The 72089-nt window shown below is 44.3% G+C and overlaps 2 protein-coding genes and 1 pseudogene across 4 annotated transcripts; 1 reads left to right on the forward strand and 2 right to left on the reverse strand.

Moving 5' to 3' along the window:
- Positions 1–11510: 11510 nt before the first annotated feature.
- Positions 11511–17350, reverse strand: LOC120041200 (probable tRNA(His) guanylyltransferase). Of its 3 annotated transcripts, none has more exons than XM_038986133.1 (7): positions 17248–17350; positions 16060–16260; positions 13741–13917; positions 13102–13271; positions 12889–12977; positions 12511–12618; positions 11511–12045 (listed from the first exon to the last, which is right to left on the reverse strand). In XM_038986133.1, the coding sequence occupies exons 2-7, from the start codon at positions 16251–16253 to the stop codon at positions 11884–11886; spliced, it is 900 nt and encodes a 299-aa protein (XP_038842061.1). In that variant the 5' UTR covers positions 16254–16260; positions 17248–17350; the 3' UTR covers positions 11511–11883. The 3 variants fall into 3 exon arrangements, with proteins under 3 accessions (XP_038842061.1, XP_038842060.1, XP_038842062.1); XM_038986132.1 differs by having other exon boundaries at positions 17134–17338; XM_038986134.1 differs by lacking the exon at positions 17248–17350 and adding an exon at positions 16780–16856.
- LOC120041201 lies at positions 16252–25556 on the forward strand (annotated as a pseudogene).
- Positions 25557–26746: 1190 nt separating this feature from the next.
- On the reverse strand, positions 26747–48002 carry LOC120041198 (clathrin interactor 1-like). Its single transcript, XM_038986130.1, has 12 exons — positions 47846–48002; positions 40673–40777; positions 40393–40489; positions 39424–39532; positions 38720–38890; positions 35038–35242; positions 31932–32154; positions 31694–31787; positions 31213–31278; positions 30809–31080; positions 30122–30311; positions 26747–29267 (listed from the first exon to the last, which is right to left on the reverse strand). The coding sequence occupies exons 1-12, from the start codon at positions 47884–47886 to the stop codon at positions 28942–28944; spliced, it is 1899 nt and encodes a 632-aa protein (XP_038842058.1). The 5' UTR covers positions 47887–48002; the 3' UTR covers positions 26747–28941.
- Positions 48003–72089: the final 24087 nt, after the last annotated feature.

The following is a 72089-nucleotide window of genomic DNA, read 5'->3' on the forward strand; positions in this document are numbered from 1 at the left end:
TCTAACATTATATCTCTCTAACAATATATCTCTAGAACATGACATCTCTCGAACATTAAATCTCTCAAACATTATATCTCTCTAGCATTGTATCTGACATTATATCTCTCTAGCATTATATCTCTCTAGCATTATATCTCTCTAGCATTATATCTCTCTAACATTATATTTAATATAATATCACTCTAACTTACAAATAATGGTATATCTCTCTAACATTATATCTAAAATTATAGATCTCCAGCATTATATCTCTCTAACATTATATCTCTCTAACATTATATCTCTCTAGCATTATATCTCTCTGGCATTATATCTCTCTAACATTATATCTCTCTAACATTATATCTCTCTAGCATTATATCTCTCTAGCATTATATCTCTCCAGCATTATATCTCACCAGAATTATATTATATTATATCTCTCTAGCATTATACAGTGCATTCGGAAATAATTCAGACTTTTTCCCCCCACATTTTACGTTACAGCCTTATTCTAAAATGGATTAAATACATTCCCCCCCCTCATAAATCTACACACAATACTCCACAATGACAAAGCAAAAACAGGTTTTAACATTTTTGGCAAATGTATTAAAAATAAAAAATGGAAATATCACATTTACATAAACATTCAGACCCTTTACTCAGTACTTTGTTGAAGCACCTTTGGCAGCGATTACAGCCTCAAGTCTTCTTGGGTATGATGCTACAAGTTTGGCATAACTGTATTTGGGGAGTTTCTCCCATTCTTCTCTGCAGATCCTCGCATGCCCTGTTAGGTTAGATGGGGAGCGTCGCTGCACAGCTATTTTCAGGTCTCTCCAGACATGTTCGATCGGGTTCAAGTCCGGGCTTTGGCTGGGCCACTCAAGGACATTCAGAGACTTGTCCCTAAGCCGCTCCTGCATGGTCTTGGCTGTGCGCTTAGTGTCATTGTCCTGTTGGTAGTTAAACCTTTACCCCAGTCTGAGGTCCTGAGTGCTCTGGAGCAGGTTTTCATCAAGGATCTCTCTGTACTTTGCTCTGTTCATCTTTCTCTCAATCCTGACTAGTCTCCCAGTCCCGTCCACTGAAAAAGAACCCCCCAGCATGATGCTGCCACCACCATGCTTCACTGTAGGGATGGTGCCAGGTTTTCTCCAGATGTGACGCTTGGAATTCAGGCCAAAGAGTTCAATCTTGGTTTCATCAGAGCAGAGAATCTTGTTTCTCATGGTCTGAGAGTCCTTTTTTGGCAAACTCCAAGTGGGCTGTCATGTGCCTTTTACTGAGGAGTGGCTTCCGTCTGGCCACTCTAACATAAAGGCCTGATTGGTGGAGTGCTGCAAAGATCGTTGTCCTTTTGGAAGGTTCTCCCATCTCCACAGAGGTACTCTGGAGCTGAGTGACCATCGGCTTCTTGGTCACCTCCCTGACCAAGGCCCTTCTGCCCTGATTGCTCAGTTTGGCCGGGTAGCCAGCTCTAGGAAGAGTCTTGTTGGTTCAAAACTTCTTCCATTTAAGAATGATGGAAGCCATTGTGTTCTTGGGGACCTTCAATGTTGCAGAAATTTGTTGAAACCCTTCCCCAGATCTGTGCCTCGACACAATCCTGTCTCAGAGCTCTACAGACAATTCCTTTGAGCTCACGGTTTGGTTTTTGCTCTGACATGCACTGTCAACTGTGGGACCTTATATAGAAAGGTTGATGCCTTTCCAAATCATGTTCAATCAATTGAATTTACCACTGGTGGACTCCAATCAAGTTGAAGAAACATCTCAAGAATGACCAATGGAAACAGGATGCACCTGAGCTCAATTTCGAGTCTCGTATTAAAGGGTCTGAATACTTATGTAAATAAGGTATTTGTTCTTTTTTTTTTTATTGCAAAATTTTATAAAAAACTGTTTTGCTTTTTCATTATGGGGTATTGTGTGTAGATTAAGGAGGATTTAAAAAAATCCACTTTAGAATAAGGCTGTAACGTAACAAAATGTGGATAAAGTCAAGGGGTCTGAATACTTTTCGAATGTACTCTATATCTCTCTAGCATTACATCTAACATGATACCTCTCTAACATGTAACATGTGAAATGTGTTGTGCTATTTTAGAGGACAACCATGTCTCTCTGAGTTAGTAGGTAATGTCAGTGATAAGATAGGATCTCACCTTCTCTCCATGGACGGACCTCCTGTGTCTTGCAGGCTGCAACCAGTGTGGATAGGTAATCTCATAGCTCTCTCTGTGTTCTATTCTGTGGCTGTTCTCCCGAGGGCTCGGTCTCTGCTCCTCTAAACAAAGGATTTACAAGCATGTCAACAAAGGGGACAGTAGAAGGTAACAGTTTTTTGACAGATTCGTTGGTTGATTTATTTCTCAATTAAACCAGTGCACTTCATTTTCTTAGACAGGTTTGAATATGATGTCTCCTGATAAAATATAATAAAACAAGCTTGTGTAGGCATTGTAAAATCAACTCAAATAAATGTCTGTCACATGCTTCGTAAAACAGCAGGTATAGACTAACAGTGAAATGCTTACTTACGGGCCCTTCCCAATAATGCAGAGAGAAAGACAATAGAGAAATAATAGAAAAGTAAAACGTAAAAGTAATAACGAATACACAATGAGTAATGATAACCTGGTTATATGGGTACCAGTACCAAGTCGATGTGCAGGGGTACGAGGTAACTGAGGTAGATATGAACATATAGCTAGTTTATGTGACAAAACAAGCAATAGTATAGACAAGTGCAGATAATCATTGTACCATCTAAACCACTGTGAAATCTATTTTCAATAACCAAAAATATTGTATTTTCAGCTGTTTGAAACTAATATACAAAACCAGAAGTAAAAGACACAAAAATGAAATGGGAAGCATAGAAATAGCGCACATAGAACAGATCAACCGCTTGTTAGACTTGCTTTCAATGCAAATGACAGTTCTATAACTAACATTTCTATGTAAATTTGGTCAGGTCAGCCAAAAAGTTACATAATGCAGTTTTAATTATTTAACTAACTATTTAGCAGTCTTGTAGCTTGGGGCTAGAAGCTGTTCCGGGTCCTGTTGGTTCCAGACTTGGTGCATCGGTACCGCTTGCCGTACAGTAGCAGAGAGAACAGTCTATGACTTGGGTGGCTGGAGTCTTTGACCATTTGTAGGGCCTTCCTCTGACACCGCCTACTACAGAGGTACTGGATGGTGGGGAGCTTGGCCCCACGGATGTTCGCACTACCCTCTGTAGCTTAGTGATGAGCTTGGAGGGCACTATGGTGTTGAATGCTGAGCTGTAGTCAATAAACAGCATTCTCACATAGGTGTTCCTTTTGTCCAGGTGGGAAAGGGCAGTGTGGATTGCAATAGAGATTGTGTCATCTGTAGATCTTTTGGGGCGGTATGTGAATTGGAGTGGGTCCAGGGTGTCTGGGGTGATGGTGTTGATTTGAGCCATGAAGAAACATTCAAAGCATTTCATGTCTACAGATGTGAGTGCTAGTCATTTATACAGGTTACCTTGGCACAGGGACTATGGTGGTCTGCTTGAAAGATGTAGATATTACAGACGGGGTCAGGTAGAGGTTTAAAATGTCAGTGAACACACTTGCCAGCTGGTCAGCGCATGTGCGCATGCACTGAGAATGCATCCTGGTAATTTGTTTGAATGTTAAGACCTGTTTAAAGGTCTTACATTGGCTATGCAGAGCATGATCACACAGTCATCCAGAACAGCTAGTGTTCTCATGCAAGGTTCAGTGTTGCGTGCCTTGAAGTGAGCACAGAAGCCATTTAGCTCATTTGGTAGGCTCGCGTCACTGGACAGCTCACGGCTGGATTTCCTTTTGTAATCCATGATAATTTGCAAGCCCTGCCACATCCAACGAGCGTCAGAGCCAGTGCAGTAGGATTCTATCTTAGTCCTGTATTGGCGCTTGCCTGTTTGATGGTTTGTCCGAGGGCATAGTGGGACTTCTTATAAGCGTCCAGATTAGTGTTTCCGCTCTTTGAAAGCACCTTTAGCTCAGTACGGATGTTGCCTGTAATCCATGGCTTCTGGTTGGGAAATGTACGTACGGTCACTGTGGGGACGATGTCGTCGATTAACTTATTAATGAAGCTGGTGACTGATGCGGTAAACTCCTCAATGCCACATATTCCAGTCTGCGCTAGCGAACAGTCCTGTAGCTTATTATTTGCTTCATTAGGACCACTTCCATATTGAGTGTGTCTATGGTACATCCTGTTTGAAGTTTTGCTTGTAAGCAGAAATCAGGAGGGTAGAATTATGGTCAGATTTGCCTAATGGAGGGCGAGGGAGAACTTTGTGTTTTCTGTGTGGAGTAAAGGAGACCTAGAGTTATTTAATCTCTAGTTGCATATGTGACATGATGGTAGATTTCAGTGTTCCTGCATTAAAATCACAGGCCACTAGGTGCGCCGCCTCTGGATGAGCATTATCTTGTTTGATTATAGCCCTATAGAATACCACAGTATGAGTCATCATACCCATAAAACCTAGCGGTCAAACAAGGAAATGGTTCCAATCATTTTTCACTGTTCATTTTTAGAAACACTTAAAATAAGGGCTGTGTTTTGTGTAGGCTTACCCTGGCGTGAGGTTTTGATAACTGTGTAAATCTCTCTAGGACAAGGTGACTTTTGTCAATATATTTGCTGGTATTTACCACACAAAAATGAAACACTAATTAGCTGCTAATGTGGCTTTCACAAAGAATTACAAATACCATGATGATATGGACGAGACTGCCGAATCGAGGCAAAGGTGAACATCTCTGGATTAGCTATCTAATGTTATCTAAATTTAGTAATGAAAAAATTGACAACATTTCTTTAAATTGACAATTCTGTGAACTGCCTTGTGCAAGTTTTAAATTGACACAATACCTGTTAGCAAAGGTGTCAGCTAGAGATGACATGCAGGAGCTTGCAGGGATTTGTAGTCTTGCATGATGTCTACTTTGATGCTAATTAGCATTTTCTAATCTGAGAGTAAATAGATTTGAATATATTGATAAAAATCACCTTGTCCGAGAGAGATTTAAATGGTTGGCAAAACGTCACTCCAGGGTAAGCCTACACGAAACACAGACCTTATTTTAATGGCTTCTAAAATTCCTTATGGGAAAAATGTATGGTGGAAAAACGATTGGAACCGTTTCCCTGTTTGACTGCTAGGTTTTATGGGTATTATGACACCTCTACTGTGGGGCTCTATACAGCTGGGGTAGTCTTGGTTTGTGGTGGTAAATAGAAAGCTATGAAAAATATAGATGAAAACTTGCTTGGCACATAATATGGTCTACAGTTTATCATGAGGTAGCCAACAGGAAGTTCTTTAGATTACTGAATTTAAAACTGACTTCAGTACATTCTTTAAAAATAATTAAGGCTGCAATTTATAGAAAACTTGCTTATGTTATGAATGAATAAGAAAATTGATTATTTCAAACATTCACAATAGACTAAGAAAGACTAAATAAACCTTGAAACAGCAGTAAACACATAGTTATGGACTGAATGAACCAACATTATGCACAGTTCAAAATAAATGATCTTGAAATATTTATCAGCCATCCAGAAAATCTCCATGCATTAACTTACTGATTAGCTATTGTAATGAACGCACAGACTTACCGGCAGCATCTACGTGACCAGATACAACAGACCCAACACAGCAGATAACGACCGTCAAATACAGACACAGACTCAGAAGGGAATATGCAGAACACCTATTAAAGCGGGTTAACCGTTCTCGTGGACTCATGCTAAAATAAAGGGTTCGAATTTAAACCCTACAATGTAATCGCAAACAAAAAAAATGCATAGGCAAAGGATAAATAATAGCTGCCTGTCGACATATCCTATGAAGCGGATAAATGTGTAGGCAACAATAGCACTCTGTCGCTCTGTCTGCTTCGGATGCTTCCACAGGGGTAGAGCGCATCTTTTCTGTTTCCAGTTCTTCCTTTCATTTTCAGCCCCTCCCCTTTACCCTATAACTGGCCAATCGATTTCTGTGATTTTGAAAACGTTTGAAGGCTAGAGATTGTTTTATGAGAGCCCTAACACAATTCAAAAATTCCTACAGTATGTAATATGATAGGTGAATGTGAATTTCTGAAATACAGAATGTCTCATGGCAATAGTCTACTGTAAAACATTTCTACTAAAGATGAATTATGTTATACAGCTCAGGCTCTGTACTAAAGACACCATATTTCCTATATAGTGCACGGCAGTGTTGTGTTCGAGACCACCTAAAGCGAGACCGATTCAAGACAAAGACCGGAGGGAATCTAGTCCAAGTCAAGACCAATACCGGAGAGGGGGCGAGACCGAGTCAAGACCGAGACCGGGGTGGGGGATGAGAGGTCCGAGAACAAGTCAAGACCGAGACCAGAAAAATGCGCGTCCAATTCAAGACCAAGACTGTAATTTTGTCAAATCGTCACCATCATAAGACTTCAAAATGTCCAGTATTTCTGTGTTCATATTTCAGAACAACATATGGATTCTTTAGGCATTCAGAATGGTAAAACAAATACATGTTGAGGGCAAATAGAGCCACTCTACACATTACTACTGATCCTAACACAGTGGGGAACAACGAGGAGCTAGGAACACAAGCATTTCACTACACCCACAATAACATCTGCTAAATATGAGTATGTGACCAATACGATTTGATTGGATTTGAGAGCCTTCTACGCTTTCAGAAAAAAGGATAAGGATTTATAGCAAAATAATAATATATATTATTATTTTCAATGATGTTCTGATTTAATCTCTTCAATTTTTTGATAGAAAGGATAAGGTTAACGCTGAAGATTTTTTTTTTTTTTTTTAGATAAATCTAGCTAGCTAAATCAGCCATTGGCTAAGACATCAGAAGCTTGATAGAAGGCATCTGCCATTCAATTGTATTAGGGCAACATTTTGGAGTGATGGTGGAATCAACCAATCACATTGACTTGTAATGGCCAACAGGTCGAAGGCCAACAAGTCACTGTGCAATAGTGAGCAGTAGTTTTCCCATGGTCTAACTAGCTAACTTTTATTGTAGGCTAGGTTGCAGCTGCTGCAGCAGGTGTTATCGAAGAGGATGTTATGGCTAATTTGTTAGCTTCTCCATTTTCAAGAATAACTTTCAACGAGAAGTTAAAATAACTGATGTGTGTGAAACATTGTTGCATTTAAACTTTAGATCACCCATTACCTTGTGTGCTAAACATTAAACGTTTTTTGCAATGGGAGGTAATAGTTGTAAATTGCGATTGGAAAATGCTTAGCCTAATGATTGTGTTTTTGTATTCTTATTGATTGGGACCTACTGGCTTATTACGTCAGACTGAACGGACTGCTGTCTTTCCATCGGCCCTATGCAGTGGTGTAGTGATGCCTGGAGAAGTGGGTCCTGTTTGAAGGAAAGGCCCTGCGTGAAAAATCCTATGTTTTCATATAGATTTTCAGATTTTCCCTCTCAAAAAAATAAATAATTAAAAGACAAAAATGTGATGTTAAAAGTCCACAATAATTCTTAAACCTCATCAGGAGAAAAAAATTTAGATCTGGAAAAATATATATATTTTTGGAGGGTGTAGTTGCCCTTTAATTCAATTGAGCAAAACAAAATGCCCTCCCCATAGATACAAATCAGCATAATATCATTCTGTCAGGTAGGCTAACATTGCAGTCAACATTTAATTGGAAAGGTTTTTTGGGGAGGCCTTTAGAAATATTGATGCAAACAGCACTTGATGACTGGATTACACATCGCAAATAACCTACTAACCAAGACTAAGGACCACTGTAGAAACTATGAGAATAGTAATGTTCAGAACTTTTGTGAAACATCACAGCACAGTTGAAAAATATTTGGCAAATAGAAATCAAAACTGGATGGTCTTCAGAGATAGATGGGAGGGGTTGAGTGATGCTGAAGGATGGGACTAAAAACAAACAAAAGATAATTATTACAAAATATACTGTGTCCGTAAAATGTTTATAGTATGTGTGAAGTAGAAGCCTAAGTGTTGTTGTCCATTAGTTTAATCCAATTAGGGGAGGGGTGGTAGGGTTAGGGGTAAATCATAAACACAAATAAATATATTATCTATAGAGTATCAGTCAAAAGTTTGGACACACCTACTCATTCAAGGGTTTTTCTTTATTTTTACTATTTTCTACATTGTAGAATAATAGTGAAGATATCAAAACTATGAAATAACACATATGGAATCATGTAGTAACCAAAAAAGTGTTAAACAAATCAGATTGTATTTTATATTTGAGATTCTTCAAAGTAGCCACCCTTTGCCTTAATGACAGCTTTGCACACTCTTCACATTCTCTCAACCAGCTTCATAAGGAATGCTTTTCCAACAGTCTTTAAGGAGTTCCCACATATGCTGAGCACTTGATGGCTGCTTTTCTTTCACTCTGCAGTATAAGTCACCCCAAACCATCTCAATTGGGTTGAGGTCAGGTGATTGTGGAGGCCAGGTCATCTGATGCAACACTCCATCACTCTCCTTCTTTGTCAAATAGCCCTTACACAGTCTGAAGGTGTGTTGGGTCATTGTCCTGTTAAAAAACAAATTGTAGTCCCACTAAGCGCAAACCAGATGGGATGGCGTATCACTGCAGAATGCTGTGGTAGCCATGATGGTTAAGTGTGCCTTGAATTCTAAATAAATCACAGACAGTGTCACCAGCAAAGCACCCCTACACCATCACACCTCCTCTTCCATTCTTCACGGTGGGAACCATACATACAGAGATCATCCGTTCACCTACTCTGCGTCTCAAAAAGACATGGCGGTTGGAACCAAAAATCTCAAACTTGGACTCATCAGACCAAAGGACAGATTTCCACCAGTCTAATGTCCATTGCTCGTGTTTCTTGGCCCAAGCAAGTCTCTTCTTGTTATTGGTGTCCTTTAGTAGTGGTTTCTTTGCAGCAATTCGACCATGAAGGCCTGATTCACGCAGTCGCCTCTGAACAGTTGATGTTGACGTGTCTGTTACTTGAACTCTGTGAAGCATTTATTTGGGCTGCAATCTGAGGTGCAGTTAACTCTAATGAACTTATCCTCTGCAGCAGAGGTAACTCTGGGTCTTCCTTTCCTGTGGCGGTCCTCATGAGAGCCAGTTTCATCATAGTACTTGATGGTTTTGAAGAAACTTTTAAAGTCTTGAAGTAATGTTGGACTGTCACTTCTACATGCTTGCTGTTTGGGATTTTAGGCTGGGTTTCTGTACAGCACTTCGAGATATTAGCTGATGTACGAAGGGCTATATAAAATAAACTTGATTTGATTTCTCTTTGCTTATTTGAGCTGTTCTTGACATAATATGGACTTGGTCTTTTACCAAATAGGGCTATCTTCTGAATACCACCCTTACCTTGTCACAACACAAATTATATGCTCAAACGCATTTAGAAGGAAAGAAAGTCCACAAATGAACTTTTAACAAGGCACACCTGTTAATTGAAATGCATTCCAGGTGACTACCTCATGAAGCTGGTTGAGCGAATGCCAAGAGTGTGCAAAGCTGTCATCAAGGCAAATATACTATAAAATATATTTTGATTTGTTTAACACTTCTTTGGTTACTACATGATTCCATATGTGTTATTTCATAGCGTTGATGTCTTCACTAATATTATACAACGTACAATTTTTGACTGGTACTGTAAAAATGTACAAAATATATATATGGGGGATTTGAAATTATGTAGACAATCACATTGATGGAAGCGCCAATCTATCTGCAATTGTAAAGCTGACCCACCCCCTAAAAAAAAGACTAAACATTTTCACCACCTGGTGTGCATACCCATTGTTGCCTTAGTTAGCGTTTATTGGTAGATACACTACATGACCAAAAGTATGTGGACACCTGCTCGTTGAACATGTCTTTCCAAAATATTGGGCATTAATATGGAATTGGTCCACCCTTTGCACATGGTGGTCTTAGGCTTGTGTGCGGCTGCTTGGCCATGGAAACCATTTCCTTAAGCTCCCGACTAACAGTTATTGTGCTGACATTGCTTGCAGAGGCAGTTTGGAACTTGGTAGTGAGTGTTGCAACCGAGGACAGACGATTTATATGCGCTTCAGCACTCTGCGGTCCCGTTCGGTGAGCTTGTGTGGCTTACCTTTTTACAGCTAAGTCATTGTCGCTCCTAGAAGTTTCCACTTCACAACAACAGCACTTACAGTTGACCGGGGCAGCTCTAGCAGGGCAGAAATTTTACGAACGGACTTGTTGGAAAGGTGGCATCCTATGATGGTGCCAAGTTGAAAGTCACTGAGTTCTTCAGTAAGGCCATTCTACTGACAATATTTGTCTATGGAGATTGCATGGCTGTGTGCTCGATTTTATACACCTGTCAGGTGTGGCTGAATTAGCTGAATCCACTAATTTGAAGGGATGTCCACATACTTTTGTATATATAGTGTATCATAAGTTGAAACGTCTTTCCTACCTACCGGCTACCGATGTCAAAATGTGGGTAAAGGACGTATACCTGCATATAGCCTCCACTACACCACCGGCCCTTTCTTTTTTACAAAAAGTGCACTTTCATACATGAGTGCGCTGGTGCTATGGTTGCTGTCCTTTCAGCATCACGAGCATGAATGCCTAGGTTCAATAGGTTCGCCACTGCGCAAATGTCTATAATAGATAGAAAGACCTAGAATTTCACCCTGTCTCCCCTTTACTAATAGTGAGCCCGCAACTTTCCAACATTTTCCCTCACTCTTCCCTACCAGCGAGTCAAGGATATTCGGACAATGTTTGAGTATTTCTTTCAGTGAAAGACAGTAATGTCACGAGTAAAGTCGGAATCCCAGGTTTAAATAGGTCATAGGGTATTACTATTTAAAAAAGAAGTGTATATATTTGGCCTGGCAAAGTGCTTTTATGGCTGACTGAATGGAAGCTAATAATTATGAGTTTTTTACTCCACTGGTCTGGGGAAGAAATTACGAGTCCTCAATATCTGAGACCGAGTAAAAATGTATCTGACACGAGACATTCAATATGTGGTCTCGAGACCAAGTACTACACTGGTGCACTGCCTTTGACCAGGGCCATATGGCTGTTGGCACCCGGGGTGATAGTTATTGCCAGCACAGGTAGTTTCTGGGCAGAGCGGCAGGTAGTGTTCAGTACAGCATGCCATGACCATGCTGGGGTTGGCACCATTTCTGGGCAGGGATTGTAGTGGAGGGCAATCTGGTTTATGTAGGCCTACTGTACCAGCATTGTGTATGGTGATACCGTACCTGAGAAACTAGGTTCCATCTTGTTTTTGCTGTCCCACCAAAATCAATAACATGGTCAGCACAACTAGTATACATTTATCAGCCACTGTAAACCAGAGTGTGTAGAGAGAGAGAGACGAGAAGGGAGAGAAGAGAATCAGACAGATGCTTCTCAGTGAGACAAGCAGATCTCTATGTGATTAACTTGCACATGCCCACACGCCCAACAGTAAGCCTACTAGTTTATTATGATATAATATGCCAGCATCACCACCGGAAAAACAATCAACAGTACATATTCTCTTGGTTTAATGGTTCCAGACATAAAAAGAGCGGCCGTATTTAATCACAGTAAAATATTTGTATACAGCACATGAGCAAAGAGAATGATGGTGTGGAGTTATGAAAGACCTCTTGTTTTACTGCCACCGTTGACAGTGTGTTCCAATCAAGAGTTGGTTATTAACAGTATCTGTCCATGCAGAGTGAGAGCTCTCAACCCTCTCCATCCCACAGCAGGAGCATTTGGGAGTACGAAGAACCCCCCTAGACTCTGTCCATGTTCAACGTTATCCACAAAGGGCTGGTGTCCGTCAGCTCAGCAGTTGTCGTCTTCTAGAATGTCGGGGTGTTCCTCCCAGAACTGGTTCCCTATGACGTCACAGTGGTGGGCACTGACACGCCTCCTGGTGCGTGTCACTAGCACCTCCTCCCCCGCCTCGTTGGGGAGCGTCACGCTCTTGGTCACTGTTTCTTCCAGCTGGGACAGAGGGATGAAGGAAGGGGGTTAAGATGAAGGAAGGGGGTTAATAATTATTATGTATTATGATGGTTAACCCTATTTCACACGTAATATACAGGTGTGAATTGTATAACCCTAACCCTTCATATCCCCCAGACACCCTTGGAGTGAGCCATTACTGACGGTGACTCTGGAGCAATTAGGGTTAAGTGCCATGCTCAAGGGCACGTCGACAGATTTTCACCTAGTCATCTTGGTGATTAGAACCTCAAGATTTCAGTTACAGGCCCAACACTCTTAACCGCTAGGCTACCTAACGCCCTCACACACACAAGCCTGTATTTTTTATGAATGTATCTGAAATGGCATCCAATTGTCTATATAGTGCACTACCTCAGACAAGAGGCTCTATATAGTGCACTACCTCAGACAAGAGGCTCTATATAGGGAATAGGGTGCATTATGGACAACCTGAGTTCTCACCTTCTCCCAGATGAGGGCTGTTCCTTTCCTGTGGACCAGAGGCTCCTTGTTGTAATTGATATTAAACTCAGAAAACATGATCTCATTCTTATCTGCTGCCAACGTTCCCTGGGAGAGAGAGAGAGACATACGTCACAGAGATTTGATTATGTATCTACAGGTCTTTGTAAATGGAACGGTTAACTGTGAGGTAGTTTTCAGTGAAAGTAAACAACATGAAGTAGTCATCCATTCTAAAGCTATTATCATAATAATTATAGTTATGACTAACAAGCAGATGCCCCTTAGCAAATTACACACCTCAAAAAGAACAGATATTTGAAGACTGACACACCCCCACACCTGTAATTATGCTAATCTCACTGGAGTAACTCTCACCTTTAGTCGGTCCTCTGCCTGTGTAGTGGTGAGTCCGCCTTTCTGCACCAACGTCCAAAACACTGTGTTATACAGGTTGTTGACGTGACCTGGCGAACACACACACCATTATGAAAGAGAAGCAGAAATGTGGAAGAAAATCTACTGCATTCAAAGCATACACACACAGGATAATGTATTGGGGGATAGGAGTGTGTATGTGTGTGTATTTACAGTCAGCCTGCCTCCAGCTGAGGTAGTCCCGGAGGTTGCGGTTGCTAGGATACAGAACCACCCGCCCGTCAAACCCCGGGGGGTAAAGAAGGGGCTGGTCTCCGAAGTAGTTCCTCCAGTAGAACACATAGGAAGAGGAGAACTGGGACGCGACATGGGTCATCAGCTTACTGGAGGGGGAGGAGGAAGGAGAGTGGGAGGAGACGAGAAAAGTGTCACTCAAATGCAATAAACATTTCTTGTGTGTGTGTGTGGTTGGCTAGTGTCCGTGTGGTTGGCGAGTGTCCGTGTGGTTGGCGAGTGTCCGTGTGGTTGGCGAGTGTCCGTGTGGTTGTGGTTGGGGAGTGTCCGTGTGGTTGGGGAGTGTCCGTGTGGTTGGGGAGTGTCCGTGTGGTTGGGGAGTGTCCGTGTGGTTGGGGAGTGTCCGTGTGGTTGGGGAGTGTCCGTGTGGTTGGGGAGTGTCCGTCTGGTTGGGGAGTGTCCGTGTGGTTGGGGAGTGTCCGTGTGGTTGGGGAGTGTCCGTGTGGTTGGGGAGTGTCCGTGTGGTTGGGGAGTGTCCGTGTGGTTGGGGAGTGTCCGTGTGGTTGGGGAGTGTCTGTGTGACAGTGTGTGTGTGTCTCTGTACATGTGTGTTATTACCTGGCTCTCCTCTTGAACCAGTTGGAGGTCCTCTTGAAGACGAAGCTGAACTCGTCACTCTGTCCGTACGAGATGATGATGTCATCCAGGTCCTCCATGACAGACCTGGCGCTGCACGTCATCAGACCCAGAGCTCTGTCGTCGTTGGGCTTCAGGAAGTTGTGCTGCTCTGCAAACCTACAGCAACACAGGGTCAGTCAGTGAGTGGGTCAGTCAGTCAGTCGGTGAGTGGGTCAGTCAGTCAGTCGGTGAGTGGGTCAGTCAGTCAGTCGGTGAGTGGGTCAGTCAGTCAGTCGGTAAGTGGGTCAGTCAGTCAGTCGGTAAGTGGGTCAGTCAGTAAGTGGGTCAGTCAGTCAGTCGGTAAGTGGGTCAGTCAGTCAGTCGGTAAGTGGGTCAGACAGACAGTCGGTAAGTGGGTCAGACAGACAGTCGGTGGGTCAGACAGACAGTCGGTGGGTCAGACAGACAGTCGGTGGGTCAGACGGTCAGTGAGTGGGTCAGACGGTCAGTGAGTGGGTCAGACGGTCAGTGAGTGGGTCAGACGGTCAGTGAGTGGGTCAGACAGTCAGTGAGTGGGTCAGACAGTCAGTGAGTGGGTCAGACAGTCAGTGAGTGGGTCAGACAGTCAGTGAGTGGGTCAGACAGTCAGTGAGTGGGTCAGACAGTCAGTGAGTGGGTCAGACAGTCAGTGAGTGGGTCAGACAGTCAGTGAGTGGGTCAGACAGTCAGTGAGTGGGTCAGACAGTCAGTGAGTGGGTCAGACAGTCAGTGAGTGGGTCAGACAGTCAGTGAGTGGGTCAGACAGTCAGTGAGTGGGTCAGACAGTCAGTGAGTGGGTCAGACAGTCAGTGAGTGGGTCAGACAGTCAGTGAGTGGGTCAGACAGTCAGTGAGTGGGTCAGACAGTCAGTGAGTGGGTCAGACAGTCAGTGAGTGGGTCAGTCAGTCAGTGAGTGGGTCAGACAGTCAGTGAGTGGGTCAGTCAGTCAGTGAGTGGGTCAGTCAGTCAGTGAGTGGGTCAGTCAGTCAGTGAGTGGGTCAGTCAGTCAGTGAGTGGGTCAGTCAGTCAGTGAGTGGGTCAGTCAGTCAGTGAGTGGGTCAGTCAGTCAGTGAGTGGGTCAGTCAGTCAGTGAGTGGGTCAGTCAGTCAGTGAGTGGGTCAGTCAGTCAGTGAGTGGGTCAGTCAGTCAGTCAGTCAGTGAGTGGGTCAGTCAGTCAGTGAGTGGGTCAGTCAGTCAGTGAGTGGGTCAGTCAGTCAGTGAGTGGGTCAGTCAGTCAGTGAGTGGGTCAGTCAGTCAGTGAGTGGGTCAGTCAGTCAGTGAGTGGGTCAGTCAGTCAGTGAGTGGGTCAGTCAGTCAGTGAGTGGGTCAGTCAGTGGGTCGAGTTACAGATACTAACACACTAGTGGTAATTTGCCACCTGGCTTCTCATTCAGTTCCCCCAGTCCACTTCAAGAGTGCGTCTCAATAATAAAATAAATTGTTCCCGTCCTGCTTGGTCACTAAACAATTGACTGTGAAATGCGACAGGATGGTAACGATTTTCTCCACATATTTAATCTGCACAGATCATTCAGTGCAGAAGAGAGGAGAGGATGCCACTACAGATACACCGCCAGCTACTCTCTGGAGCTACAGATACACCCCCAGCTATTCTCTGGAGCTACAGATACACCCCCAGCTATTCTCTGGAGCTACAGATACACCCCCAGCTATTCTCTGGAGCTACAGATACACCCCCAGCTATTCTCTGGAGCTACAGATACACCCCCAGCTATTCTCTGGAGCTACAGATACACCCCCAGCTATTCTCTGGAGCTACAGATACACCCCCAGCTATTCTCTGGAGCTACAGATACACCCCCAGCTATTCTCTGGAGCTACAGATACACCCCCAGCTATTCTCTGGAGCTACAGATACACCCCCAGCTATTATGTGGAGCTACAGATACACCCCCAGCTATTATGTGGAGCTACAGATACACCCCCAGCTATTCTCTGGAGCGACAGATACACCCCCAGCTATTATGTGGAGCTACAGATACACCCCCAGCTATTCTCTGGAGCTACAGATACACCCCCAGCTATTCTCTGGAGCTACAGATACACCCCCAGCTATTATGTGGAGCTACAGATACACCCCCAGCTATTATGTGGAGCTACAGATACACCCCCAGCTATTATGTGGAGCTACAGATACACCCCCTGCTATTCGCTGGAGCTACAGATACACCCCCTGCTATTCGCTGGAGCTACAGATACACCCCCTGCTATTCGCTGGAGCTACAGATACACCCCCTGCTATTCTCTGGAGCTACTTACTTGTGGAAGTTCCTTCCATCCAACCGCACCACGATGTAACAGTTTTTCAGACAGGTGTCGTCTGTCTCGAAGTTACGGACGTACTCAAACTTGCTCTTGGCCATTCTGGAGCTGCTGGTGAAAACACTGGCTACTGGTCGAAGGATGCACGTCTTGATGCCTCCTGGTAATCTACACGGCACTGGACCAAACATGAGGGTTCTGTGAGAAAGGATAGACCAGATCAAATCAAAGTAGGTTCTGTTGGAAAAGAAGCGGCAGCACTAGGTTGGCTGTGGTCTTCATGTCTGAAATTCTGCTCTCCTTTAGACTCAGAGCATTTCTTATTATTCTGTACAGAAATTCAAAACACTCCATTTACTATGATGTTAAGTTTCGTTTGGTATGTATTCATCTGTCCATCATCCATTTCATGTTACAAATTACAATTCGTATGATATTTTACGAATTGCAATAATACAATATGCTACGAATTTCCAAAAGATACAATATGTTACAAATCCCAATTTGTTGTGGCTAACATTAGCTAGGAGGCTAACGTTAGCAAGCTGGCTAACTATAGCCAGGCTAGGGGTTAAGGTGAGGTTACGGTTAGGGGAAGGGTGGGCTAACATGCTAAGTAGTTAAAATTAGTAAGTATTTGCAAAGTATATATATATAACCATTATTTAACTAAGCAAGTGAGTTAAGAACAAATTCTTATTTACAATGACAGCCTACCCCACCAAACCCTAACCCGCACGACGCTGGGCCAATTGTGCGCCGCCCTATGGGACTGCCAATCACGGCTCGTTCTGAAACAGCCTGGAATCAAACCAGGGTCTGTAGTGATGCCTCTAGCACTGATACGCAGTGCCTTTGATCGCTGCACCACAATTAGCTAAAATGATCCATTCGAGATTCAAACAAGCATTTTTTCGTTTGCTACCCATCCACCCTGACCAACCAACGTCATTTCGTTTTTACATTAAGTAGTCTTCTGTTTTATGTAACATGTTACACTAATTTGACCATCCCTGATGTTACGTTTAGTCTATAAGATCAGGCTGACAGGCTAGCTAGCTAGCTACTTACAAATGATTGGCATCATCTTCGGTTCATGATGAATACTTCCTTAAAACAATGCTATAACTTAGTTTACTTTAGTTGAACCTATGTACGTGATGCTATTGTCGAGGCAAGACTTACATTTTTATTTAAATTTTACTGTGAGAATGTATCGGGCAAATAAGAGTACCCATGTTTTTTTCGCCAGTGGGTGCAACCCAGTCCGTCCACCAAATAAGTCCTACCTCCCTGTTCCGGGACAATTGACATCTACGATCTCACAAAAAAACAAAACAAAAAAAACAACTAACGAACATAAATTGTTTTTGTTGTAGTTGTTGATTGTTATTTAGCTGGGTTCCTGGACATAATTTCATTTAAAAAACAATAAAAACAAAGATTACAGACGACTAATATGCAAATCTGCTTCATAGTACTTCAGCGCCCTCTCCTGGTGAAAATCAAGAAATGCAGCGGAAGAAGAATAAGTTTCCCATGATTCTTAGCGTCGTGCATGTCTGCGGTTGTTTCAAACATGGAGGAGAGGGAAAGAAGAGGAGATAAACACCAGAAATGTAAAGAATCAGAAAAGAAAGAAAGAGAGAGGATCAACAAGTGCATGTGTTTCAGATGCAACCGAACATACGGCAGAAGAAGAAGATATCGTGGCAAAGTTGGACGTCACCTCCGATAGATTTGATCCACTCCTGGAGCACTACTCCCCTGCAGCGCCTCTTCCATACCCCAACGTGAAGTGCTTCAACAACATAGCCGAGTATGAGCGCTTTCTGAAGGGGGCCCGGGGCCGCGCCAAGCGGAGAACAACGTGGAGAGAAAACAGAGGAAATCCAGGAAAGGTGTAGCGGATCCGGAGAGGATAGAGAAACTGAAGAGGATGATGGTGAACAACCCGACAGAGGGAGAGGAGAGTACCAGCGGAACTGCCCGGCGTTGTAGAATGCACAAGAATGTCCTGACAAGGATGCTAAGTATGGCGTGAATTATTTCTGGCTTTTGTAGGCTTGCTTTGAATCATTTCGTTTTTGATGGTGGTGGTGTCAGAACAAAACATTACCTCTCTCATTCATACTTTACTTATCTGATCGTTGTCTCATATTGCCACATATATAAAAGCTAATTAAAACTCTATATTGATATGTGGGGCATTATTGATGTGTCAAACTTGTGATTGACAGCCAGGTGAATTCTATTTCATGTCTACTTTCTGTTTATACAGTCCATACAGGAAGCCCTCTGGGGGAGCTGTACTGCTGCGTGGAGGAGAGGATAAGGGTGAAAGTTAACATCAGAACCTTTAAGGGGCTCCGTGGTGTGTGTTCTGGCTTCATAGTGGCCTTCGACAAGTTCTGGAACTTGGTGAGAGCTCACCCCCTTCCTTCGCCCTTACCCGTCCTTCCCTCACCCTTACCCGTCCTTCCCTCACCCTTACCCGTCCTTCCCTCACCCTTACCCGTCCTTCCCTCACCCTTACCCGTCCTTCCTTCGCCCTTACCCGTCCTTCCCTCACCCTTACCCATGCCCTCCACCGCCTCTTGACAGGTGGCTTGCAGACTAGACTGTAGTCTGATGTAAGACAGTGCCCACATCATTGTCCTCACTCTCACCCCTCTCTCTTTCTCTCCGGCGATGGTAGATGAGACCTACAGGGAAGCTCTCTACCACGAGAAGGCCCTCACTGTCACACTTGTAGGTCTGGCTGCCAATGAAGGGCTCTGATCCTCTAGTCTAGTGGTGCGTTCTAGAGAGTAGGGTGTTGTTTTGGATGCAGGCTATGACATATCCAGATCATGTGCCACCCACTAAAAAAGGTACAGCCATTTTCATTCTCTGCAATCAGAAAACAAACTCATAAGCTGTCGCAAAGACTCTTTTAACCTCTTTGTCTCCCCTCTCCTTCTGTAGCTCTCTGACAAGCTGAAACTCCAAGAGAGTGCGGCTCTGAGAGAATGTGAGAAGAAGAAGCAGATAGGAAAGCTGAACCTCCCCAGGGTTCCAAACTCAAATCAGAGACAGCAGATGAGGGGACCCCAATAGAGGGGACCAGAGGGCAGTGGATCCCCAACTTCCGAGGACCACAGTGGGGCCACCAGTGGGTGATGACCCAGGGGCCACAGGCCATCCCTAGATGGCGTAGAAGTCGGACGTGTGTGTTTGTCTTATCCCGTGTAAATAGCAGTTTTTTTCTCTCGTATATATCTTATTCTCACTTTCTATCTACGAACTAAATATACTTTCCTGCAACCCGCCTCACCCAATGTGGTACAGATCTGCTATTGTATTCCTTATAACTGGAACCTCCATCAGGAGCTAGCCAGCTAACTAGCTACTAGTCTTTGTTAGCCACGGCTAGCGGTCTTCACCTTTAGCTCGGTCACCAGCCAGCCTTAGCTTGGAGAATACCTGCCAGTCTGCACAGCGTGATATCAACCCAGAGCATATCGGACTGCTTCTCTCTACCACATCACCGGATTCCTGCCGCTCTGGATCATTACACCGGATCATCGCAGCTAGCTAGCTGCAAACGAGTGGCTACTGTTAGCTAACGCCTCTGTCCCGAAGCAAGCACCAGTTAGCCTTGAGCTAGCATCGTGCTAGGCCCATTTAACAGCTAATTCTAGGGCTACAATACCTCTTTTGCCAATTGGCCTGGACCCTTTATTGTCGACAGGGAGCCCCGCCTATCCATCACAACTGGACTGCCGACGTGATCGCCCGATGTGGTCTCAACAGGCTATTCTGTTACGATGTCGCCGAAGAACCATCTGCTATCCCCGGCCCGCTAGCTTTCTGAACGCTGTTCGCCTAGCGTAGTAGTGACTACCGAACGGCACCCTGACTCACCTATTGCTGCTCTTTTGACGCTATGATCACTCGGCTACACAGCTGATGCCCCCTGGACTGTTTCAATAACACGGTACCTCGGTACCATACGGTCCTGTATGTACCTAACTGACCCGCTCTGCCCATCATCACCATTTACCCGTTGTTGTCTTAGCTCTCCTGATCAACACCTGTGATTGCTTTATGCCTCTCTCTAATGTCAATATGCCTTGCCTACTGCTGTCTTGGCTAGTTCTTATTGTTTTATTTCACTGTAGAGCCCCCAGTCCCGCTCAACATGCCATAGATAGCTCTTTTGTCCCACCCCACACACATGTGGAGACATCACCTGGCTTAACTGGTGCCTCCAGAGACGAAACCTCTCTCATCGTCACTCAACGCCTAGGTTTACCTCCACTGTACTCACATCCTACCATCCCATTGTCTGTACATTATGCCCTGAATCTATTCTACGCCCAGAAATCTGCTCCTTTAATTCTCTGTTCCCAACACACTAGACGACCAGTTCTTATAGCCTTTAGCCGTACCCTTATCCTACTCCTCCTCTGTTCCTCTGGTGATGTAGAGGTTAACCCAGGCCCTGGAGCCCCCAGTTCCACTCCTATTCCCCAGGCGCTATCATTTGTTGGCATCTGTAATCGTAAAAGCCTTGGTCTCATGCATGTTAACATCAGCAGCCTCCTCCCTAAGTTTGTTTTATTCACTGCTTTAGCACACTCCGCCAACCCAGATGTTCTAGCCGTGTCTGAATCCTGTCTTAGGAAGACCACCAAAAATTCTGAAATCTCCATTCCTAACTACAACATTTTCAGACAAGATAGAACGGCCAAAGGGGTCGGTGTTGCAATCTACTGCAAAGATAGCCTGCAGAGTTCTGTCCTACTATCCAGGTCTGTACCCAAGCAATTTGAACTTCTACTTTTAAAAATCCACCTCTCTAAAAACAAGTCTCTCACCGTTGCCGCCTGCTATAGACCACCCTCTGCCCCCAGCTGTGCTCTGGACACCATATGTGAACTGATTGCCCCCCATCTATCTTCAGAGCTCGTGCTGCTAGGCGACCTAAACTGGAACATGCTTAACACCCCAGCCATCCTACAATCTAAGCTTGATGCCCTCAATCTCACACAAATGATCAATGAACCGACCAGGTACCACTCCAAAGCCGTAAACACGGTCACCCTCATAGATATCATCCTAACCAACTTGCCCTCTAAATACACCTCTGCTGTTTTCAACCAAGATCTCAGCGATCACTGCCTCATTGCCTGCATCCGTAATGGGTCAGCGGTCAAACAACCTCCACCCATCACTGTCAAACGCTCCCTGAAACACCAGCGAGCAGGCCTTTCTAATCGACCTGGCCGGGGTATCCTGGAAGGATATTGATCTCATCCCGTCAGTAGAGGATGCCTGGTTATTAAAAAAAAAAAAAAGCCTTCCTCACCATCTTAAATAAGCATGCTCCATTCAAGAAATTTAGAACAAGGAACATATATAGCCCTTGGTTCTCTCCAGACCGGACTGGCCTTAACCAACACAAAAACATCCTATGGCGTTCTCCATTAGCATCGAACGGCCCCCGTGATATGCAACTTTTCAGGGAAGCTAGAAACCAATATACACAGGCAGTTAGAAAAGCCAAGGCTAGCTTTTTCAAGCAGAAATTTGCTTCCTGCAACACAAATTCAAAAAAGTTCTGGGACACTGTAAAGTTCATGGAGAATAAGAACACCTCCTCCCAGCTGCCCACTGCACTGAGGACAGGAAACACTGTCACCACCGATAAATCCACTATAATTGAGAATTTCAAAAAGCATTTTTCTACGGCTAGCCATGCTTTCCACCTGGCTACCCCTACCCCGGTCAACAGCACTGCACCCCCCACAGCAACTCGCCCAAGCCTTCCCCATTTCTCCTTCTCCCAAATCCAGTCAGCTGATGTTCTGAAAGAGCTGCAAAATCTGGACCCCTACAAATCAGCCGGGCTAGACAATCTGGACCCTTTCTTTCTAAAATGATCTGCCGAAATTGTTGCAACCCCTATTACTAAGCCTGTTCAACCTCTCTTTCGTGTCGTCTGAGATTCCCAAAGATTGGAAAGCAGCTGCAGTCATCCCCCTCTTCAAAGGGGGGGACACTCTTGACCCAAACTGCTACAGACCTATATCTATCCTACCCTGCCTTTCTAAGGTCTTCGAAAGCCAAGTCAACAAACAGATTACCGACCATTTCGAATCCCACCATACCTTCTCCACTATGCAATCTGGTTTCAGAGCTGGTCATGGGTGCAACTCAGCCACGCTCAAGATCCTAAACGATATCCTAACCGCCATCGATAAGAAACAATACTGTGCAGCCGTATTCATTGACCTGGCCAAGGCTTTCGACTCAATCACCACATTCTCATCGGCAGACTCGATAGCCTTGGTTTCTCAAATGATTGCCTCGCCTGGTTCACCAACTACTTCTCTGATAGAGTTCAGTGTGTCAAATCGGAGGGCCTGTTGTCCGGGCCTCTGGCAGTCTCTATGGGGGTGCCACAGGGTTCAATTATTGGATCGACTCTCTTCTCTGTATACATCAACGATGTCGCTCTTGCTGCTGGTGATTCTCTGATCCACCTCTACGCAGACGACACCATTCTGTATACTTCTGTCCCTTCTTTGGACACTGTGTTAACAACCCTCCAGACGAGCTTCAATGCCATACAACTCTCCTTCCGTGGCCTCCAACTGCTCTTAAATACAAGTAAAACTAAATGCATGCTCTTCATCCGATCGCTGCCTGCACCTGCCCGCCCGTCCAACTTCACTACTCTGGACGGTTCTGACTTAGAATATGTGGACAACTACAAATACCTAGGTGTCTGGTTAGACTGTAAACTCTCCTTCCAGACTCACATCAAACATCTCCAATCCAAAGTTAAATCTAGAATTGGCTTCCTATTTCGCAACAAAGCATCCTTCACTCATGCTGCCAAACATACCCTTGTAAAACTGACCATCCTACTGATCCTCGACTTCAGCGATGTCATTTACAAAATAGCCTCCAACACTCTACTCAATAAATTGGATGCAGTCTATCACAGTGCCATCCGTTTTGTCACCAAAGCCCCATATACTACCCACCACTGCGACCTGTACGCTCTCGTTGGCTGGCCCTCACTTCATACTCGTCGCCAAACCCACTGGCTCCAGGTCATCTACAAGACCCTGCTAGGTAAAGTCCCCCCTTATCTCAGCTCGCTGGTCACCATAGCTGCACCCACCTGTAGCACGCGCTCCAGCAGGTATATCTCTCTGGTCACCCCCAAAACCAATTCTTCCTTTGGCCGCCTCTCCTTCCAGTTCTCTGCTGCCAATGACTGGAATGAACTACAAAAATCTCTGAAACTGGAAACACTTATCTCCCTCACTAGCTTTAAGCACCAGCTGTCAGAGCAGCTCACAGATTACTGCACCTGTACATAGCCCATCTATAATTTAGCCCAAACAACTACCTCTCCCCCTACTGTATTTATTTATTTATTTTGCTCCTTTGCACCCCATTATTTCTATCTTTACTTTGCACATTCTTCCACTGCAAATCTACCATTCCAGTGTTTTACTTGCTATATTGTATTTACTTCGCCACCATGGCCTTTTTTTTTGCCTTTACCTCCCTTATCTCACCTCATTTGCTCACATTATATATACTTATTTTTTTCTACTGTATTATTGACTGTATGTTTGTTTTACTCCATGTGTAACTCTGTGTTGTTGTATGTGTCGAACTGCTTTGCTTTATCTTGGCCAGGTCGCAATTGTAAATGAGAACTTGTTCTCAACTGGCCTACCTGGTTAAATAAAGGTAAAATAAAAAAATATGTGAATGAATTGCCCCCTCATTTATCTTCAGAGCTTGTACTGTTAGGTGACCTAAACTGGGATATGCCGTCCTACAATCTAAGCTAGATGCCCTCAATCTCACACATATTATCAAGGAACCTACCAGGTACAATCCTAAATCCGTAAACACGGGCACCGTCATAGATATCATCCTGACCAACTTGCCCTCTAAATACACCTCTGCTGTCTTCAACCAGGATCTCAGAGATCACTGCCTCATTGCCTGCGTCCGTAATGGGTCTGCGGTCAAACGACCACCCCTCATCACTGTCAAAAGCTCCCATTCTGTATACATATGGCCTTTCTTTGGACACTGTGTTAACAAACCTCCAGACGAGCTTCAATGCCATACAACACTCCTTCCGTGGCCTCCAACTGCTTTTAAATGCAAGTAAAAGTAAATGCATGCTCTTCATCCGATCGCTTCCCGCACCCGCCCGTCCGGCTAGAATCACTACTCTGGATGGTTCTGACTTAGAATATGTGGACAACTACAAATACCTAGGTGTCTGGTTAGACTGTAAACTCTCCTTCCAGACTCACATTAAGCATCTCCAATCCAAAATTACATCTAGAATCGGCTTCCTATTTCGCAACAAAGCTTCCTTCACTTATGCTGCTAAACATACACTCATAAAACTGACTATCCTACCGATCCTTGACTTTGGCGATGTCATTTCAAAATAGCCTCCAACACTCTACTCAGCAAATTGGATGTAGTCTATCACAATGCTGCCCGTTTGGTCACCAAAGCCCCATATACTACTCACCACTGCAACCTGTATGCTCTCGTTGGCTGGCCCTCGCTTCATATTCGTTGCCAAATCCACTGGCTCTATAAGTCTTTGCTAGGTAAAGCCCCACCTTATCTCAGCTCACTCGTCATCATAGCAACACCCACCCATAGCACGCGCTCCAGCAGCACTGGTCATCCCCAAAACCAACTCCTCATTTGGCCGCCTTTCCTTCCAGTTCTCTGCTGAGAATGACTGGAACGAATTGCAAAAATCACTGAAGCTGGAGACATATCTCCCTCACTAACTTTAAGCATCAGCTGTCAGAGCAGCTTACCGATCATTGCACCTGTACATAGCCCATCCAACCAACTACCTACCTCATCCCCATGTTATTTTGTTGTTGTTGCTCTTTTGCACCCCAGTATCTCTACTTGCACATCTTCTCCAGTGTTAATGCTAAATTGTAATTATTTCGCCACTATGGCATTTTTATTGCCTTACCTCCCTAATCTTACTACATTTGCACACACTGTGTATAGATTTTTCTATTGTGTTATTGATTGTACGTTTGTTTATCCCATGTGTAACTCTGTGTTGTTTGTGTCGCACTGCTTTGCTTTATCTTGACCAGGTCGCAGTTGTAAATGAGAACTTGTTCTCAACTGGCCTACCTGGTTATATAAAGGTGGAAAAAAAAAATAAGACCCAGGGGTCAAATGTTAAAGGTCAGGAATCAGGGACCGAGGGGCCCCAGAGAAGATGATCCCAGAAGAAAGTGTCCCAGCCCTACGGGAGGGTTCACACGCACCATGTCAACCAGCTCTTCATACGGGGAGAGAACGTGCTTCTAGTCAACCTACAACCACTCTGAACCTGTTGTGTATTTTATCCAGCAGGGGTGGCAACCTAGCCTGGAACTGGAAGCCAATCTGTTTCTGCTCTCTTGCCAACTCCTTATGGAGTTTCCATGCCTAACATGAGCAGAAGCAGACAGACTGGCACCCGGGCCAGTGGCAAATCTCCAGGAAAGTTACTTGATCAGAAGGTGCAACAAGCTGAAGCTTTACCAAGACTGACCCATCAATACCTACTACAGTATCTACACTGGTTTAGACCAACAAGGAGTGAACCATGAAGTCTCACTGCTACTGTATATCATATTGATATGTATTCTCTGCTTTACGCAGACAATAAGAAATAAAACTAATTACCAAACTGTTTTCCCTTGTCTGTCTTCTCATCTGGTCTTTGCCTCTGGGTCATATGAAACACAGTATTGGAATGCAGGCATGGAGTGCACCACTATAAATAAATAACCACCAGAGAGCAGTGTAGACTCATTCTAAGTAATAAAAAACTGATGTATATAAATCATTGTGAAAAACAAGTCTAAAAGTATTCATATAACTAAAGATACATTTAATTTCACATTATCCTGATATAGTGAGGATCAAAATGATAGCCTAACCCAATGACTGTCGTAATTAAAAAAAATAAAATATGCAGATTATAATCTCAATGCAGAAAACCCATATAAATGTCATCCATGCTATTCCCGACCTGCCAACTCCAGGTAACATATGGAGGCATATTGCCTCTAAAAGGAGGAAAGCCTACTGTTTGTCCCATTATCTTGCTTTTCTGTCAGCTAGAGCACAAACGGCAGCATGGTCTGATCTCAGAGGACCTCATGTGTGTTATGAATAATGGAGATGGGAGACGTTCAGATTGCAGATGGCACTAAGCTGCAAATCTTATGTCTAGACATTTCAGACTTTGTTTTATTCTTTAATGCCCACATTAGCCATAAACAGCATGATTTAACTGCATGTCATTGCTTTTGTGTAGCTTCTGCTTTCTGTCTCTAAACTACAGAGGCTACCGAAGGACAATAAACCTTCATCATTTCCATAATATTCTGGAGCCGTGAAGGATCTGTTAATTGATCAAACTTTGTCTGAGACAAGCCATTGTCCGACAGTATCTGGGTTTAATTACTCTGCTCTTCATATACCTTAATCGGATCTATTCAATCCCACTGGCTGTGTGTGTCTGTAGGGCTGCACTGTGTGGGTGTCTGTCTCAGCAGGTTCCAAGGCCATCTAAAGTAGTCACTAAATTGTATTAAGTGAAATAAACACTTCAATAGAAAACTGTAATCAACTGTTTTAATGCCGAAGATAAAAGGATCATGGGACAATCAAATCAAAAACATTTTCTCAAGGCTCTTTTCGTTGGTGATGCGTCACTTTTTCTTTTTATACATTTGCATAAACTAGTGTTTTTATTATGTAACAATCCCACATTACAGAAGATCTCAGAACAATTGTAATAAGTAGAAAAAAATGAAACCAGAGAAAGAATAAAACAACCCCCTAAGGACATCATCTCTTAGAAAAAGAGTTGCTACATTTTGGTCGTTTCCAGCAGGTAAAGCCTCAGCTCAGACAGAAGGCTACTGTGTGTTTATCTGTGCAGGGTTCGGGTCAATTCCATTTCAGTCAATTTAGAAAGTAAACTACATTCAACATTTTCCTTATGAAAAGCATTCAAGAAAACTGGAATTTCAGTGTACTTCCAGAATTGACCCGAACTCCTGGAAGAGAACATAGCTCTGAAACAGAGGAGTCTAGTTTACATGTGAGGTACTCGCTGACCTTGTAAAATGGTCATGACTTCCACATGTACCCATTTCCTATATAGTGCACTACTTTTGACCCAAGTCCTAAGGGCTCTGGTCGGAAGTAGTGCACTATAAAGTGTATAGGGTGCCATATGAGATGTACGACCCCCCCCCCCCCCCCCCCCAAAAAAAACCAAGAGAAATCCTCTCCTAGACCTGCACTGTCTGAGAAACCTCTCCTTCAGAGATCCACTCCGGGGTGAATTTCCCCCCCAAGTACAGAGCTAGGATCAGCTTCCCCACCCACAATCCTAACCTAAACCATCAGTGGAGGGAAACGCAAAACTGACCCAAGATCAGCATCTAGGGACATCTTCCCCCCTATTCCACAAGAGTCCCAGGGGACATCTTCCCCGAGGGTCCCAGGGGACATCTTTCCCCCTATTCCACGAGGGTCCCAGGGGACAGAGGGAGCAGTAAGAACCACACATACATACTGTGCTGTAGACTACCAGTAACTGTCATGAACACTATAGTTGTATCGTCTCTCCGTCTGTCTCCTGTAAGTTATAATGAAGGAAAAAGGCCTCCGTCGTACAGGCACCATGTGCTGTACTTAAAGAACACAGCCCACCAGGAGGTTGTTCCTACATCTACTGATTATCTTATTTGGATGCAAGGAAAAAAAAGATTAGTTCTTTAAAAAATATATACCCATAAGAAAGGCCACAAAGGAGATCTGTGTTATCGTTACCACAGCTTCTTCAATTAACAACTTTCAATCATTTCTCATTCATTCACTTATTAAATCCATCCATCAATAAACGATTGATTGATTTGTTAAGTCTAATATTGAACAGAAACTCCACATTTGGAGTGTGGAACGCTGTTATATAAAGTAGGTATTAAAGACCGGCTCCATGGCAATGTAGCGTACCATAGCAACGTCTTGATTGACATCTGGTTCCGTCCAATTGACACCCACCTCTTCACGGCATCATCATATCATAATCAAGTACTCAATAATTTATTTGTCTGTCGCACCAGTAATATTTACAGTTGTAGGGAAGGGACAGGTCGAGATAACCTGACATTCTAAAAGAGATGGATGGGGAGTAATTGGGGTGGGATTATCATAGAAAACTATATTTTTGCTACTCTGGAAAATTAATTGATTAAGTAAAGCAAAACCCCCATTGACATTCTCTTGAAGTTTCATCTGGACAATTCCATGGTAACAGAATGGTGCTTTAAAATGCAATACAAACAAAAAACTATTATTGAGAAGTTAAACAAACCATACAAGTTTAAAAGCCGTCCTGGTGCATAGAATTGTCTGGGTTGTTTAACTTTGCAATCATTGGTTTTTGTTTGGCATACATTTTAAAGTGAAAAATCTCTGCATTATTCTGGCACCGGGTTTTTTGCTCTCAGTTGTTCTCTGATTCAGACCTGAACAGCACACAACCATTACTGTACTGAATACACTCTAAAAGGTACTTGATTGCAAGTTCCAACTGATTAAAAGACACATACATGAATATACATGATTGTCTCTATATATCACTTAAAGGAAAGAAAGAGGAAATGGAGGGGTGGCAGTCAGTATTTGATATTTGACAACATTCAAGTACTCTTTGTTTGCAGCTCTTTACAATCCTTCATGGACAGTCTGTTGGATGGAGAGAAACAGAAACACCCCTCTCCTTCACCTTCTCTTCCCTCACTTCCTGAAGTTGCCGAAATCCGCGAAGGCGTCCACTCCTTGCTTGGGCTGCTGCTGTACCATGCCAGAGCCCATAGACATGGCTGGCATCCTCATCCCCATGGTCATGTTAGCCTGGGGCATAGCACCCATGTTCATGCCCATTCCCATCATGCCCTGGCTGGGGGCCATGCCCATCCCCATCATGCCCTGGCTGGGGGCCATGCCCAGCCCAGCACCGGGGTACATCATGGGAGTTGTAGGGGTTCTGATGGGAGAGGGGGCGAGGCCCATGCCGGCGAATCCCTGGGAGAGCATGTTGACAGGTGGGAGGGGCTGGACTCCTAGAAGAAAGAAACAGGAAGAAGTGGAGTCAGAAAAGAGCATGACCTCACACACACTCCACACTGAACAAGTAGTCCCAAGCATCCATCTATTCCACACTGAACAAGTAGTCCCAAGCATCCATCTATTCCACACTGAACAAGTAGTCCCAAGCATCCTTCTATTCCACACTGAACAAGTAGTCCCAAGCATCCTTCTATTCCACACTGAACAAGTAGTCCCAAGCATCCTTCTATTCCACACTGAACAAGTAGTCCCAAGCATCCTTCTATTCCACACTGAACAAGTAGTCCCAAGCATCCTTCTATTCCACACTGAACAAGTAGTCCCAAGCATCCTTCTATTCCACACTGAACAAGTAGTCCCAAGCATCCTTCTATTCCACACTGAACAAGTAGTCCCAAGCATCCTTCTATTCCACACTGAACAAGTAGTCCCAAGCATCCTTCTATTCCACACTGAACAAGTAGTCCCAAGCATCCTTCTATTCCACACTGAACAAGTAGTCCCAAGCATCCTTCTATTCCACACTGAACAAGTAGTCCCAAGCATCCTTCTATTCCACACTGAACAAGTAGTCCCAAGCATCCTTCTATTCCACACTGAACAAGTAGTCCCAAGCATCCTTCTATTCCATTCTGACTGAACCTAAAGCCTTTTGAATTGTCTTGTGACCATCCTGATTAAAAGGAAGAAAGTCCCGCACGCTGAGGATCTTGGATACTCCACAAACAGTTGAATGGATCTCAATCCAACGTGTCGGTCAACAGACATTCAGCAGCGTTTTAAACCCCCTCCAGACAAACACAGTACTATTTCTATCCCAGTCTATACTACAACCCTGTAGGCTCACCTTGGAGTGTTTTGAGGGTGGGCTGGGCAGGTTTGGGGGGCTGCACGCCGGGTGCCAGGAAGTCCAGACTGATATTGACCGAGGAGTCAGACCAGGTGGAGGGGATCGCTGACCCCATGGAACCCTGGGTACCCAGCATGACTTGCTGCTGCTGCTGGGGCTGCAACGGACCGCTCATCACCTGGAAGGGCTGAGGGGGGGGAGAGAGAGAGAGAGAGAGCGAGAGAATTTGGTAGCAAGTTCCAATAGATAGTAATGTTAAGGTACCTATATAATGGTGAAATATGAAGGTTGAAGGTCTCTATAGTAACCTACATAAAAACACATCCCATCTAACCAGAATGAACAGGTTGGGAAGGGGCAGGTTTGATTCATCTGCAAAACTAAGCTTGTCTTTTTTAAAATAGGTCAGGTTTTTAACATGCAAATATCTATGTCAACACAACCTCGTATTAGATTGAATGGTTTTCTGACTCAAACTGGTTCCTTCTCATTGTGTGCATTTTTGTCCCTAGGCAAGGAGGACCATGTGCAGACCTTGGCTCTCTGCTCTCTCGTGTCTGTCCCGCTAAACCACAGCAGTTACTGTCACTCCTCTCATTAACAGTGCATCAGGCACAATAAAGACAATTTACAATGTGAATTCATTTACTGTTTGTGTGTACCATGTCTGTCCTATATTCTTACCAATGATGTAGACTGTGGCATGGTACTGGTCACGTTCTGTGTGCTGGTCATATTGAAGGTGAGGCTCTGAGAGGCAGAGAGAGACTGAGTCTGGACCGGACCCATCAGATCAAACAGGTCAGCTGAGGCTGGTGCCGGGGCAGAGCTGGCCGACAGAGCCCCAAACAGGTCAGTGTTGCTAGGGGCCAGAGGCTGGGCGAAAGGGGTGGGGACGGGGGCCTGGCCGTCAGGGAAAGCATTCCAGTCCCCAAAATCACTGTTCCCACTAGAGGCTAGAGGAGAAAAGAGAGGAATAAGGTTATAGTGGACTTAAATCTCTCACACACACACACGTTAGCAGGCTCCACGTGGCCAGACCTCCTCCCCTCCATCTCTCAGAATATTCTAGTGCCGTCTAAACTCACCAGGTACTGTGGAGAGGCCGACAGAGGCAGCAGGAGAAGAAAAGTCAGCAAATCCTCCTATCAGGTCTGGAAAGAGACATACCATTTGATTTGTATTGGTCACATATTTAACAGATGTTATTGCAGGTGTAGCTAAAGGCTTGTGTTCCTAGCTCCAACAGTGCAGTAATATCTAACACACACAAATCCAAAAGTAAAATCTAACTAAGAAATATATAAATAGTAGGACGAGCTATGTCGGAGTGGCATTGACAAGAATACAGTATATACATATGAAATGAGTAAAACAGTAAGTGACCATAAAACACTTAATGATTGAGATGTGACAGTTTCCAGTGACCAGCCCAGAGACCAGATGTGACGCTGAAGGGAAAAGGAACCCATAGAATTATAGCTGATCAAACCCCCCCCCCCCAAGATGTCCCGTAACTACACTACCGGCCCCCCAACCCTCCATGATATCTTCTCAGTGTGTAGTTACCGGTGGCTGCTGCAGGCTGGCTGGGTCCTGTATCTACCATGAATAGGTCAGCCAGACCACTACTGGAGGACTGGGGTGCTGCTGCAGACGGAGTCTGGAACAGAGAGAAGGAGAGGAGAGATGTGAGTAGAGAGACAGGGAGCGAGACTGCACTGTCCACCGTTAACACCAGATAGCAGCAATAAGCTAGAGTGGACCAGCGTGGACTGAATGTGCACGGACGCACGTGCACACACACCTGTTTGGCAGAGGTATCGGGGCTCTTGTCTCCTGTGTAGTGGGCCGCAGCTCCCAGGGACACAGTTTTGGACGGAACCCCGCCTCTCTTCCTGGTTGCTGTGGTTTCTGTTGCCTGAACGATCTGGACACTCTTGGTCGTCACGGTTTCCTCCTCGTCTTTGAACACTGACCTCCCAGACTGGCCGTTCCGTGACGGGCGACTTCGCTCCTCCTCGTTGTCACTACGGAGACCAGAGAGGACGCAAACCAGGTGAAAAAGACGACAATTTGTTTTGGGGATAGTTCAATTCAAATAGTGATTAAAGTATGACAGAACATCAGGATGTTAACATACTGTAATATATGAGGAGGACAGCGGGTAGCTCTAACATACCGTAATATGATATGAGGACGACAGCGGGTAGCTCTAACATACTGTAATATATGAGGAGGACAGCGGGTAGCGCTAACATACCGTAATATGATATGAGGACGACAGCGGGTAGCTCTAACATACTGTAATATATGAGGAGGACAGCGGGTAGCTCTAACATACCGTAATATGATATGAGGACGACAGCGGGTAGCTCTAACATACCGTAATATGATATGAGGACGACAGCGGGTAGCTCTAACATACCGTAATATGATATGAGGACGACAGCGGGTAGCTCTAACATTCTGTAATATGATATGAGGAGGACAGCGGGTAGCTCTAACATACCGTAATATGATATGAGGAGGACAGCGGGTAGCTCTAACATACCGTAATATGATATGAGGAGGACAGCGGGTAGCTCTAACATACCGTAATATGATATGAGGAGGACAGCGGGTAGCTCTAACATACCGTAATATGATATGAGGAGGACAGCGGGTAGCTCTAACATACCGTAATATGATATGAGGAGGACAGCGGGTAGCTCTAACATACCGTAATATGATATGAGGAGGACAGCGGGTAGCTCTAACATACCGTAATATGATATGAGGAGGACAGCGGGTAGCTCTAACATACCGTAATATGATATGAGGAGGACAGCGGGTAGCTCTAACATACCGTAATATGATATGGGGAGGACAGCGGGTAGCTCTAACATACCGTAATATGATATGGGGAGGACAGCGGGTAGCTCTAACATACCGTAATATGATATGGGGAGGACAGCGGGTAGCTCTAACATACCGTAATATGATATGAGGAGGACAGCGGGTAGCTCTAACATACCGTAATATGATATGAGGAGGACAGCGGGTAGCTCTAACATACCGTAATATGATATGAGGAGGACAGCGGGTAGCTCTAACATACCGTAATATGATATGAGGAGGACAGCGGGTAGCTCTAACATACCGTAATATGATATGAGGAGGACAGCGGGTAGCTCTAACATACCGTAATATGATATGAGGACGACAGCGGGTAGCTCTAACATACCGTAATATGATATGAGGACGACAGCGGGTAGCTCTAACATACCGTAATATGATATGAGGACGACAGCGGGTAGCTCTAACATACCGTAATATGATATGAGGACGACAGCGGGTAGCTCTAACATACCGTAATATGATATGAGGACGACAGCGGGTAGCTCTAACATACCGTAATATGATATGAGGACGACAGCGGGTAGCTCTAACATACCGTAATATGATATGAGGACGACAGCGGGTAGCTCTAACATACCGTAATATGATATGAGGACGACAGCGGGTAGCTCTAACATACCGTAATATGATATGAGGACGACAGCGAGTAGCTCTAACATACCGTAATATGATATGAGGACGACAGCGGGTAGCTCTAACATACCGTAATATGATATGAGGACGACAGCGGGTAGCTCTAACATACCGTAATATGATATGAGGACGACAGCGGGTAGCTCTAACATTCTGTAATATGATATGAGGAGGACAGCGGGTAGCTCTAACATACCGTAATATGATATGAGGAGGACAGCGGGTAGCTCTAACATACCGTAATATGATATGAGGAGGACAGCGGGTAGCTCTAACATACCGTAATATGATATGAGGAGGACAGCGGGTAGCTCTAACATTCTGTAATATGATATGAGGAGGACAGCGGGTAGCTCTAACATTCTGTAATATGATATGAGGAGGACAGCGGGTAGCTCTAACATTCTGTAATATGATATGAGGAGGACAGTGGGTAGCTCTAACATTCTGTAATATGATATGAGGAGGACAGTGGGTAGCTCTAACATTCTGTAATATGATATGAGGAGGACAGTGGGTAGCTCTAACATTCTGTAATATGATATGAGGAGGACAGCGGGTAGCTCTAACATTCTGTAATATGATATGAGGAGGACAGCGGGTAGCTCTAACATACCGTAATATGATATGAGGAGGACAGCGGGTAGCTCTAACATACCGTAATATGATATGAGGAGGACAGCGGGTAGCTCTAACATTCTGTAATATGATATGAGGAGGACAGCGGGTAGCTCTAACATTCTGTAATATGATATGAGGAGGACAGCGGGTAGCTCTAACATACCGTAATATGATATGAGGAGGACAGTGGGTAGCTCTAACATACCGTAATATGATATGAGGAGGACAGCGGGTAGCTCTAACATTCTGTAATATGATATGAGGAGGACAGCGGGTAGCTCTAACATTCTGTAATATGATATGAGGAGGACAGCGGGTAGCTCTAACATTCTGTAATATGATATGAGGAGGACAGCGGGTAGCTCTAACATTCTGTAATATGATATGAGGAGGACAGCGGGTAGCTCTAACATACCGTAATATGATATGAGGAGGACAGCGGGTAGCTCTAACATACCGTAATATGATATGAGGAGGACAGCGGGTAGCTCTAACATTCTGTAATATGATATGAGGAGGACAGCGGGTAGGTCTAACATTCTGTAATATGATATGAGGAGGATAGCGGGTAGCTCTAACTTCTCCCTGTACCTCAGTATTCCCCCCCCCCCCCCTCTCTATTTGAGTCATTCATTTCCTTCCTCTTTCTCGCAATCTCACCCAGTGGAACTCTTCTCTCTCCTAACCTGAATCATGTCTGGTGAGTCGTCCCTCTCCTAACCTGAATCATCTGTCTGGTGTGTCGTCTCTTTCCTAACCTGAATCGGTCTGGTGAATCGTCTCTGCTCTGCTTCCTGAACTTGTTGATTGTGTCATCGATGGTGCTGCCGATCTTATCACTGATCTCCCCCAGTTTCTCACTGAAGGGGAACTGGCCTCCGTCTCTCTTCCAGTCCTCATCCCACTTCCCTCTGCTGCTTCCCTCATTACCGCCAGAGCTGCTGGAGTCATACCGATCACCCGCTGGGGGGAGGGGGGAATAGACAAGAGAGAGAAAGAGTGAGAGAACAGCGAGTTTGTGTTAGAGGCCAATAAGATCAGAAGACACTCCAATGTATACTGTGCATTTGGAAAGAATTCAGACCCCTTGGCTTTTTCCACATTTTGTTACAGCTGAAATTGATTTAAAAAATAAATACAAATAAATCATTCATTCAATCTACACACAATACCCCATTCAACTGTTTCTACAACTTGGAGTCCACCTGTGGTAATTTCAATTGATTGGAAATTATATGGAAAGGCACACACCTGTCTATATAAGTTCCTACAGTTGACAGTGCATGTCAGATCAAAAACCAAGCCATGAAGTCGAAGGAATTGTCCGTCGATCTCCGATACAGGATTGTGTCGAGGCACAGATCTGGGGAAGGGTAACAAAATATTTCTGCAGCATTGAAGGTCCCCAAGAACACAGTGGCCTCCATTTTTAAATGGAAGAAGTTCCTAGAGCTGGCCACCCGGCCAAACTGAGCAAAGGGGGGAGAAGGGCCTTGGTCAGAGAGGTGACCAAGAACCTGATGGTCACTGACAGAGCTCCAGAGTTCCTCTGTGGAGATGGGAGAACCTTCCAGAAGGACAACCATCTCTGCAGCACTCAGACCATTATGGTAGTGTGGCCAGACGGAAGCCACTCCTCAGTAAAAGGCACATGACAGCCCACTTGGAGTCCTAAAGCACTCAGACCATGAGAAACAAGATTCTCTGGTCTGATGAAACCAATATTTAATTATTTGGCCTGAATGCCAAGTGTCACGTCTGGAAGAAACCTGGCACCATCCCTATGGTGAAGCATGGTGGTGGCAGCATCATGCTGTGGGGATGTTTTTCAAAGGCAGGGACTGAGAGACTAGTCAGGATCGAGGGATAGATGAACAGAGCAAAGTCCAGAGAGATCCTTGATGAAAACCTGCTCCAGAGCACTCAGAACCTCAGACTGGGGCGAAGGTTCACCTTCCAACAGGACAACAACCCAAAATACACAGCCAAGACAACGCAGCAGTGGCTTTGGGACAAGTCTCTGAATGTCCTTGAGTGGCCCAGCCAGAGCCCAGACTTGAACCCGATCGAACATCTCTGGAGAGACCTGAAAATAGCTGTGCAGCGACGCTCCCCATCCAACCTGACAGAGCTTGAGAGGATCTGCAGAGAAGAATGGGAGAAACTCCCCAAATACAGGTGTGCCAAACTTGTATCGTCATGCCCAAGAAGACTCAAGGCTGTAATTGCCCAATATGCTTCAACAAAGTACTGAGTAAAGGGTCTGAATACTTATGTAAATGTGATATTTCCAGTTGTTTTTTTGATGTATAAAACTTGTTTTCGCTTTGTCATTATGAGGTATTGTGTGGAGATTTATGAGAAAAAAATCAATTTAATCAATTTTAGAATAAGGCTGTAACGTAACAAAATGTGGAAAAAGTCAAGGGGTCTAAATACCTTCCAAATGCACTGTAGGTGTGTGAGTGAGTGTTTGTGTGTTCTAGATTGACTTACTCCATCTGCTGAATCCTCCCCCAATACTGTGTCTGCTGAATCCTCCCCCAATACTGTATCTGCTGAATCCTCCCCCAATACTGTGTCTGCTGAATCCTCCCCCAATACTGTGTCTGCTGAATCCTCCCCCAATACTGTGTCTGCTGAATCCTCCCCCAATACTGTGTCTGCTGAATCCTCCCCCAATACTGTGTCTGCTGAATCCTCCCCCAATACTGTGTCTGCTGAATCCTCCCCCAATACTGTGTCTGCTGAATCCTCCCCCAATACTGTGTCTGCTGAATCCTCCCCCAATACTGTGTCTGCTGAATCCTCCCCCAATACTGTGTCTGCTGAATCCTCCCCCAATACTGTGTCTGCTGAATCCTCCCCCAATACTGTGTCTGCTGAATCCTCCCCCAATACTGTGTCTGCTGAATCCTCCCCCAATACTGTATCTGCTGAATCCTCCCCCAATACTGTCAGAGGACTTACTGTATCTGCTGAACCCTCCCCCCATACTGTCAGAGGACTTACTGTATCTGCTGAATCCTCCCCCCATACTGTCAGAGGACTTACTGTATCTGCTGAACCCTCCCCCAATACTGTCAGAGGACTTACTGTATCTGCTGAACCCTCCCCCAATACTGTCAGAGGACTTACTGTATCTGCTGAACCCTCCCCCAATACTGTCAGAGGACTTACTGTATCTGCTGAATCCTCCCCCCATACTGTCAGAGGACTTACTGTATCTGCTGAACCCTCCCCCCATACTGTCAGAGGACTTACTGTATCTGCTGAACCCTCCCCCAATACTGTCAGAGGACTTACTGTATCTGCTGAACCCTCCCCCCATACTGTCAGAGGACTTACTGTATCTGCTGAATCCTCCCCCCATACTGTCAGAGGACTTACTGTATCTGCTGAACCCTCCCCCCATACTGTCAGAGGACTTACTGTATCTGCTGAACCCTCCCCCCATACTGTCAGAGGACTTACTGTATCTGCTGAACCCTCCCCCAATACTGTCAGAGGACTTACTGTATCTGCTGAATCCTCCCCCAATACTGTCAGAGGACTTACTGTATCTGCTGAACCCTCCCCCCATACTGTCAGAGGACTTACTGTATCTGCTGAACCCTCCCCCCATACTGTCAGAGGACTTACTGTATCTGCTGAACCCTCCCCCCATACTGTCAGAGGACTTACTGTATCTGCTGAACCCTCCCCCCATACTGTCAGAGGACTTACTGTATCTGCTGAACCCTCCCCCAATACTGTCAGAGGACTTACTGTATCTGCTGAACCCTCCCCCAATACTGTCAGAGGACTTACTGTATCTGCTGAACCCTCCTCCAATACTGTCAGAGGACTTACTGTATCTGCTGAACCCTCCTCCAATACTGTCAGAGGACTTACTGTATCTGCTGAACCCTCCCCCAATACTGTCAGAGGACTTACTGTATCTGCTGAACCCTCCTCCAATACTGTCAGAGGACTTACTGTATCTGCTGAACCCTCCTCCAATACTGTCAGAGGACTTACTGTATCTGCTGAACCCTCCTCCAATACTGTCAGAGGACTTACTGTATCTGCTGAACCCTCCTCCAATACTGTCAGAGGACTTACTGTATCTGCTGAACCCTCCTCCAATACTGTCAGAGGACTTACTGTATCTGCTGAACCCTCCTCCAATACTGTCAGAGGACTTACTGTATCTGCTGAACCCTCCCCCAATACTGTCAGAGGACTTACTGTATCTGCTGAACCCTCCCCCAATACTGTCAGAGGACTTACTGTATCTGCTGAACCCTCCTCCAATACTGTCAGAGGACTTACTGTATCTGCTGAACCCTCCTCCAATACTGTCAGAGGACTTACTGTATCTGCTGAACCCTCCTCCAATACTGTCAAAGGACTTACTGTATCTGCTGAACCCTCCTCCAATACTGTCAGAGGACTTACTGTATCTGCTGAACCCTCCTCCAATACTGTCAGAGGACACTCCGATGTATTTGTCTTTGTTCTTCTTTGCCTTCTTCCTCTCCTCTCTCAGTCTATCATCATCCTGGATCAGATCCACCATCTCCTTCACCTTCTGACGTACGTTCACTCCCTGGTCCTTACCGTTCTCATCTACACAGAGGGAGAGTAGCTGAAGGTTATTGGCAAGCTGTTAGTGTTCCATTCCCCTATAAACATATGCCTTCTCAATGTGTAGGAAGCTGATCAGTGTAATCAGAATGTCAGGTGGGACAACATGTTTTGAGAAGACAAAATGCAGAAGAAGTGTCCACAGTACTGTGTGAAAAAAAACAAAAAAACAATCCGTCTGGGTTCACAAGGCTATATGGTGGTAAGGGGAGTGATTTACCTTTCACTTTGTCTGCTTTAGGGCAGAGCAGTGTGTGGTGGAGCTGGTTGTGGTTAAAGCAGTTCTTAGTGCACCATCTCTTCCTGAATGCTACAACACCGACTGAACACTGGCCCTTTTGTCTGGTTCTAAACTAACATTTCATTACAAACTCGCACACTGGTGTACTGAGGTGTACTGAGGACAGACAACAAAACTTAACATTTAACACAGATTCTACACTACAGTCAAGAGAGAGAGACAGCCATAGACTCGGGATTCTGTTTCTCTATTGTCAGCCAGAGAGATTACTTACCTACGAAGTGGTAGCTCTCTAGAGATCGTAGGTCGTAGATGTGCTCTCTGGCGCTGGTGACAACTCTCTCTGAACCGTTCCTGATGAGGTGGGACAACAACAGCAGAGACTGGGGGAGAAGAGATGGAAAACTATTGTTAGAACTGCTTATGATGGCCCCTCGGTCATAGTCTCAACCGTTTCTGATGATCTGGGGGCAACAACAGAGACTGGGAGAGCAGACCTCAGCCCTCGAGGTCTGGAGTGGAATAGCCATGGTTTATGTCTTGGTTGTAGAAAGAAAGGAAGTCACACTATGCTGCCAACCTAACCAAGGTTTACCATTACAATGTTGAGCGCATATAGTGCACAAAACATTAGGAACACCTGCTCTTTTCATGACAGACTGACCAGGTGAAAACCATGATCCCTTATTGATGTCACTTGTTAAATCCACTTCAATCTGTGTAGATGAAGGGGAGGAGACAGGTTAAAGAAGGATTTTTAAGCCTTGAGACATGGATTGTGTGTGTGTGTGCGCCATTCAGAGGGTGAATGGACAAGAAAAAAAGATTGAAGTGCCTTTGAAGGGGTATGGTAGTAGGTGCCGGGTGCACAGCTTTGAGTGTGTCAAGAACTGCAACGCTGATACATACAGTTTCCTGTATGTATCAAGAATGGTCCACCATCCAAAGGACATCCAGCCAACTTGACCACTGTGGGAAGAATTGGAGTCAACAATGTAGAGTCCATGCATCGACAAATTGAGGCTGTTCTGAGGGCAAAAGGGGGCGGGTGCACCTCAATATTAGGAAGGTGTTCCTAATGTTTTGTCCACTCAGTGTAAATACAGGGAGTGACTTACTTTCTGTCTTTATCTACAGTTTATTCAGCACCTCTCCAAACATTTTGGGGTGTGGGTCAGCTCATGCTTTTTACCAGACGATGACTGGTTGTCATGCTTATGACAGGTTATAGCTCCTCTCTGACCTTGTAGACCCTTCTCCAGTTCTTCTTGTTGTCCCGGAGCATCCTGTTCCACATCATGTTTATCACCTCAGGAAACTGCTCATACATAAACGTACATCTGAGGGAGAGAGAGAGAGGGAGAGAAAGAAAGAAAGAGAGACACACGGAGCAAGAGGTGTACAGGAGTTAGTCTACATGGCAACATGATTCAATCCAAGTAGAACGTTGCAGATACTGTATAAAAGTTGTTGTAATCTAACTTGTGTGTGTGTGTGTGTGTGTGTGAGAACAGCGCCCCTACCTGGAAATCTCTGCCATCTGCTGTCCTGAAGGTCCCCAGGGGTCATCGTTGGTGGCCTCCCTCACCTTAGTCTCCACCTCCGAGTAGTTCATCACCACATTGGTTCTACAGGGGGAGGTAAAGGTAAGAGATATTTTAGTGGCTCTTATGAAAAGAATGATGTCAAACAGGAGACAAAGGAGGGTTTGCACTCAATTAAGAGTTAAAAAAAAAGAAAGTATTTCATCTTACCAGAAAAGGCGCCCTAGACCGAGGCCCCCCAGACCTCGCTTTGGACAGCCTATTTACGGTAACGGTCAACACACACAGCCTCTATTTACATGAAACGGTTCTTTCCAACTGTTTCCCCAGGAACACAGAGTCAAATAACCCTCATGATATAATGTGGTCCTGTGTGGCTCAGTTGGTAGAGCATGGCGCTTGCTACTCCAAGGAGAGTGGGTTCGATGCCCGCTGGGGGCACCCATATGTAAAATGTATGCACGCATGCCTAAGTTGATGGGTAAAACTGTCTTCTAAATGGCATATATTATATTAAATGATTATAACATAACCGATCTCTCTCAGAGAGTCAAAGGTCAACACAACGCTGGCACGGGACAGAAGTACTCTGAAGACATGGTGTGTGTGTGTGTGTGTGTGTGTGTGTGTGTGTACACTATGAAAATCGTCGCAGTCAGGGAAAACCTGTTCGGCAGGAGAGAGGACAGAGAAAGAAAGAGACAGAAAGGGAGAAGAGAGAGTAGAGCAGAGGGGACAGAAGAGCAGAGGGAGCATGGGGGACAGAAAAGCAGAGGGGACAGAAGAGAGAGAGTAGAGCAGAGGGGACAGAAGAGAGAGAGTAGAGCAGAGGGGACAGAAGAGAGAGAGTAGAGCAGAGGGGACAGAAGAGAGAGAGTAGAGCAGAGGGGACAGAAGAGAGAGAGTAGAGCAGAGGGGACAGAAGAGAGAGAGTAGAGCAGAGGGGACAGAAGAGAGAGAGTAGAGCAGAGGGGACAGAAGAGAGAGAGTAGAGCAGAGGGGACAGAAGAGAGAGAGTAGAGCAGAGGGGACAGAAGAGAGAGAGTAGAGCAGAGGGGACAGAAGAGAGCAATGAAGGTTAAGTGCTTTGCTGAAGGGCACCAACAGTCGGCTCGGGGATTCACACTAGCGACCTTTCGGTTACTGGCCCAACGCTCTTAACCAGACAGGCAGACCAAGACAGACACTGAGAGAAAACTTAGGTGGAGTGGGTGGTGGGTGTGGTCGTGAGAGACAAGGTGTGTGTTTTTTTGGTGAATGAAGGGTGGGTCGCCTCAAGCAGCGTAGTATCAATGTCTCTGCTATACCTATGGTCCATAGAGACTGACTATAGTGTATACTTGACCCACTACCACAGTAGTTTCATACAGTTCCACTGGTTATCCAGTTCTCCAGGCTTCTATGTAAATGTGTAAACAAACACAAGCAGAATCAGTTATTACCCTCCACAACACCACCCACACCGTCCACACCGTCCACAACACCACCCACACCCTCCACAACACCACCCACACCCTCCACAACACCACCCACACCCTCCACAACACCACCCACACCCTCCACCCACACAACACCACCCACACCCTCCACAACACCACCCACACCCTCCACAACACCACCCACACCGTCCACAACACCCCCCACACCCTCCGCAACACCACCCCCCACACCCTCCGCAACACCACCCCCCACACCGTCCACAACACCACCCACACCCTCCACAACACCACCCACACCCTCCACAACACCACCCACAACACCACCCACACCGTCCACAACACCACCCACACCGTCCACAACACCACCCACACCGTCCACAACACCACCCACACCGTCCACAACACCACCCACACCGTCCACAACACCACCCACACCGTCCACAACACCACCCACACCGTCCACAACACCACCCACACCGTCCACAACACCACCCACACCGTCCACAACACCACCCACACCCTCCACAACACCACCCACACCCTCCACAGCACCCACAACACCACCCTCAACAACACCCTCCACACCCTCCTTGCGCAAGAAACTTAACACGGTCAAGCAGGTTTAGTGACCTGAAAAACTCCACTAAGCATGAGCGTTACCAATCAAGGACAGCTGCAGCAATGGAATGCAGTTCATTTTGTAGCCTAACTGTGAAAGCAAACCACAGAGAAATAGGTCTAGATCGAGCACCGATATTCAACACATAGGCTGAGGCCTAGCATAGACTACAATAAGCACACAGCTACCCAGAACAAAGATTATCCACAGTATATACGGACTTCCTCTCAGCTCAGACACAACCCCATGGAGCAGGACTCAGCTCAGACACAACCCCATGGAGCAGGACTCAGCTCAGACACAACCCCATGGAGCAGGACTCAGCTCAGACACAACCCCATGGAGCAGGACTCAGCTCAGACACAACCCCATGGAGCAGGACTCAGCTCAGACACAACCCCATGGAGCAGGACTCAGCTCAGACACAACCCCATGGAGCAGGACTCAGCTCAGACACAACCCCATGGAGCAGGACTCAGCTCAGACAACCCCATGGAGTAAGATGCAGGAGGCAGTAAAGTCTGTCAGTTTTTCCCTCCCTTATGGCTAAAGTTTTAATTTAGAGAGGGTAAGCTGATCTTAGAGCTGTGCCTACAACTTCTACCCAGAGCTAGGAGAAGGTGCATAGACTTAGCGTTGCAGAGGGCTGAAGGCATAGAGCAGGTAAAGGGGCACCTCCCCTCACTGGCCCCTCCTCTCACTGGCCCCTGCCACATCACCCCCGGCCCCCTTCCCCTCACTGTCAGACAGACAGAGCAGCATTGACAGACAGCTGAGAGGAGAGGACACGCCCTGCGCGGTTCTGGAGCCAGAGCCTAAAGTACTGTAGTTGGAGCCAGAGCCTAAAGTACTGTAGTTGACAGTGATGGTTGTAATCAAAGTTATAAATAGCATGGCTCTAAAAGACTGGGAAACAGCTAGTTGGTGCAAACAGCTATTCAAATAGCCTATGAGTTGTTAAATAGACTGTAGCATGTCTGCCTGGGGCCACAGGCCTTTATAAGGTTGTTCACTATGTTTCATAAAGTTTAGACCACATTGTGTGTACTATCCAGCCCAATACTGTAGTTATACAATATTGGTTTTCCTCTCTGTGCCTTGTGTGACTGGATTACCATAATGCCATATTTGCTTGCAACTTTACAATCAAATTTGATTTGTCACACTTCTCAACAATGCAGAGAGAGAGAAACAAAATAGAGAAATAAAACAGTTAAACAATAAAAGTAATTATAAATACACAATGAGTAAAAGTGTGTTCCCTGACCGGGAATCAATAGGATCCTTATTACCGTCATGTTTGCATGGGTGACGCCACAGGCAGTACCATACAGAGGGAGTGATATAGCCAAGCACTTACACAAGACAGCTAGCAAGTCTACAGAGAGGAGAGAACTACCTCTGGCTCACATTATCAATTTGATCAAATGGAAGCCTCTGATCTTCTCTGTGTGTGCATGTAGGTATGTGTGTGTGTGTGTGTGTGTGTGTGTGTGTGTGTGTGTGTGTGTGTGTGTAATCGCACAATATGGCAAAGGCTTCTGTTTCGTTGCAAGTCTGTCTAATGCACACACCCATTTCCTTCATCCTGTGACAAGTCCAAATAAAGTCTTTAGGACAATTTATTCAGTATTGTATCAATTTGTCCATGTGACAGCCGGGAGGACTTGGAAACAAGAATTGCCAGTTTCTTCATTCAGTTTTAGGCCTCTAGATAACCTTCACAGTGAGCCAGCATTCAGACAGCTGTTTCAAGGAGATTCCCTGTTGCTTTTGCGGAATAGACCTCCACTGATGGGTGTTGCCCACTCACTCACAGCGTCTCCACTCAAGGCCCTTAGAACTCTGGACCTCGTTTCTCATAGCGTTCAGATTGTTGGAACCTTCTTACGACCAGTCTTTAGTAGCCAAGGTGCTTCCCAGAGCTTTCCTTAGTAACATGGCTCTTAAAAACCGTTGTACATCTACGAGGGATCCAGACCAATTGTAGAGCAGCCAAAGTGCATCGTTAGATACTTTATTCACAGAACACCTCTGCAAAACATAGAATCTAGGTCAGAACAAAGTTGACTACAAAGTTGCAAAAGTATTTGCAATTGTTTTTGCAAACAAGTGAAAGACAAAATGATGCTTCAAATGAAAGCCGAGATGACTTCATTAAAAAAAGCGGCTACATGGGGTTAGAAAGGCTATTTCATGTTCAATTAAATGAGTTCCATTTTGCAACTAAGCTACTGTCAAATTTTTGCCTCAATGTGTTATGATGTGTGACAACATGTGCCCAATCTGTCATTGAATTCATTATTATTGGGTAAGCATAATATGTCACCTCAATAGTGTATTTGAAGCCATAGGTGGTAATATCTCTCTAGGAGCTTATCCGTCATCAGTATTGTGGAATAATTTGAATGTTAAGGTAAAATTTGAATGGAGAAATCTGATCAGAGAGAAGTGCAGTTCTTTGGATCCTATTAGTATCAACACATGGCTTAGTGACACACTTAGTGACCGTTCTCTCTACGTGCGTGTTTGGGAAACACTTAAAAAGTTGGCTCATAAATAATGACTCATCAGGTATGATCATTGTAATGCTTAAGTTACCCGGGTCCTCTACAACACACTAAAACCACTGACTTCAATACAACAGGGAGGAAACAGAGTCCCAACTCTACTTCCTTCACCCATTACAGCGCAAAGCCCAGTCCTCTTCCTGCTTGCTCTTTCTCTCCCATTATCGGCCTCCTTCTCTTCCTGACCCTCTCTCTGTACCTCTGCCCCCCTCTCTCTCTCTCTGAAGAGGTCACCCAGTAGGGGAGACTAGCAGAGGGGACTTGACTTTTAGCAGGAATGCATTCTTGGACAGGAACTGTGTGCTCCTGCTGTTGCCACAGCTTGCCAAACCAGCCGTTAAAGCTTTGAACTGGAGATTGCGCAATCCCACTACTTCCCATAGCTCTACAGTAGGCCTGTGTGTGTGTTGCATGGCCTCTCAGGTCATTACTCAGCAGGGACGAGGACAGTAAATTATACAAGAGGAGGACAAAAGACAACAATAAGCCGGTTAAACCAGGTGTGGCTCTCGCTCAGAGGTGGAAACATTCAGCCATTCATTCAAGACTTCAGTTTCAATCTCTACTGAAAGCGACTGTTCAGGTTTAGGCTAATGTTTAGGCTAGTGTAGGGTGTACTATCCAAGGTAGTGTAGGGTGTGTCCCAAATGCCACCAGTATTTCTACTTGCACATCCTCATCTGCACATATATCACTCCAGTGTAAATTTCTAAATTGTAATTACTTTGCCACTATTGGCCTATTTATTGTCTTATCTCCTTATTTCATTTGCACACACGGTATACATATTTTTCTATTGCGTTATTGCCTGTACGTTTGTTTATACCATGTGTAACTCTGTTGTTTTTGTCACACTGCTTTGCTTCATCTTGGCCAGGTCGCAGTTGTAAATGAGAACTTGTTCTCAACTGGCCTACCTGGTTAAATAAAAGTTTTTTTTTTATTTTTATTTTTTTAAACAATGGACTTTATTTTGAATCCAGATACTCTGGCTAATAAGGCAGTGACAGCAATATCTTCACAACGCAACTGTATGCAGCGTGACATTGCCTCTTAATTGTGGAATCTATTGTTGCATTCAGCAAGTCATTGTTTAGAGTGTTATACATCACAGAGTTATACATTACAACACTCAGTCACTGTGGTTGATAATTGTCTGGGCTCCACCTTTCTGCTTCTGCATGCAAGGCACATCCATTTTGCAAATGCAAAAGGCCCATATCAGACATACACTACAGTCAAATATATTGTACTTGTTTTGATAATTTAGCCTATAGTATACTTAAGCAATGAGGCCCGAGGAGGTGTGGTATATGGCCAATATACCACGACTATGGGCTGAATTACGCGCGACGCAACGCGGAGTGCCTGGATACAGCCCTTAGCCGTGGTATATTGGCCATATATCACAAACCCTCACGGTGCCTTGTTGCTATTATAAACTGGTTACCAACGTAATTAGAGCAGTACAAATAAATGTTTTGTTATACCCGTGGTATACCACAGCTGTAAGGGCTCGAACCACCCAGTTTATAATAAGAAGTATAGAGGTAGCTAGGCAGAAGTTGAGTTATCCAGGTGTTCTAGGTTTACTTGGATCGTCATATACTTTAAAAAACAACAAAAAACGAATACATTCTAGTCAAGTCAACTGAGCGGTGGCAGTTTTGATAGACCTGTGACATGAGAAAAGCTAAATGTCCTGGTTGTTATGCTAGATACTGTCACACCCGTTAGTTGGATTGTCAGTATACATCCAGTTATCATTCAAGGCCTTTGCCACAACTAACAGTAGCTACAATTACAAACAAATGTACCCTCACGTAAGTATACGTGTGTTTTTTGATCTGGCTAACTACCTCGCTCAGTTGGCTAACTACCTAGTTCAGTTAGCTAGCTAACCAAAACAATTATAATAAATGACAAGTGGCTGTCAAGCTGATAAAAAGAAAATGTAAAAAAAGACCCAAGACAACGTTAAAAATGGTCTAATGGCAATGCCGCGTAAAAAAAAAACGGGAACTCTGAAAATATGAGGTCAAATCATGACGTCACTGATCTTCAGGTCGAAAAGTCGGAGCTCTAGAAAGAGGCCCGAGATGGACAGAGTTCCCGTTAATCGATTTTCCCAGTCGGTGCTCGTTTTTTGCCTGTTCCCATTTGTTTTGAACACACAAAAATCGGAGATAATCCGAATTCCCATTTGTTTTTAACCCAGCATAATTCACGCTAGGTAATTAGCTAACTAGCTAACGTTAGCCATCTCAACTTTCTAAGGCAGTAAACGCGGCTAGAAAGTTGAGTTATCAATAGCTCGTCGGATAGTTCAAGACGAGATTAAAATGGGAATATAGTCGAATGGAAAAAAAATTGAATTTGTCCTGTGTTTGACTGTCACAACTTTCTATTGAAGCTAGCTGGCTAACTAGCTTCCTGCTGCTACGTGACGTCAAAGTGTTGGGTACGTGTCTCTTTCAAATAGGTAAACTCAAGACTTTAGCTCGGATAGAGTGAAAATACGTACGCTTTATCAACCAATTCCCGGACTTTCCACATGTTCATCATCTTGGCTCTCTACAGCGGGGCTGTCCGCCTCAGTAACCTGTATTCCAAGCTCTCAAAACCCGATAGAGCGGAGCACTGTCACCGAAATCAAACCTTGAACCAAAGACAGTATACAGTATTTCTTCATCTGTGGATTTTATATGGCAGTTGGCAACCGTTTTAAAGCTGCATTACCGCCACCAACTGGACTGGAGTGTGGACCAGAGACAGTGAAGTTCTAATAATCCTACCCGATATTCTCGTCTCCCTAACGAAACGAAATACATAAATACTACCTCCCCTGAAGACGTCCCCAGCAGTTCACTTAATCCTGACTCTTCATTACTCTTCAAATCTAATAACAATCGCTCCCTTTCTCTTACATATTTCTGGCACTGAAATAGAACATGTTTCACTGTCTCCATCTCCTCTTGACCGTCACACACACAGTCGGATGTTTCCCCACCAATTTCAATGTACTATTGAGCCTTGTGTGTTCCAGTCTCAGCCTTGAGATTACACGTTCCTCCCTTCTCTCTCGGCCTGAGGACCCCCCTGCCCCCACCTTTTCCTGGGTTTTATACCTGTATATTCCCTTTCTCTCCCTGTTCCACAACTCTTGCCATTTGTTTTTAACCACTGTTCTTATTAAAACCCCTTGGCTTCTGCTTTACTGATTGATAATTCCATCTCAACATTAGGATGTTTAAGTGGTGGCTTGGCCATAACATCCACCTCCTCATTCCGCTCTACTCCCATATGAACTGGTACCCAGAGGAACATCACAAATACCTCCATCTGTTTCACCCTATACAATCACTGCAGAACCTCATACAATACATCCTGTCGGCTCTGATACACAAATTATTTTAAGCTCATCAGTGCTGCACAGGAGTCGGAGCAGATGACTACTCTGTCTGGCCTCACCTCCACTCACTCTGCAGCCAATAGTATGGCCAACAACTCCATTGATAATCCTACCCGATATTCTCGTCTCCCTAACGAAACGAAATACATAAATACTACCTCCCCTGAAGACGTCCCCAGCAGTTCACTTAATCCTGACTCTTCATTACTCTTCAAAACAAATAACAATCGCTCCCTTTCTCTTACATATTTCTGGCACATGCGTAAACAGATACATTTACCGTTGCTATTGTTGTCCATGCCAATTTAAACTCAGGAACACTAAAAGCTCCACCTGTCCTCCCTGTTTTAGGGTCCTTAGGTCCATCTGTGAATATATTCAAGAAAGCATAGTATTGTGTTGTTAAATGTTCCCTTACAGCTGAATCGACTCCTTCCGCAACATCTCTTACCCTCTAGATCTATCACTGGATGAAGGAGAAACCAAGGTGGGATAGCAGGAATAACCACAGAGGGGCTAAGTATGAACACTGGAAAATGATTCACCTCTTTTAAGGCAGGGGGCATATGCAGTCATGCATTGGACAGGTTACTACAGAGATGTCCTTGTAACGTCACGAGGAAGAAGATATGCGTAGATCAAAATAGGATATGTAGTTTTCTCTGTGAGTATAAGGAGAAAGTATCACTTTTGGATTGTGTTTTATGAAATGAATTAGCCATGCATTCAACAGTTAAGTGGTGCTAAATCAGATAATTACATTACCAACCAAGAGGGAAAATATTTGTTTTAAAGACATTGATTCCAAAATACATAATCTATATTCTAGAAAATATTGTTTTCTCTTGACTTCTTTTTTCATTGAATTTGACTTTCGAATAAAATAACCACAAATATCAAATGGAACCATTTGTAGCCTAAATTAGTTCCCAAATCATTTAAAATGACAGAAACTGCCCAGACAATTGCCATAATTGATACATTCCATAACTTCAGCAGATACTGCATGATCAGAATATCCACCCACTGTTCTGGAGAGACAGGGGACGACATCCTAACCCAACCCTGGCCTCAACCACAACCCTAACCCTAGCTTCATGTCCACCTTCGGGTTCAACCCAACCCTGGCTTGAAGGAAAGTTGAAAATATGTAATTTATAGACGTCTATGGTTGGTTCAGATTTGGTTATGTAGGCCAGCAGTAGAATTCATGAATGCCCATTTACAGTACCAGTCAAAAGTTTGGACACACCTACTTATTCCAGGGTTTTTCTTTATTTTTTTTTTTACTATTTTATACATTGTAAAATAGTAGTGTAGACATAAAAACCATGAAATAACACATGTGGAATCATGTAGTAACAAAAAAAGAGTTATTTTATATATTTTGCATTTGAGATTCTTCAAAGTTGCCACCCTTTGCCTTGATGACAACTTTGCACACTCTTGGCATTCTCTCAACCAGTTTCATGAGGTAGTCACATGGAATGCATTTCAATTTGACAGTTGTGTCTTGTTAAAAGCTAATTTGGGGAATTTCTTCCTTTCTTAATGCATTTGAGCCAATCAGTTGTGTTGTGACAAGGTGGGGGGGTATACAGAAGATAGCCCTATTTGGTAAAAGACCAAGTCCATATTATGGCAAGAACAGCTCAGATAAGCAAAGAGAAACGTCAAGTTCAGTCAATCCGGAAAATGTCAAGAACACCTAGAAGCGCTTTCTAAAGGACACCAATAAGAAGAGACTTGCTTGGGCCAAGAAACACGAGCAATGGACATTAGACCCGTCGAAATCTACGGGGGGGGGGGGGGGGGGGGGTATACAGAAGATAGCCCTATTTGGTAATAGACCAAGTCCATATTATGGCAAGAACAGCTCAAATAAACAAAGAGAAACTAGTTGCAAGTTGAAACACTGAGTTGAAAGTGAAAAAAATGGTCTAAAGAAAGGGAGATGTCATGTGTATGTACCTGGAGTGTCATGTGTATGTACCTGGAGTGTCATGTGTATGTACCTGGAGTGTCATGTGTATGTACCTGGAGTGCCATGTGTATGTACCTGGAGTGTCATGTGTACGTACCTGGAGTGTCATGTGTACGTACCTGGAGTGTCATGTGTATGTACCTGGAGTGCCTGAGGGTGGCCCTGTTACTAATTACTTAATGTGTTCATCTGTACTTGGACTTGACCCGTGACATCGGATAAACATTGTTCTTCTACCCACATCCCTGTCTCAGTGTGCTAATATATTACAGCTACATTAGCTAATGTTGGCTAGCTAGCTGACAAAGGACTTGTGGGCTGAAAGTTTTTCCCCATACAAAACAAACTCATCAAATATGATACAATATTGTGTAAAACATTGAATTTGTAAACTTTATGCCCCCTTTTTCCCATGTTTTAGACATGAGGCGTGACATGCGGAACATCAGGCTCACCCCATGAGAAGCAGTGCCTGATCCACGCCACCCTCAGCAAGGAGATCTGCTGGAGGTGATGTACTGTCTCTCTCACTCTGGGGGTAAAACAGCATTTAAACATCAAATATAAATTCTGACTGTGCCCATGATAAAATGCAATGTGAATTGTGTTGTATTACGAAAGTGAATAGATTGGATGTATATAGCCTATTATAGGAGCCTATTACAGGAGCCTATTGTTTGTGTATGATCTTTTTTCATTGTTCACTTGTTTTTCAACAATGTCAGGTACAGACAGGAATTACTGGGGCCTTCAGCAAGTAAGACACAGGGAGTAAGAAATAATTTGATCATCACAGATATAAATTCTCACTGTGGCCATGATAAAGTTAACAATACCAAACAAAAATATAAATGCAACGTGTAAAGTTTTGGTCCCATGTTTCATTAGCTGAAATGAAAGATCCCAAAAATGTTCCATTATGCACAAAAAGCTTATTTCTCTCAAATTTTGTGCACAAATTTGTGTACATCTGTTAGTGAGTATTTCTCATTTTCCAAGCTAATCCATCCACCTGACAGGTGTGGCATATAAAGAAGCTGATCAAACAGCATGAGCTTTACACAGGTGCACCTTGTGCTGGAGACAATAAAAGGCCACTCTAAAATGTGCAGTTGTCACACAACACAATACCACAGAAATTGCAAGTTGAGGGAGCATGCAATTGTCAGGAATGTCCACCAGAGCTGTTGCCAGAGAATTTAATGTTAATTTCTCTACCACAAGCCGCCTCCAACGTCGTTTTAGAGAATTTGGCAGTACGTCCAACCGGCCTCACAAATGCAGACCACGTGTATGGAGTCATGTGGGCGAGTGGTTTGCTGATGTCAATGTTGTGTGCCCCATGGTGGCGTTGGGGTTACGGTATGGGCAGGCATAAGCTATGGATAATGATCACAATTGCATTTTATTGATGGCAATTTGAATGCACAGAGATACCGGGATGAGATCCTGAAGCCCATTGTCGTGCCATTCATCCTCCACCATCACCTCATGTTTCAACATGATAATGATTGGCCCCATGTCACAAGGATCTGTACACAATTCCTGGAAGCTGAAAATTTCCCATTTCTTCCATAGCCTGCATACTCAGACATGGCATCCATTGAGCATGTGTGGGATGCTCTGCATCGAAGATTACGACAGCATGTTCCAGTTCCCGCCAATATCTAGCAACTTCGCACAGCCACTGAAGAGGAGTGGGACAACATTCCAAAGGCCACAATCAACAGCCTGATCAACTCTATGCAGAGGAGATGTTGCGCTGCACATCAGATACTGACAGGTTCTGATCCACGCCTCTACCTTTAAAAAAAAATATATATCTGTATTCCCAGTCATGTGAAATCCATAGATTAGGGCCTAATTTATTTATTTAAATTGACTGATTTTCTTATATGAACTGTAACTCAGTAAAGTCTTTGAAAATGTTGCATGTTGCGTTTATATTTTTGTTCAGTATACATTACTTTATTTGGCTATTTTGAGCAAAACTTGTATGTAATATAACCTATTCTGGGAACAATGTGGAATATTTTTGGACCATTGTCTTCCCTGAAAAAGGTGCTGACAGGAGGAGCAATATGAGTCGGTCAGAGGTTGTTACGCTGGATGGGGACGGTGATAGAGGCTTTTGTGGACAACACAATGAAGAAGCAGATGTTCCAGGTGTTCTTGGACCTGTTGCCAGTAAGGATGATCTTCACGGAGGCATGTTTATGTATGGTTCTCATGATGGTGCCAATGTACGGTACAGACAGGGATGACAGGGAGGGTAGCGGTTGTTCTGGCTCAGGTTCAAGGAGCCATGACATTCCACTGAACCTGCCCAGAGACGGTTCCTTAGCCACTGAACATCCTCCTCTGTGGGCTCTCAGGACAGACGGTTGTAGTCTTCAGCCAGGTACATGTCCTCCACTGACTGCACCTAGTTGGGCAAAGCTGGCTTCCTCCAATCCCATTCCACATCCGTACAGCAGATATTGTGAACCACAAAAATAGCCAAATGCAGCTGCGTGACTACACTTATGAACGCCACGGAGGCATTCGCATGTGGTAGAGAGAATCTTCTGGTCACCTGTAGAGACGTGCCAACAGGAAGTGGTCACCTACAGAGACCTGCCAACAGGAAGTGGTCACCTATAGAGACCTGCCAACAGGAAGTGGTCACCTATAGAGACCTGCCAACAGGAAGGATGTTAAGAGCTACATGTGGTAGAGAGAATCTCCTGGTCACCTATAGAGACCTGCCAACAGGAAGTGGTCACCTATAGAGACGTGCCAACAGGAAGTGGTCACCTATAGAGACCAGCCAACAGAAAGTGGTCACCTATAGAGACCTGCCAACAGGAAGTGGTCACCTATAGAGACCTGCCACCAGGAAGTGGTCACCTATAGAGACCTGCCAACAGGAAGTGGTCACCTATAGAGACCTGCCAACAGGAAGTGGTCACCTATAGAGACCTGCCAACAGGAAGGATGTTAAGAGCTACATGCTTTTCAATGCTTGACTTTGAACACCTTGAAATGCATTTGTTGTAAGAAATGTGCTATATAAATAAAGTTTGATTTGATTGATGACATTACAGCTGTAGCACATTTAATAAACTGTACTTTTCAAAAGAGGAGTTTTTCCATAAACTTTTCATTGATCATTTGGGATTTTCTCCCTTGACATATCAATCATATAGTGGGAAGGAACCTATACATCAAGACTATGTGAATGCATGTACCACTCTGGATAAATAAATACTGTGCCTTTGAAGATGTGTCTCTGGTCATGAAACTACAACACAGGCTGGATGGCTAAACAAAGTCAATTCTGAATGTCAATAGATTTTTAGATTCATTCTCCTCAATGACAACATTCTAGAACTGAGTTAATCACTCATCTAAGTCTGGTATCTGGGGTTATCTGGTTAATGGTTATATAATTGATTAAGTGTCTCTTTCCTTGTAGAATGTTGATAGCTGTATAGAACATTGTGTTGTTAAGATGCTCAAAGTTAATAGCTACACTCACCGACACAGGATAAACGTTAACCCTCATGCTGGCCCAGACCATACCGGTAAGTTGCCCCTCACTATAGCTGCACTTCTCCACATGGCCAGACTTCTCAAATCAAATCAAACTTTATTGTCTCATTCGCCGAATACAGTGTAGACCATACCATGAAATGCTTACTAACCAACTGTGCAGTTAAATAATAGTTAAGAAAATATTTACTAAATAAACTAAAGTAAATATTATTATTTTTTAAGTATAAGTAACACAATAACATAACAATAACGAGGCTATATACAGGGGGTACCGGTACCGAGTCAGTGTGTAGAGGTACAGGTTAGTTGAGGTAATTTGTACATGTTGGTACCGGTGAAGTGACTATGCATAGATAATAAACAGTGAGTAGCAGCAGTGTACCAAACAAATGGAGGGGGGTGGGGGTCAATGTAATAGTCCGGTGGGCATTTGATTAATTGTTCAGCGGTCTTATGGCTTGGTGGTAGAAGCTGTTAAGGAGCCTTTTGGTCCTAGACTTTGCGCTCCTGTACTGCTTGCCGTGCGATAGCAGAGAAAACAGTCTATGACTTGAGTGACTGGAGTCTCTGCCAATTGTATTGGCTTTCCTCTGACACCACCTATTATATAGGTCCTGGATGGCAGGAAGCTTGGCCCCAGTGATGTTCTGGGTCGTACGCACTACCCTCTGTAGCACCTTACGGTCAGATGCCGAGCAGTTGCCATACCAGGCGGTGATGCAACCGGTCAGGTGCTCTCAATGGTGCAGCTGTAGAACTTTTTGAGGATCTGGGGACCCATGCCAAATCTTTTCAGTCTCCTGAAGGGGAAAAGGTTTGTCGTGCCCTCTTTACGACTGTCTTCGTGTGTTTCAAGAAACTTGAAACTCTCGACCCGCTCCGCCTGTTCGGCCCGCCTATTCCTGTAGTCCACAATCAGCTCCTTTGTCTTGCTCACATTGAGGGAGAGGTTGTTGTCCTGGCACCACACTCCCAGTTTTCTGACCTCCACCCTATAGGCTGCCTCATCGTTGTTGGTGATCAGGCCAACCACTGTTGTCATCGGCAGACTTAATGATAGTGTTGGAGTCGTGTTTGGCCACGCAGTCGTGGGTGAACAGGAAGTACAGGAGGGGACTAAGTACACACCCCTGAGGGGCCCCAGTGATGAGGATCAGCGTGGCAGACGTGTTGTTGCCTACCCTTAACACCTGGGGGAGGCCCGTCAGGAAGTCCAGGATCCAGTTGCAGAGGGAGGACGTGTAGTCCCAGTGCCCTTAGCTTAGTGATGAGCTTTGAGGGCATTATGGTGTTGAACGCTGAGCTGTAGCCAATGAACAGCATTCTCACATAGGTGTTCCTTTTGTCCAGGTGGGAAAGGGCAGTGTGGAGTGCGATTGAGATTGCGGCATCTGTGGATCTGTTGGGGCGGTATGTGAATTGGAGTTGGTCTACGGTATCCGGGAGGATGCTGTTGATGTGAGCCATGACCAGCCTTTCAAAGCACTTCCTGGTTACCGATGTGAGTGCTACGGGGCGGTAATCATTTAGGCAGGTTACCTTTGCTTCCTTGGGCACAGGGACTATGGTGGTCTGCTTGAAATATGTAGGTATTACAGACTCAGCAGGGAGAGGTTGAAAATGTTAGTGAAGACACTTGCCGCGCATGCTTTGAGTACAAGTCCTGGTAATCCATCTGGCCCCGCGGCTTTGCGAATGTTGACCTGTTTAAAGGTCTTGCTCACATCGGCTACCGAGAGCGTTATCACCCAGTCATCCAAAACAGCTGGTGCTTTCCTTCATGCTTCAGTGTTGCTTGCCTCGAAGCGAGCATAAAAGGCATTTAGCTCGTCTGGTAGGCTCGCGTCACTGGGCAGATCGCGTCTGGGTTTTCCTTTGTAGTCCGTAATAGTTTTCAAGCCCTGCCACATCCGACGAGCGTCAGAACCTGTGTAGTAGGATTCAATCTTTGCTCGATGCGGATGTTGCCTGTAATCCATGGCTTCTGGTTGGGATATGTACGTACGTGGTATTCTCCACTTTTAATGCTCTTATACTCAATCTTGAAAAATGCCATAAGGTCTGAAATAGACACCAAAGTCGACATACTGTACTAACAATTATCTAGGCTAAGTAAAACCATAAAAAAAGATCTGCTCTGCTAACTAGATAACTAAAGTGTAGTCAGTGGCTAGCTAAAACAGAGACAGGGGATGGAGAAAGTTAATGGATTGGACATCGGTCAATGATGGCACTAGTGAACGGTAGTTGACAGTGTCAGTTAGAAATGACATGCAGGAGCTTCCTGCAGGAAATGGTAGTCTTGCTGAGGTCTTCTCTGTCTTCTCTGTTGCTAATTAGCATTTCATTTTTTTTAGTAAATTGAGGCTAATATATTAATAAAACTCACCTTGTCCCAGAGAGAATTAAATGGCTATCAAAGCATCACGCCTACACATAACCCAGACCTTATATGAAGTAGTTCTAAAATCCCAGATGCAAAAATTAATGAGGAAAAAATGATTGGAACCATTATTGGGTTTTACCGCTAGGTTTTAGGGGTATTATGATGGGTCCACTGTGTCGGACTATACCAGCTACCCAACTTTTTAGGAGTTATCGTGAGCCTATTTGCAATGTGTTTACACATCAGGAAATGCAGAAGTATTTTCTTTATCGCTATGATCAGCTTGTCAAAAATGTATGGATACAAACTTGAAACCACTGATCATGACAATGTGGTGAAACTCCTGGGCAACAGTTGTGGTTGTCCATTCCATATTGTCCATTTTACTTTGACCTGTGCTGTTTTTAGGACATGATGTTAACTTGATATGCATTTTTTTATTTGATTGGGCAAAATCAAAAATCAAACATTTAGGTTAGGCTATTTGATTGGAGAAAGCGGCATGATGTAAAAAGTGTCTGTCTCAATACATTGTCGTCCATTGTATCTCCAGCCTGTAAGCTACACAAAAGGCCACATACTCTTTCTACTATATCTTGATCTGTTTCACCTGTCCTTGTGCTTGTCTCCAGCCCCCTCTAGGTGTCGCCCATCTTCCCCATTATCCCTTGTGTATTTATATCTGTGTTTTCTGTCTGTCTGTCTGTTGCCAGTTTGTCTTGTTTGTGTAAGCCTACCAGCGTTTTGACTCAGCTCCTGATTTTCCCTAGTCTCTCTTTTTCTCGTCCTCCTGGTTTTGACCTTTGCCTGTCCTGACCCTGTACCCGCCGCCTGACCACTGCCTGACCTGACACTGAGCCTGCCTGCCGTCCTGTTCCTTGGCCCCACTACTCTGGATTATCGATCCCTGCCTGCCTTGACCTGTCATTTGCCTGCCCCTGCGGTTACAATAAACATGGTTACTTCACACAGTCTGTACTTGGGTTTTACCTTGATTCCTGATACTGTATGTGCTACATGATTTATGTTAGATGGTTTCTTTGAGGAACGTTGGTGGAGCGCCGCAGCGATGCGTCTCCCCGACAGCACCCTGGAGAGAAGCTCTAGGAATGGACAAGCAAATATTTTGCGCCGCTGCCTGCTTATCACAGGGCGGCATCAGCGCTCACCTCAAAAACCATATGCCACTGGTTGAGAGATGTTGTCATTGTTTTTGGCAGTAATTCTGTGAGGTTTTATGTGTTGTTGTTGGAGGTGCGTCTTGGTCAGTTTAGCTAAGAAAAGGCCTAATGAGGGGGCTGGCTGTGCCTGGCCTCAACCACAACCCTAACATTAGCCTCATTCCACATCCTGGTTTAGCCCTGAGTGGCACAGTGGTCTAAGACACTGCATCTCAGTGCAAGAGGCGTTACTGCTGTACCTGGTTTGAATCCAGGCTGCATCACATCCGGCTGTGACTGGGAGTCCCATAGGGTGGCGCACAATTGGCCCAGCATCGTCCGGGTTTGGCTGGGGTAGGCCGTCATTGTAAATAAGAATTTGCCTAGTTAAATTTTTTTTTTTTTAAAGCCACAACCCTAACCCTAACCCCAACCTTAACCCTAACCCTAACCCTAACCCTAACCCTAGCCACAACCCTAACCCTAGCCACAACCCTAACCCTAGCGTCATTTCCACATCCTGGTTCAACCCTGGCCTCAACCTTGTGATTGTGTGCACACGTGTGTCTGTGAGAGAGCACCGTGAGAGAGAACCGTGAGAGAGCACCGTAGGAGAGCACCGTGAGAGAGCACCGTGAGAGAGAACCGTGAGAGAGCACTGCCCTGTCAAGTTTGTTTGGGTGAAAATGCAGCAGCAGGCCTCTCTATGTTTCATGACATCCTACCCCTGGGAAAGCAGAAAACATCTCTGTCTCTCTCTCTATGTCTGTTTCTCTCTATTAGGACAAAATAAAGAAAGAAAGAAAAGGAAAACTAACCATAAGACAGGAAAGAAATGGAGAAAACACATTTGAGAGAAAACAAGAGACAGCACTTAACAACCCAGAATGCACTGCACCCAAGGGAGCCACCTCAATTACCGCCTCACGTCCGAAGAGGAGAACTCTGCAAGAAATGATGGCTGAGATGGAGATGGCTGGGGGAGGTGTGTGTGTGAGAGAGAGACATAGAGAAAGAGACAGAGAGATCAACCAGCACTAAACCATGCTATACTCCTCTGGGAGGGTCTAAGTGGGAAGGGATGTTGTTCAGGGTGTGTGTGCGTGTGAGTATGTGCACACCCATGAGTGTGTGTGTATGTATTGGGAAGTAGGGTTGGGGGGGTCTATTGAATCCTAAAATTGTGCTGAAAAAGTCTATCACTGAATATTTTTTGAAAATAACGGAGAAATCAACCCAATATACCAAGGTGTCGCTTTTCAAGTAAAACACTTGAAGACACTAATGTCCCCCCAGTTCCTATTATTCCTGGCAGTGGGTGAATCAGATCCACATCTGATGTACAGAGAGAAGGAAGGCAAAGCTCTCATGTTCTGAATGTAAACAGTAAGAAATTGCCTGTCCGGTTTCAAATCTGCATTCAGAAAATACTCTTTGTCCCCAAAACAATGCTTTTGGACATGTGACCCAATCTCCCTGTGTCGTCCTTTGATATGTGAGCACAAATAACTTTTAGACTTCCCAGAGAATGAAAACTGCTTTAAGATTGTTTAAAACATCTTATCTGACGTTCCTGTCAAAGTGTGGGACATTTTCAGGAATTACATTTTCATTGAACTGTAGAAATAGATGCAGAGTGAAGAGATGTAGTGGGAGGTTTTACCACTAGGGGGCAATGTGACTGTTCAGGTGGATGGAAATTATAGTTGCGAAGCCGAAGACTTGCCTAAAGCTAGATAAAACGGAACAATGAGGCTGTGTGTGTGTGTGTGTGTGTGTGTGTGTGTGTGTGTGTGTGTGTGTGTGTGTGTGTGTGTGTGTGTGTGTGTGTGTGTGTGTGTGTGTGTGTATGTGTGTGCATGCTTACGTGCCTGTGTGAGTGCGCATGCTTCCGTGTGTCTGTGTGTGAGTGTGTGAGTGTCGTTGATGACAGAGGGGAGAGAGTGTGTTGACACATAAGTTTCCATGACAAGTGTGGTCAGAACATCATCAGGGGGCCCGGAATTGAAAAACGAATACAGAAATAAATAAATGCATCCAACTCTGTCTGTCTGTCTGTCTGTCTGTCTGTCTGTCTGTCTGTCTGTCTGTCTGTCTGTCTGTCTGTCTGTCTGTCTGTCTGTCTGTCTGTCTGTCTGTCTGTCTGTCTGTCTGTCTGTCTGTCTGTCTGTCTGTCTGTCTGTCTGTCTGTCTGTCTGTCTGTCTGTCTGTCTGTCTGTCTGTCTGTCTGTCTGTCTGTCTGTCTTTGACTGAGGACATATATTTCCAATCCACAGCAACAATGTGTGGTTGTTTTTTCTCTCTTTTACAATGTCATTAGAAAACAACGTTCTCTGTTTGGAACATTGGCTCTTACTGGTGTGTGTCCACCATGTAGTTCCTGGGCACCTCTCCCTGTGTGTGTGTGTGTGTGTGTGTGTGTGTGTGTGTGTGTGTGTGTGTGTGTGTGTGTGTGTGTGTGTGTGTGTGTGTGTGTGTGTGTGTGTGTGTGTGTGTGTGTGTGTGTGTGTGTGTGTGTGTGTGTGTGGGGGGGGGGATTTTGTGCATGCATGCGCACATGCGTTAGTGTGTGTGTGTCTCTGCTGTTAAATTAATGTCGTTGTTGGCCCCGATGCAGCCCACAGCGAGACCATTTTTTGGTCCTTTTCCCAGGTCCTTTTCCCTGGCGATATAACCCCTCATACATCACATAGTCTCTGACCCTGTGTATGTGTGTGTGGGTGTGTTTGTTTGAATGCATGTGCAAACATTTTCTATGTATGTGTGTGTGTGTGTGTGTGTGTGTGTGTGTGGGTGTGTTTCTTATGTGTGTGTGTGTGTGTGTGTGTGTGTGTGTGTGTGTGTGTGTGTGTGTGTGTGTGTGTGTGTGTGTGTGTGTGTGTGTACCCAGTCACAGTCTGCACTGGCCCTGAAAGCATCTGTTCCTTTACAGATAGATTCAATTATCAATTATAGTTAAACCAGTAAAACCCAGAGAGAGCAGAACATCTGGACTCATAACCAGTGGACTGGATCGATCGGAGAGAGGAGGAAATAGTACAGCGTCCCAAATGGCAGCATATCCCCTATATGGTGCATTAACCCCATAGGGCTCTGGTCTAAAGTAGTGCACTATATAGGGAATAGGGCTCTGGTCTAAAGTAGCGCACTAAATAGGGGATAGGGCTCTGGTCTAAAGTAGTGCACTATATAGGGAATAGGGCTCTGGTCTAAAGTAGTACACCATATAGGGAATAGGGCTCTGGTCTAAAGTAGTACACTATATAGGGAATAGGGCTCTGGTCTAAAGGAGTACACTATATAGGGAATAGGGCTCTGGTCTAAAATAGTACACTATTGGGAAGCACAATAGGAACATCAGCCACAGGGAGATTCTCAAGGATAGGACAGTGTGTCCAATCTGCTTTTTGGGTGAAGGTTTGCCAAAGGTTTTAAACCAGCAAGTCATAGGATAGGAAATGGTTGGATGTATGAGAAAATAAAAAATGAGGAGGATAGGATAGGACAGAGGGATAGATAAGTAGAGGATAGGACAGAGGGATAGATAAGTAGAGGATAGGATAGAGGGATAGATAAGTAGAGGATAGGACAGAGGGATAGATAAGTAGAGGATAGGACAGAGGGATAGATAAGTAGAGGATAGGACAGAGGGATAGATAAGTAGAGGATAGGATAGAGGGATAGATAAGTAGAGGATAGGACAGAGGGATAGATAAGTAGAGGATAGGATAGAGAGATATGTAGAGGATAGGATAGAGGGATAGATAAATAGGTGATAGGATAGAGGGATAGATACATAGATAGGATATAGAGATAAGTAGAGGATAGGATAGAGGGATAGATAAATAGAACATAGGGTGGAGGTATAGATAAATAGAGGATAGGATAGAGGGATAGATAAATAGAGGATAGGATAGAGAGATAAGTAGAGGATAGGATAGAGGGACAGATAAATAGATGATAGGATAGAGAGATAAGTAGAGGATAGGATAGAGGGACAGATAAATAGAGGATAGGATAGAGGGATAGATAAATAGAATAGAGGGATAGATACATAGAGGATAGGATAGAGGGATAGATACATAGAGGATAGGATAGAGGGATAGAGAAGTAGAGGATAGGATAGAGGGATAGATACATAACAGTAAAGACAACAATGTTTAGGTCCTGTGAAATGCTTCTGTGGAAAATTCCTTGATAGCTGGAGAAGGATGGATAGAGGGAGGAGAGGGTTGGAGGGAGGGAGCGAAGGAAAGAGAGACAGAAGGAAGACTAAAGCTCACCGTGTTTGTTTGTGTGTTTGTGTGTGTCAATAGAATGCCAAACTTTAATTTCACCATTTTGTACACAGAAAATACCCACCAAAAGGAAAATTGGCTACGTGTTATAATTGTTTTTACAAAAAAATGCATCATATTCATTATATTCATTTTGGTATCAATCCACATGTGAAAAAATGAGAGGTTGGACAGGCACATTAGCGTTAACACATCTGTTAAGACCATTACAGGTAGGCAGTAGGAGTGTGTGTGCGTGTGTGTGTGTTTATAATGCAGCAGAAATGATCCAGGTGATGAGATAGTGTTGTCATTAGAGTGATATGATTAAAAGTAGGTTAAAAGTAGTGATATAATTAAAAGTAGGTGGAACTTAATTGGAAAACATGTGATGTGGTTCCATTCACTGGCTTAATATTTATATGGTGCGACTGGATTAATAAGAACTGACCAGACAAAAAAAAAAAAAAACTCACAAAAAGTACCAGACTCATACTTATCCACCACACATTAGCCTTTTCTAGGTTCTGTAGGCTTCAATATCATTCTCAAAGCAAAGTTATACCTTGCATTAGGGAAATTATTCTGTACCAAGAGAACTCCACCAGTGATGTAGGGAGGCAGTAGAACAGTGAAACATAGGCTGTTTCCCAAAAGGCCCCCTACTGCCTTTATAGAGCCCTATGGTGGACACCCTACTGCCTTTATAGAGCCCTATGGTGGACACCCTACTGCCTTTATAGAGCCCTATGGTGGACACCCTACTGCCTTTATAGAGCCCTATGGTGGACACCCTACTGCCTTTATAGAGCCCTATGGTGGACACCCTACTGCCTTTATAGAGCCCTATGGTGGACACCCTACTGCCTTTATAGAGCCCTATGGTGGACACCCTACTGCCTTTATAGAGCCCTATAAGGGCTTGTGAGGCATCTGTTTCTCAAACTAGACAATCTAATCTACAGCGTTGCCAGTGCTACTGAGAGTAGTACATTTTAAGAACGGCCCATGATCTGAATTCTGTAGCTGTACATTTCAAAAGTGCTGAACAAATAGTTATATTGACTACGTCCATTAATAAATTCAAACGATATACTGTATGTGAGGCTCTTGATTATATCTTTGATCATGACACCGGTGAGGAGGAGTGTCACGCCCTGACCTTAGAGAGCCGTTTTATTTCTCTATTTGGTTAGGTCAGGGTGTGATGTGGGGTGGGCATTCTATGTTGTCTATTTCTTTGTTTTTGGCCGAGTATGGTTCCCAATCAGAGGCAGCTGTCTATCATTGTCTCTGCTTGGGAATCATACTTAGACAGCCCTTTTTCCCACTTTCTGTTGTGGGATCTTGTTTTTGTTAGTTGCTGGTTTAGCGCTACTATACTTTACGTGTCGTTTATCTTTCTTGTTTTTTTGGTGTTCATTTAATAAATTCAAAATGTACGCCTACCACGCTGCACCTTGGTCTCATTCCGACGACAGCCGTAACAAGGAGAGAGTCCTTGTTAAACTTTGACACAAAGTAGTCTGTGATAAATAGCACAATATGTTTCATGGGAGTATTTGTTATAGTCAAAATAATCCATACATTATGTTTTTTTACTCAAAAACGAGTTGTTTGAGCTCAGGTCAATGAGGCCTACATGCCATAAATAGCAAATAGAAGTTCAAAACTTGTAATGTTCACAAGAACTTAAGTTATAAAAAGATCTAACACAACATTAGGTGATAATATATTTATTATTATGGATTTATAATCAGCTATAATGGGGTGGTCATTTTGGGCCGGGAACACAGGATGAATTAACATGAAACAAACACAACAGGAGGATTAAGCTAGTCAGCCATATCAGCTATGTTTTTTTAAAAGGCAGTAAATGAGGCTGAATGAACTGTTTCGCTGGCAGACAAGGCTCCGCTGATAGCCAGGTGTAGTAGTGGTTAGGTGTTCGGACTGCTGTTGGGATTCTGCTGTTGGGACAGCTTTATGTAGGCCCTAACAGTTTGTGGGCACCGTTTGTCACCATTATAGTGAAATTCATGTATTGTTTAGTGTTGTGTTGTGGCTTTGCTGGCATGCATCCCACATTTTTTATTTTTTGCCCCACCAAGATTTACATGCTAAAATCGCCACTGAAAATAATTGATATCTGTATCGCCGTAGACTACACCATTGCTGGCTTCCTTACCTCCAAGCGTTTATTCAAGTTGGATAATCTTTGGATGCCGACAGCAGTCACACCATTGGAAGACATAGCTTGGACTGTAGCCTACAAAAACCTTTTCCGGCTCTTTTCCCGCTATCCATCAAACACATTTGGTGTGTCATCATAGTGGTCTCTGACTTGTGGTCAGACTCTCTCAGGTGGAACAAACTTACAACTATGCCTTGTTTCAATGCTGATTTGAGAAGTGTCAAAGATTTTTTTCCCGCAAACATCCTTTCTGAATATAAAAGTAATCCTCGGAGTAATCATATAGGTTTTCAAAAGTATCTGGAATCTGATTACAATATTTTTGCTCGTAACGCAACGGATAACAGTTACTGTTATTTTGTAATCCCTTACATGTAACGGATTACATGTAATCCATTACTCCCCAACCCTGCACACACTACCCCTGTAGCTCCATTAGCTGGAGCTAATTATCAGAGCAAAGCCACTTGGCCTACAACGCTATCTCTCTCTTTTATATGTCTCTGTCTCTCTCTCTCCCTCTCATTATCTCTCTCTCTTTTTCTCTCTCATTATCTCTCTCTCTTTTTCTCTCTCTCTCCTATTTTATAAGAGAAATAAGGTGATACTTTATCTGGCTTGGAGCTACAGGTGTGGCGTGCAAAGACGGAATGAAGAGGGATCTCTGTAAGGAGGGATGTCAGTGAAAAACAAAGAGGAGACGGAGGTAGAAAGTAGGCTATGTTAATTAAAGTACCCAGGACAAATTGAAAAGTAACAAAGGAACCAGTTTTGGAACGAAGGACAATATCAATCGAGTCATATCAATTAAAAGCTGGAACAATGTTTACATTCTCCAGGGTAAAAGACAGAGGCTGGTTCAAACTGGTGAAGGCCAGGGGAACAGACAGAGGCTGGTTCAACTGGTCAAGGCCAGGGGAACAGACAGAGGCTGGTTCAAACTGGTCAAGGCCAGGGGAACAGACAGAGGCTGGTTCAAACTGGTCAAGGCCAGGGGAACAGACAGAGGCTGGTTCAACTGGTCAAGGCCAGGGGAACAGACAGAGGCTGGTTCAACTGGTCAAGGCCAGGGGAACAGACAGAGGCTGGTTCAAACTGGTGAAGGCCAGGGGAACAGGCAGATGCTGGATCAAACTGGTCAAGGTTGAGGAAGAGAAAGTTGATTAACAACCAGCTGAAATTTGTATGCTAATCTACTTTATCGTCATGTTTTTATGAAGAGGGCCCGCAACTCTGAATTAGCATGCACACGCTCATTATATTATCAATTATCCAAACACTGTTCATAAAATTAATTGAAAATGAACCAAACAAAAATAAAACCTGTATTTGCATATATTCAAAAAAAGCAGATATGGTCCCCTGGGGTTGGTTAATATGTCAGAGGCATGCTAATAAGCAAACTAATATGCTAAATATTTTACCCGTGCAGAGCCGAGCCTAAACAAGGTGACTTTGCAGCTCTAACATTAATATGTCTGTTTTAGAAGAGTTGAAACACCCTGGCAAAATGACCATGTTTGGCTTGTATTTATTTAGCTGAGCAGTAGAGGCCAGTAGATAACTACTGATTGGAGATTTGTTAGGTTAAGTCCCAAATGGAACACTATTCTCATAGGGTTTGTGTCAAAAGTTGTGCACTATATAGGGAATAGGCTACCATTTGAGACGTAGAACAGTGTTCTCAGTGCCCTTAAAGGTGGAATCCTTAATGGTGAAACAGCCACAGTCCATTTGCGATATTACAACAACAAAGAAGTTACTGCAAACATCGAACGCTGTTTGTTTTTTTCCCCTCGGACATCATTGCGCGTGCGATAGAACAGCAGAAAATATACTGGCGTTTTTTTGTTGCACAACGCTCCTCACCTCCGCTTCGTCAACAAAACAAAACCAATAACAACGTCCATGGGGTGGACAGTGGCGTTGTTTCCCCTACTGCGGATGCCATCTTTAAAACATTGATCCAGCTCCAGACATGTTAACTCCAATATAAACATGATAATAAAGTAATCCCACTCTGTGTGGCAGCCAGCCTGCGTTGTTTGTCCTTTATTACACTGTTAACCAGAGACAAGCCATATTCTACTATTCTCAGTACATTCAATATGCCTTCATACAAATGTAATGACCCTTAAATGAACCATCCTATTTCCACCCTTATTCTCCTCAGCCTGATACGCATCAACATGAGCAGCACGTGTTCGGTTACGGAGTAACAGTTTTATAATTCCATCGCCTGGGCGAATAAGCCATTTCTGTATTTGTTTATGCACAGCGGCCGTTTCCTTTGAATAACGGCCTAATAATAGGCCTACTGTATACTCAGGCATGCTGGCCTGCATTCCAGCACCCTGACAGATGTTTAGTGTCCACTCCTATGCCTAACAATAAATATATGCAGTACCAGTCAAAAGCTTGGACACAACTACAAATTCAATGTTTTTTTAAAAATTATTTGTATTATTTTTCCTACATTGTAGAATAATAGTGAAAACATCAAAACTATGAACTAACACACATTGAATCATGTAGTAACCAAAAAAAGTGTAAAACAAATCATAGTTTATATAGTTTATATTTGAGATTCTTCAAAGTAGCCACCCTTTGCTTGATGACAGCTTTGCACACTCTTGGCATTCTCTCAACCAGTTTCATGAGGTAGTCACATGGAATGCATTTCAATTAACAGTTGTGCCTTGTTAAAAGTTAATTTGTGGAATGTATTCATTTTTTAATGCATTTGAGCCAGTCAATTGTGTTGTGAAAAGGTGGGGGGGTATACAGAAGATAGCCCTATTTGGTAAAAGACCAAGTCCATATTATGGCAAGAACAGCTCAAATAAGCAAAGAGAAACGTGAAGTTCAGTCAATCCGGAAAATGTCAAGAACACCTGGAAGCGCTTTCTAAAGGACACCAATAAGAAGAGACTTGCTTGGGCCAAGAAACACGAGCAATGGACATTAGACCCGTGGAAATCTATCCTTTGGTCTGATTAGTACAAATTTGAGATTTTTGGTTCCAACCGCCGTGTCTTTGTGAGACGCAGAGTAGGTGAACGCATGATCTCCGCATGTGTGGTTCCCACCGTGAAACATGGAGGAAGAGGTGTGATGATGTGGGGGTGCTTTGCTGGTGACACTGTCTGTGATTTATTTAGAATTCAAGGCACACTTAACCAGCATGGCTACCACAGCATTCTGCACTTACACGCCGTCCCATCTGGTTTGCCCTTAGCTGGTTGAGACAATGACAAGAGTGTACAAAGCTATAATCAAGGTAACGGGTGGCTACTTTGAAGAATCTAAAATCTAAAACATATTTTGTGTCAGAGTCCTTGAAGAACAGTGGGTTGGAGTCAGGCGCAGAGAGCAGAGGGTTCGAATAAATGTATATTTTATTCCCGAAAAAAACGGTCACGCCACAAACACAAGGCGCATAAACTGACCGGCCCATACACAGGACCCAAAATGTCCGGGAAAACAGAAAACAAACGAACATCCACAACCTAACAGAAAAACAACCCTGCACAAACCTAGGCGGAGCTAACAGGCTTAAATAGACAAAAATCAAGAAACACAATAAGGAACAGGTGCAACTAATAAGACCAAACGAACAGAAAAGGAAAAAGGGATTGGTGGCGGCTAGTAGACCGGCGACGACGACCGCCGAGCACCGCCCGAACAGGCGGGGGAGCCACCTTCGGTGGGAGTCGTGACATTTTGATTTGTTTAACACTTTTTTGGGTTACTACATGATTCTATATGTGTTATTTCATAGTTTTGATGTCTTCACTATTATTCTACAATGTAGAACATTTGAATGAGTAGGTGTGTCCCAACTTTTGACTGGTACTGTACACATTCTTATTGATGTTATGAGCTGTGTTGTTAGTCGATCCATAGTTGATATCCCTGCTCTACGTCATGTTTAGTTGGTACTGCAGCAGAAGTAGCAGGATAGGGTTGTAGATATTGAGTTGTAGAATGTGGGGTGCCACAGAGAGGAACGCTCTCCCACTTCCTGGTTACATAATTCAGGACCCCCCATTGGACGAATTGTGTATTGTGATGTAAGAGGCCTGACACAATACAGAGAAACACCACTACTACTGTACGACATGATTTATATCTACTATAGCAAATAATTTTGGGTCTCGCTGAATTGGGTTACAATGCAGTTATGTTACACTAGATCTATAGCATGCCTTCTGATGGAGAATGGGTGTGTGTGTGCGAGTGTGTGTGTGTGTGTGTGTGTCTCACGTTTGTATGTGTGTATACAGTGCCTTCGGAAAGTATTCAGACCCCTTCCCTTTTTCCACATTTTGTTAGGTTACAGCCTTAGTCTAACATTGATTAAATATTTTTTTCCCTCATCAATGTACAACAATACCCCATAATGACAAAGCAAAAAATTGGTTTTATACATTATTGGACCTGATTTGGAAAGGCACACACCTGTCTATATAAGGTTCCAAAGTTGACAGTGTATGTCAGAACAAAAACCAAGCCATGATGTCGAATGAATTGTCCAAAAATCTCCAAGAAAGGATTGTGTCAAGGCACTGATCTGGGGAAGGGTACCAAAACATTTCTGCAGCATTGAAGGACCCCCAAAAAACAGTGGCCTCCACCATTCTTAAATGGAAGAAGTTTGGAACCACCAAGACTCTTCCTAGAGCTGGCCGCCCGGCCAAACCAAGCAATCGGGGGAGAAGGGTCTTGGTCAGGGAGGTGACCAAGAACCCGATGGTCACTCTGACAGAGCTCTAGAGTTCCTCTGTGGAGATGGGAAAACCTTCCAGAAGGACAACCATCTCTGCAGCACTCCACCAATCAGGCCTTTATGGTAGTGTGACCAGATAGAAGCCACTCCTCAGTAAAAGGCAGATGACAGCCTGCTTGGAGTTTGCCAAAGGGCACCTAAAGACTCTCAGACCATGAGAAACAGGATTGTCTGGTCTGATGAAACCAAGATTGAACTCTTTGGCCTGAATGCCAAGCGGCACATCTGGAGGAAACCTCGCACCATCTCTACGGTGAAACATGGTGGTGCCAGCATCATGCTGTGGGGATGTCTTTCAGCGGCAGGAACTGGGAGACTAGTCAGGATCGAGGGAAAGATGAACAAAGCAAAGTACAAAGAGATCCTTGATGAAAACCTGCTCCAGGGCGCTCAGGACCTCTGACTGGGGCAAAAGGTTCACCTTCCAACACTTCCTTGAGTGGCCCAGCCAGAGCCCAGACTTGAATCCAATCTAACATCTCTGGAGAGACCTGAAAATAGCTGTGCAGAAACGTTCCACATCCAACCTGACAGAGCTTGATCTGGAGAGAAGAATAGGAGAAACTCTCCAAATATAGGTGTGCCAAGCGTCATACCCAAGAAGACTCGAGGCTGTAATCGCTGCCAAAGGCGCTTCAACAATGTACTGAGTAAAGGGTCTGAATGCTTATGTAAATGTGATTTTTCAGTTGTTTATTTTTGTGCAAATAATGTCTAAAAACCTGTTTTTGCTTTGTCATTATGGGGTATTGTGTGTAGATTGATGAGGGAAAAAAACGATTTAATCAATTTTAGAATAAGTCTGTAACCTAACAAAACGTAGAAAAAGTCATGGGGTCTGAATACTTTCTGACGGCACTGTAAGTCTGTGTTAAAGAGTGTACATTAATGTGTGTGAGTTTGGTGAGGCATTAGATTGAGTCATCGGTCTCCTGGGTGACCAGAGGAGAAAGACTCATGCTCCTTAAACATAGACATCAACCCCAGACCAGCTGGTGTACACTGTCTGTCAACACTGTCCTGAGAGAGAGAGAGACTATAGCTCTCCCCAGGCATATTGCATTAGTGTGTGTGTGTGTTACATACAGGTCCGGTGCATAGTGAGCAGTGTCAAGCCATCATTAGAGCCCCTGTCACCCATCCTCAGCTGATCACACAATTAAGCCCTGTTTGGAATACCCCAGGCTCAGCTGATCTCTCTATAAAGCCCTGTTTGGTATACCCCAGGCTCAGCTAATCTCTATAAAGCCCTGTTTAGAATACCCCAGGCTCAGCTAATCTCTCTATAAAGCCCTGTTTAGAATAACCCAGGCTCAGCTAATCTCTCTATAAAGCCCTGTTTAGAATACCCCAGGCTCAGCTAATCTCTCTATAAAGCCCTGTTTAGAATACCCCAGGCTCAGCTAATCTCTCTATAAAGCCCTGTTTAGAATACCCCAGGCTCAGCTAATCTCTCTATAAAGCCCTGTTTAGAATACCCCAGGCTCAGCTAATCTCTCTATAAAGCCCTGTTTAGAATACCCCAGGCTCAGCTAATCTCTCTATAAAGCCCTGTTTAGAATACCCCAGGCTCAGCTAATCTCTCTATAAAGCTCTGTTTGGAATACCCCAGGCTCAGCTAATCTCTCTATAAAGCTCTGTTTGGAATACCCCAGGCTCAGCTAATCTCTCTATAAAGCCCTGTTTAGAATACCCCAGGCTCAGCTAATCTCTCTATAAAGCCCTGTTTAGAATACCCTAGGCTCAGCTAATCTCTCTATAAAGCTCTGTTTGGAATACCCCAGGCTCAGCTAATCTCTCTATAAAGCTCTGTTTGGAATACCCCAGGCTCAGCTAATCTCTCTATAAAGCTCTGTTTGGAATACCCCAGGCTCAGCTAATCTCTCTATAAAGCCCTGTTTGGAAAACCCCAGGCTCAGCTGATCTCTCTATAAAGCTCTGTTTGGAATACCCCAGGCTCAGCTGATCTCTCTATAAAGCCCTGTTTAGAATACCCCAGGCTCAGCTAATCTCTCTATAAAGCCCTGTTTAGAATACCCCAGGCTCAGCTAATCTCTCTTTAAAGCCCTGTTTAGAATACCCCAGGCTCAGCTAATCTCTCTATAAAGCCCTGTTTAGAGAACCCCAGGCTCAGCTAATCTCTCTATAAAGCCCTGTTTAGAATACCCCAGGCTCAGCTAATCTCTCTATAAAGCCCTGTTTAGAATACCCCAGGCTCAGCTAATCTCTCTATAAAGCCCTGTTTAGAATACCCCAGGCTCAGCTAATCTCTCTATAAAGCCCTGTTTAGAATACCCCAGGCTCAGCTAATCTCTCTATAAAGCCCTGTTTAGAATACCCCAGGCTCAGCTAATCTCTCTATAAAGCTCTGTTTGGAATACCCCAGGCTCAGCTAATCTCTCTATAAAGCCCTGTTTAGAATACCCCAGGCTCAGCTAATCTCTCTATAAAGCCCTGTTTAGAATACCCCAGGCTCAGCTAATCTCTCTATAAAGCCCTGTTTAGAATACCCCAGGCTCAGCTAATCTCTCTATAAGCCCTGTTTAGAATACCCCAGGCTCAGCTAATCTCTCTATAAAGCCCTGTTTAGAATACCCCAGGCTCAGCTAATCTTTCTATAAAGCTCTGTTTGGAATACCCCAGCCACATGTTCTGCACTGCTATTGACTAGCTCTGAGAGGGTGCTGATGGATTGTGTATGTGTGTGTGTGTGTGTTTGTGTATGTGTGTGTGTGTGTGTGTGTGTGTGTGTGTGTGTGTGTGTGTGTGTGTGTGTGTGTGTGTGTGTGTGTCAGGGGTGTTGACAGAGTGAAACTGCCCTGACAAAGACGTTACCCAGCAGCCATAGTACTTATTCAGTTCACCCTTCTCCAGTTAACTCTCAGAGTTACTCTAAAACACTACAGTTTAATTTTGCAGTTTAAAACCTGTCATCCAGCCACTCTCTGGGGACCACCCCTCACTCTGGTAGTACAGAGTTTAGTCAACTCAGGTCACGTCCCAAATGGCACCCGGTTACTCATATAGTG

Source organism: Salvelinus namaycush, unplaced genomic scaffold (genome assembly GCF_016432855.1).
Source record: "Salvelinus namaycush isolate Seneca unplaced genomic scaffold, SaNama_1.0 Scaffold414, whole genome shotgun sequence".
NCBI lineage: Eukaryota > Metazoa > Chordata > Actinopteri > Salmoniformes > Salmonidae > Salvelinus > Salvelinus namaycush.

What these genes read in the sequence shown, in the direction of transcription:
- LOC120041200 (XM_038986133.1), bottom strand. Translation starts at nt 16,253, where the DNA reads ATGTTTGGTCCAGTGCCGTGTAGATTACCAGGAGGCATCAAGACGTGC. An exon ending in GATGGAAGGAACTTCCACAA is followed by an intron (nt 13,918 to 16,059) that starts GTAAGTAGCTCC and finishes GTGTTGCTGTAG; the next exon opens with GTTTGCAGAGCAGCACAACT. An exon ending in AGGCAGAGGACCGACTAAAG is followed by an intron (nt 12,619 to 12,888) that starts GTGAGAGTTACT and finishes TCTCTCTCCCAG; the next exon opens with GGAACGTTGGCAGCAGATAA.
- LOC120041198 (XM_038986130.1), bottom strand. Translation starts at nt 47,886, where the DNA reads ATGATGAACATGTGGAAAGTCCGGGAATTGGTTGATAAAGC. An exon ending in CAGATGGCAGAGATTTCCAG is followed by an intron (nt 40,490 to 40,672) that starts GTAGGGGCGCTG and finishes TCTCTCCCTCAG; the next exon opens with ATGTACGTTTATGTATGAGC. An exon ending in TGCCACAGTCTACATCATTG is followed by an intron (nt 30,312 to 30,808) that starts GTAAGAATATAG and finishes CCCCCCCCTCAG; the next exon opens with CCCTTCCAGGTGATGAGCGG.